The sequence below is a fragment of the Ambystoma mexicanum genome, chromosome 3p (genome assembly GCF_040938575.1).
Source record: "Ambystoma mexicanum isolate Mex_15411 chromosome 3p, UKY_AmexF1_1, whole genome shotgun sequence".
Lineage (NCBI taxonomy): Eukaryota > Metazoa > Chordata > Amphibia > Caudata > Ambystomatidae > Ambystoma > Ambystoma mexicanum.
In genome coordinates, this window is record NC_090925.1 from 556373562 (window position 1) to 556445650 (window position 72089).

The window sequence follows — 72089 nt, forward strand, 5'->3', positions numbered from 1 at the left end:
GGCCACCACCATGTCCACGGCCAGGCCCCGGCGTGTTGCAACGTTGTGCAGGACACATGCTGCCACTATGATCCTGCACACTACTGGGGGAGCGTATAACAGCTGCCCGCCAGAACGGTCAAGGGAGCGAAAGCGTGACTTTAGCACTCCGAATGTGCGCTCCACTATGCCCCGGGTCGTAATGTGGGCTGTGTTATATCTTACCTCGGGTGGCGTGGTGGGGTTCCGAATTGGCGTCATCATGTGGGGGCTGAGAGGGTAGGCACTGTCCCCTGTGGAGGTGGTGATTGGTATCATTGGTGGGGTTGTGACCTTGCTCAGTATCCAACATGCATGCATGTGCAGTGGCATACATACTCACCAAGCAGCCATGTATCGCCATGCCGCCCAGCTTCTAGGTCCCGGCTTAGGGTGGACATTCGGTAAATGAAGCTGTCGTGGGTGGAGCCGGGATAGTTGGCATATACTGAGGTGATGATTCCCTTGGCATTACATGCTACCTGCACGTTGATGGAATGCCAGTGCTTGCGGTTCCTATAGATGTGCTCAGATGCCCTGGGGGGACGTAGAACCACATGGGTGCTGTCGATGGCACCTAGCACTTTGGGGAATCGTGCCACACCGTAAAAATCCAGGGCGGAAGCATGCCTTTCTGCAGGTGTTCTGGGCAGGTATATGTGCCTGCGGACTGATGGGCGTGCAGTGATGATGTTCAAGACCTGGTGTAGGCAGCGTGACTGGGTGGCCTGTGACACCCCACCCACTATGGCACTTGTCCGCTGAAATGATCCAGTGGCTAAGAAGTGCAGTACATTGAGGACCTTCTCCAGGGGGCTGAGTGCTTGGGAGCACAGGGTGGGTGATGTGAGGTCATCCTCCCACTCACTCACCAGGTCCAGTATGATGTGTGGTGGAAACCTGTACCTCCCATACACCTGGTCATCAGGCATCCCGAAAAGGCTGGTTCTGGGTGTGAATATTCTGGCCCTGACTATCCTCCTCCTCCTCCTTTGGTAGCCCACTGCCACTGCTGCTAGGAACGGTATGTTCATCCTGGCGTCTGAGCTTGTTATTGTTAAAGTGCGCAAATTTATGCTTTGCGCATGTTCTAGGCGAGCGTGTGACCCGCGCACCCCTGGAATCCAGTTCCCAGTCCAATAGCGTGTGGAAATTCACACGCACCACGGGATACAGCGTGTGACCCGCGCACCCCTGGAATCCATTTCCCAGTCCAATAGCGTGTGGAAATTCACACGCACCACGGGATACAGGTTCGCTGACGTACTTGCGTGTGTAAGTTACCGCGCACCCATTAAATACACATACATAGGCCAATCGCGTGTACGCGCACTTTTGTCCAATTACACGCGATGACACTCTGACGTGCAGTATTTCCACGTGTGCCCCGTCATCACGTGCTGAGTGGGGAACACCCGTGCGGGTCACGTCACAGACGCGCTTACGCGCTGAGGGACTCTGGTCCAATAGAATCGCGTATGCGTGCTGACGCGCTTACGCGCTAAGGGCCTTTCCTCAGATTTCACGCTGACGTGCAGGATTTTCACGTGCCAAATCACTCTGTATCAAGCTGGCCACGCGAAAACACACGGAAGACCACGCTCCTGCCCAGAAGGCCGAGTTACTGCCCCCCAGTGCCCCGAGCAGCCTCCCACGTGCCATCTGCTGCTGCCTGCCTGCCTGCCTGCTGCCACCGTGCCCTGCCATTTGGTGCCTGCACATCAGCCATCTGCAGGGGTCCAGTTGCTGTGTCCACCCCTGCTGGAACTGAAGACTCCCGACTGGGATTACATCGCTCCACAGCCCAGCCCCAGGACCCAGTTGCCCACCCACACCTGCCTCTGGGGTTGCCATGTCGGGCACTTCCACATCTGGCACCAGTGGCAACCCCAGGCCAGAGGGGCAGAGGGGCACCAGCTTCACTGTCACCGAAGTTGGTGTCCTGGTGGAGCATGTCCTGGGGCAGTATGATGCCCTCTTTGGATCGTCCCGCGCCAGCAAGGAAGGACGGCAGAGGATCTGGGCCGACTGTGTGGTTGCCATCAACGCGGAGGGGGTGGCAACCCGCAACGTCCTGAAGATCAAGAAGCGCTGGGAGGACTTGAGGTCCAGGACCCTTGTGAAGGCCCGGCGCCTCGTGGAGGGGGGCCGGGGCCGCATGAGTTCCATCCAGATGAGGGTCCTGGAACGCGTACGCCCAGCGCTCCACGCCCAGATCCTTGAGAGGGAGGCCCGTCTGGAGTTGAGCGGTAAGTGTCCAAGCATTACTGTGTGAGACAGGGCATTTTGCGATGTGCTGGTTCTATGATACTTGCCTGTATGTGTGCCATAGGCCATGTATGCATGTATGTGTGCAGGGACATCATGGTAATGCATGTGCGACCAGTGATGTGTGACCCACATGGTTGTTGCATGTGTTCAAATGCCGCATGGGGAGCCCTATGCAGATTTTGAACATGAGAGCATGCCAGTCTCTGTACCTGGACATGGGTGGGGGTGAGGGATGGGTGCTGATGCCAGGTACATATATGGTAGCCATGTCTGTGTGCCTGACCTGCGTGTCTGTGACTTGTGCATGCCATGGATGCATGACACATGTGTGTGACAATGCACAGATTCAGTGAAGCAGCCAAATTACCCTTGTATCCGCTGTGTTTGGTGTGTTTGGGGCCAGATGGATGTGACTGAGGTGAAGTGTGTGCATGTGATAGGCATGAGCCATGATGCATGTGAGTTACATATCATTGAATGTTTCAAGAGTCCATTGGACATGCATGGAAATGTCCATGGCATGCACCATGCCTGTTACTGTGTGTGTTTTGCCTGGACTGACCCATGTGTTGTGGAGGGACATGATGGAAGTGTACTTTGACAGTGGTGCTCATCTGCTATTGCTTCCTGTCTAGGGGACCATTGTACAGTGCCCTGATGCTTGTGTTCTTTGTCTCCCTCTACGCAGCGGCTAGTGAAGAAGAGGGCGGAGACGGCGCTGTGGAGCAAGGCGGCGGGGATGCCCCCACGGCTGCAGCGGAAGGGGTGGGTGAGCCCCCACAGGGGCCTGCTACGGTGGGAGACGGTGAGGAGCCATCCAGGTTGGTGGTTTGCACAGAGGAGGAGGAGGCCGCCACTGGGGCACACATGGGGCCTGGTGGGGGCATCCCTGCTGGTGCAAGTTGTGCAGTCCAGGGCCAGGGGCAGGAGGCAGCACAGGTCACCGTGGAGGGGTCTGTGCATGTCGCTGTCCCTGACCCTGTGAGTGCACCACCATGCACCAGCAGGGATGCCCCGTCCACAGGTAGGGCGGATGTCCATGTCACCTGACTCCCCTCCACCTGCGGACGTGGGAACCCCTGGCCGTGCGGAGAAGGTCCTGATTGGGGTCGCGATGCGCACGGCTGTGATTCGTGATGCCGTGCGTGCTTCCCGGGAGGAGCACGCACGTCATCACGAAGTGCACCGTGCCGACGTGGCCCAATTGGGATCGGCCATGTTCGGGGGTTTCCTGCATGTGTTGGCCAATGTGGCGGCCCTCTCCTCCTCTGTGCAGGCTATCCACCAGTCGTTCTCCTTGCCGTCTTCCAGCCCAGATGCCACCAGGGCCCCCTGTGGACCTGCCCCGATCAATGCAGCCAGCTCGGTGGGGATCCCATCCCTGCCACAGTTGGGAGTCGGAGGTCCAGCAGGGGTGGACAACACAGCAACTGGACCCCAGCAGATGGAAGATGTGACAGCATCATCAGGCAGGGCACGTGCACGACGGCGTCGGTGGTTTCCATCAGCCTGGATGCCGTCGTGCTGGCAGAGGCAGTGGCGTCGGAGGCAGCAGCGGGCTCGACGTGGGAGGCATCATGGCTCGGGGCCATCAAGATCAGAGGGGCAGGCATCGGCCGGAGGGCAGGGCAACCCTGGGATGGTGGTGTCTTCCGTGTGGGAGCAGTTGGTCCAGCGGATAGGTGCGGAGCGGCAGCGGGCGGAAGAGGAGCGGCTCGCCATGGTCAGGGCGGAGTTCTCCATGCGTCGGGCGTTGAGGCGGGCTGAGTGCCTCGAGGAAGCTCGCAGGGAGTTTGAGCTGAACATGGGGTTATCCCTGCGAGACCTCGGGGCCAGGACAGAGTCCCGCCTCCAGGACATCGACATGGAGTTCGATGATGCCCTGGCCAGCAACATCAACAAGTGAGCCGCAGGACTTGCCCGATGCCTTTGTATATAGTTATATAGTTAGTTAGTGTTAGGTTTCCTTTATTTGTTTTTATTATTTTGGACCGCTCGGACAATGGCCACTTTTTTGTATATATTTTTTTCATTAGGTAGTAGTAGGTTTCCTTTATGGTGTTGGGCTCATGGACCCTGGTACATTCCTGTATTTAGTTTGTTTATTGAAGGAACATTTTCTTTTGTTCATTATTGTGTTCACCATGTGGAAATGGTTTTTCATTATTTTGCTTCTACTTGATATTGCTTTGGTCAACATTTGTTTTTGTATTCCTTTTTCGTTTTTTGATTTTTACTTTTGTTCTCCAACATGGACCATTTATTTTATTATCCACATAGTTGTATGTTTGATTAGTTTACTTATTTTTAATCTTTAATACATTTTTTATTTTTACTTCCACTTGTCTTATTTTGTCTTTGGTTTCATACATGTCATGATATGGGTTTTGACATTCACTTGCAGCCTTTGTGTATGTGTGTGTGACGGACATGTGTTCATTTACATACTTGCCATTGGGGTTGTGTCATGTAATTGCATTCACTATGTGGGTGGATGCAATCCTTGCCTGGGTGTTTGTGCTGGGTATGCTGCCCATTACTGCCATGATTGTGTATCGTCAGGACCTGGGGGCAGGGGGACATGGGTGGGGGCCTGGTGGAGGCTGCCCCTGGTGAATGGGGGGGTGGGGGTGATAGGGGACATGAGTGGGGGCCTGGTGGAGGGTGCCCCTGGTAGCTGGGGGGTGGGGGTGGTGGGAGACATGAGTGGGGGCCTGGTGGAGGGTGCCCCTGCACTGCTGGGGGGTGGGGGTGATAGGGGACATGGGTGGGGGCCTGGTGGAGGGTGCCCCTGGTGGCTGGGGGGTGGGGGTGGTGGGAGACATGAGTGGGGGCCTGGTGGAGGGTGCCCCTGCACAGCTGGGGGGTGGGGGTGATAGGGGACATGGGTGGGGGCCTGGTGGAGGGTGCCCCTGGTGGCTGGGGGGTGGGGGTGGTGGGAGACATGGGTGGGGGCCTGGTGGAGGCTGCCCCTGCACTGCTGGGGGGTGGGGGTGGTGGGAGACATGAGTGGGGGCCTGGTGGAGGCTGCCCCTGGTGACTGGGGGGGTGGGGGTGGTGGGAGACATGAGTGGGGGCCTGGTGGAGGGTGCCCCTGGATGGTGGGGGGTGGGGGTGGTGGGAGACATGAGCAGGTGTGCAGGGTAGTCCCCTGTTTTGTGGGCTGCCTGCAGGGGCCGTGGAGGGTGTACAGGGAACACCTGTGAGGACCCACCCAGCCTAATCGCGTGTGTAACTTCCCACGCACCCCTGTAATACACGTACCAAGCCAAATCGCGTGTGATAATTCCCGCGCACCCCTGAAATACACGCGCCCAGGCTATTCGCGTGTGGAAATTCCCGCGCACCCCTGAAATACACGCGCCCAGGCTATTCGCGTGTGGAACTTCCCGCGCACCCCTGAAATACACGCGCCCAGGCTATTCGCGTGTGGAACTTCCCGCGCACCCCTGAAATACACGCGCCCAGGCTATTCACGTGTGGAACTTCCCGCGCACCCCTGAAATACACGTACCCTGCTGTAATCGCGTGTGGAACTTCCCGCGCACCCCTGAAATACACCTACCCGGATGAAATCGCATGTGGAACTTCCCGCGCACCCCTGAAATACACGCGCCCAGTATATTCGCGTGTGGAACTTCCCGCGCACCCCTGGAATACACGTACCCTGGATAATCGCGTGAAAAACTTCACGCGAACCCCTGTAATACACGAACCCCTGAAATACACGTAGCCCGCTCCCCCATGCCCGATCGCGTGAAGTTGTACCCTGCTGAAATCGCGTGTGAGACTTCCCGCGCACCCCGGTATACACGAACACGTATTTTTTGTCAGGGGGTGTCCGTGTTTGTGGGTACCCCTTTGCACGTCATTTGTCCTGGAGGGCCACAGTATAGGGCATTCATCATGGCAGTATATAGGTGCTATTTGTTGGCGCACCTTTTGGCGCACATTTCTTACAGCCGCAGAGACGCTACCGCCTGCTTTCTTGTGGCGGTCGTGTTTGTGCCTGTGCGCTGGTTTGAGCGTGCGCTTTTTTGCCCTATTCTATTCCATGAATACGTGTTGTAGGCGAGCGTGTGGGCGTTCCGCGCACTTGTGCCCTGTACTTCCCCGTGACGCCCACGTTTTTGCAAGTTGTTCCCCATTCCGAGTGTTACGCCCGTGTTCCGCCTACTTTTGTTGCGTGCGCAGCGCTATGTGCGAATTTCGCTGTGGCCTGTGCGATTTTCGCTGTGACCTGGCGCACGCTGTTAGATGGCCTGTGCGCCAACGTGCGCGGCGCACTTTTTTATCGCACATCCGCTGGTTTTCTCGCGCACGGCCTTCCATGAATCGACGTGCGCTGCTTTTCGTGCGATTTTCGCACTTGCACTGCGATTTTCGCTTTTCGACTGCGATTCGCACGTTTTTGCCCACTTGCGCCGCGCTAATTATTCCATGAATCGGCCTGTTAGTTGACACATACAACCTCACCATGCTCAAAGCACTCGATGCCATTACACCCTCTAAACTACGTAAACAAAAACCACGCCCATCTCAATTCCTGATTTACTCCCCACCTCAGAGATCTAGGCAAAGAAAAAAAGAAAGGCTGAGGCACACTGGAAAAATATACCTTCTTTTACTAACAGAACCATCCTTTCCAGTGCCTCCTCCTCCTACAAAGAAGCCATACTGGCAGCAAAAAAAGACGTTTACAATAAATGCATTTTACAATCTGAATCCAATACAAAAGAACTTTTTAAGATCCTCTGTAACCCCATTGGATACTTGTACCCCTGACACCACATGGTGCACCAACATCCAAAAGGCACTCTTGGATAAGATCAGCATGCTCCAATCTAAAATCAACGCCAAAAGAAGTAATATCGCAGATCCAGCAGACTACCCTCAGATGTACAACACCCCTATTTCTAAACATGCCTTCAAACCCTTCACCTTCCTCCCTCTCTCTACCTGGGCGGTTGAAAATATAATTAAGAAGCTTAAACCTCCCAACTGCCAAGGCGATTTATGTCCCGCTCACATCATTAAGTAGGCTGCTCATGACCATGCGGCTTTTATTACCACATTCATAAATGCTTCATTTAAATCTGGAACTGCACCTGACAACCTCAAGGATGCTTGGGTCACCGCCTAATCAAAAAGCCATCACTGGACACTAGTAACCCATCCAACGACAGGTCCATTACTACTGTGCCCTACCTACTGAAAATCCTAGACTGACCACGTGAAAGGAGATCCCAGACAAATTCAGGAATACCTCGAAACTAACAATCTCTTAGGTCTCAAACAATCAGACTTCCGCCCCAGGCATGAAACAGCCTTGATTGATTGAAAAACACAAATAGAGGATCTAACAGACAAGGGCAAGCTGGCATTATTACTCCTCCTGGATCTTTCAGCAGCTTTTGACCTGGTTGATCATCAAATCTTATGTCACCACCTCAAAACAGCTGCACATTTCTCAGATGCAGCCAATTCTAGGATCAAATCCTTCTTGGCCAACAGAACCATGAGGGTTTTCTCACCTTCTGTCTCGGCCGATCCTGCTCCTGTTCCGTGTGGAGTCCCTCAAGGCTCCTGTGTCCCTCCAACTTTGTACAATGTGTTTCCAAAGCCACTCTTCAACATTCTTGACTATCTGGGTTTCTCGTATACCAACTATGTGGATGACACCCAGATACTCATCCCCATCACCGGTGACTACATCACTGATTCTAAAGCACTCAATGATGTCTACCTTGTCATCCAGGCCTGGATGGTACATCCTAGGCTTTGCCTTAATGATGAAAAAACTGAGTTAATCATCCTTGGGTTACACACTAAAATCACTAACCTTGACTCTGCCTATAAAACCTTCTCTATTGATGGGAACACCATCAAAGTGTCCAATGATACAAAAACACTTGGCATTTACCTGGACTGTACATTCTCCCTAACTAGACAAACAAATGCTGTTGTTTCTGCTTCTGCATACACATGCAAACTGATCACCGCCTGTAGACCCTTCCTAACCACTGACAACTGCATTATCCTTGCGAGAACCCTCATTATTGCTAAAATTGATTATTGTAATGCACTGCACTTAGGAACTAGCCAAAGAAATATCAATAAGTTACAAGCCTCACAGAACAATACCATTAGGGAATCCCTTAACCTCCCTAGGAGGCTCCACATCTCTGATAAAAGACGCAACCTACATTGGTTGCCTGTCACTCACCGAATCTCTCTCAAAACTCTTGAGCTAATGCACAAGGGTCAGAACAATTCAGCTCCCGCCTATCTATCCAATCGCTTCTCATGACACATGGCTAATAGACCGTTGAGGTCTGCCCACTCCAACACACTTACAGTACCTAGATATAAGCTTCAGACGGCAGGGGGATCGAGCTTCCCTGTCCTTGCGGCCAAACTTGGAACACATTACGCGCAGCACTCCGATCCGAACCCTCCTTCCTATCCTTCAAGAACAAAACCAAACTATGGCTCCACAAAATGGACGCCTCTACCTCCACCGCCTAACTTAGTCAGCTAGGTAGGATATATGTATCGACATAATCACTGCTGTGTCGCCTGTTTTGTAACTTCATTCGGCGTAACTTGCTGATTGTACTGTTTGTAACTATTTACTTACTACCATTGGATCACTTATTATTCGCCAAGAAAAGGTCTTTTGATTTTTCCTATTTGGGAAATGCTTTACCCATGTATGTAACCATTTCCTTAAATTGTGCGCCCAAATGCCCCGGGGCAAGGTGCGCAATATAAATAAAATAAATACAAATACAAAATACAAATACCTCCACCTCATCTTCCTCAACCAACACTGTAACCACACAGCCTACTTCTGTGGGACAAAATTCCCAACAGCTACCTTGCAAGCGATACAAGAGGCTGTTGCTCCATATCTTTCGAAGACAACAGTACTCTGTATATACTGCAACACACCACTCTGCAGGCGGGAGCAATTTCAAAGTACTTTTGAAGCTGTAATCAAGGAGCATGTCCACCTGCCCATCCATGATAGTGGTTGGTGCCTCTTCTCTCATTTCTCTCCCCACATTACTTTCTGACCTCTCATGAAAAAAGTAGGTTTCTTTAGGAACCACCTTTCACAGTTAAAAAATAGAACTAAAATAAATTAAATTATACACTCCATCTACTTTAAATTTCTCGATAAAGTACATAGACTTAATAGGAATCCCCAACATTGCCATTAGCATTTTGTGTAATGCTAAGGGAATAACGTGGTGTTTATCCCCAGTTCCAAAGGCTGGAATGGTGGATCACGGCAGCACAAATTACCGGCCTAAGTGAAGCGAGGATGGAAAATGAGGGCTCCGGCCCGTTATCCCCATTCCTGGCCCTGTAATGGGGATCAAGGTCATTAGCACCCTGGGTTGTAAAAGCTGAAACCCGGGGTGCTAAAAGAAAGGATTTTCCTTCCTACAGCCGGACGTGCATGGCATCCCACTGTAGGAAGGAAAATCATTTTCCAAGATTGCCACCATGGAAAGGAAAGCAGGGCTACATACGGATCCCCTCATCCCTCTCCATGACGGCCTGCAGGAGGCAAAGTGAAAGAGCAAATACGGCTGTGGCACCCACTGCTACTGGAATAACATAGGTGGAAGATTTGGGAGGTGAAAAAAAATATATAAAATGGGATGAAGTGTGGGAGGCAAGATGGCGGCAGGGCGAGCTGGCCGTAGGTGGCTTGGAACGCGGGCTTATACCGGCGGTCAAAGCCTGAATTTCTAAACCCCTCATTGGCTGGCTCCCCCACCCAGTGTGCTAATGAACAATTGTATGCTAGAGAAAAATATAAAAGGACATAAACAATTTTCTTTCCCAAATACTTTTCTTTAGCATACAATAAGGACCATAATCGATGAACCTTTACAACTATCCACGGTCTCCACTGTCTCCTTTCCAGGCCATGGATCATTACAACACCTAGATGGCACGTGCACACCAAACGCACAGGGCAGCCCTCCTACCCTTTTTAATTTTATATTTGCAACACTCACTCAATGCCTGCTTTCAAACAGTCACAAATCCATCTACCAATCATTTAAAAAAACTGTTCATATAACCCTATGACCATATTAGTCTTCCACACACCAAATGCTACTTAACAATCTTCCAACAATCTTTTGCATCTGCATTTCAGATCCCAAGGTGGGACACCACTGGCTAACTTCTGTAGGAGAGGAGTCCCAAGGGTGGGATGCATCTTAACTGTAACATCCCATTTACAAAGTTTTTTTATATCAATTTAATAGGTTTTTATAAGTGAAAAAGTTTCATGGTGTTACATCACTGTAAATAAGTTATTAATAATTCCTCTTTTCATATATATGAAAGAACTTTAAACCTCCTTTAAGACACATATTTTTCGCAACACATACTTATGTCTGTCATTATCAGTAGCTCATGCTGCGGATGGAAATCATTGTTCAATTGGCTACGGCATAAGGCTCCATCCTGAACCCAGTCAAATTAAACCACCCCTTTTATTCACTACACCTACCCTGCATCCTAGCTCAATGTCCACTATACCCTAATAATGTAACCAATGGCCAATGCTCATGACTTGCAACCATGGCCAGTCTCCAAATCCATGGGGCATAGGATTCGGCCATGCTGCATTCCCCAATAAGCAAATCAGAGTACACATTTGCATTTGCCGAAGGCAGGCCCACTACCCAGACACCAAGGGGGTAATTCATAGAATTTAGCGCACAAGTGGAGCACGCGGCTGGCGCACAGTGTGCGCGTGCGAATGTCTGCACCAGCCGCGTGCGCTAAAATCGATTTCCGCGCACAGCGTATTCATGGATTTTCACCTCCAAAACCAGCCGTGGCTGAGAGTGGCGCAGCGACCCTGCAGCAGCACCAGTTACGCCCCCAAAAACGCCCCTAGCGCAGGGAAAAGCCATCAAAATCCCCAATCCAGCGCAAAGGGCTGCGCTAACCCTGGACCAGTTTACAGGTGTTAGGGAGAATTCTCTGTTTAGGCTGAATTTCCTAACCTAGTGAGTCCCCCAGCAGCTTTGCTGGATTTCTGGAGTTTGTTTTTTTCCATCCTTCCAAGAGTGAGACTCTTTGCTCCCACTCTTGGAGGTGAATGTGTGTAATTCCTTTGAATGTCAATGTGTTATATGGGCTATGGGGTCTTTTACTCCATAGGGTCTCATATGTTTTTCTATGTGTGTTACACCGCACCCTCCGTGCCGTAGCACTGGGGCGTCCTAGCGGACCTCCATCATAGACTCCATACCCGGGGACTGACTACTGTCTCCCCGGGTATGTAAAGTCACCATTGGCTTTACTAGACCTAAATTTACTGACAGAACTAGTACACACCATCCTATTGTGGATGTACTAGTAGGGGTAATTCGATTTCTCCTAGGTCTGTTATTCGAGGGGGCACTGTCCCGTCCCCCCTCGTCGCGTTTTGGCTGGTGGCAGTGGAAACTACTTGTTATATTCGACCCCGAATATAACTCTATGGGATTCTTCCCATTGTTGGAGGTTAATACTTTTCCTCGTTAATCTCTAACATACCACCGGTTTATTTATCGGTTGGTCATTTCTGCCAGAACTCGGTTTTTAAAAATGGTGTCTGTGTTCGTCTCTGTGATTCCTAAACCAAAGGTTGAGCCCTTTGTTCCACTTTTGGCAGGCCTCTACACAGAGGCCCTCCAAAGTGGTGCCATTCTGTCTGGGTACCACAGGGGGTGTGGGAGGGTGTTTAGACACCCTGGAATGAGTTGCCTTGCCAACTCCGGTCGCACTCTGGTGTGATTGGCCCAAGTGGTGAGCCACCCCGCTCACCACTTAGCGTGTTTTGATTGACAGCTAGGCTGAATGAATGGGGGTTTTCTGCATAAAAGCCGGGCTTTTGGGACTGGATCTTCAGAAGTCACCACTGGACCTAAGAATCCGACGAGGGTAAAGCTGAGCCGACCTGCAATGACGACACCTCCGGTGGAGCCCTGCTGAACCGACTCACCACTTCCCGACGACAGAGGAGATCTCCCTGCCGGAGAGTCTCTTCCCCTGACTGGTGGGAACAACCAGTTCCCTTTGCTTTTTCTTCGTTCCAGGACGTAGTGGTCGAATTGCCCGTGCAGGGCACCCCGGCAACCGGATAGCCACTACCCCTGTACCGCGACCAAAAGGTGGTGCCTTGTGAAGGAGCACTCCGCAGCTGGTCTCTTCCCTGGTGGTGCAACGATCTTCACCTTTCCTTTGATGACGAGATCATCTCTTCTCTTGGCAAAGACCCGACGTGCATCCACCACCAGGAACAACTGCCCCCGCCGGAGCTGTCTCTCCACAAGCAAGGTACCGTGTCCGCCTGGCTTCCCTTTCTGCCGGATAGAGTGAGGTGTCTTAATCCTCGCCTTTCCATTGGGTCGCCTCCAAACTTTCTTAACTTTCTGTTCTGAACTGGTCCAATCTTTCGATAACAATTTGCGACAAAGACTCGAAGTGCATTTCCACTGTGATACTTTTTTTGGGACACATCGCCTTGCCTCTCTCCGAGTGGGCCTGGCCTCTGAACTTTGTGATCTGCAGTAGACCCGGCCTTACTTGCCTTGCATTTGTTCGTAAAAGTATTGGTACTGAGTTGATTTCATAACCTGCCTTATTTTTTCTCTCCCGTCCTAACGAATACTAGAGTGCCATCTAGGTTAAAGCATACACCTCTGTCTGCAAATAAGTGATGCCGGTGAACCTAGACTTGTCGAACTATTGTTAGGGGGATTGATCTTTTTCTTATAGTAATTGTGATTGAAGTTGTTTGCCGTATTAGTGCCAGAGTGTTTTTCATTAATGTGTTTTTATAAATAAATAACTATATATCTTTACACCAAAGCCTTGTTCCGTGTTTGCTTGTTCTACTGTGTAAATTGCTCTATTTTGTATACTCCACATACTGCATAACTCTTCTTGAGGGAAGTCTGACTGCTCAGCCACAGCTACCTAGTGAATCTGTGTGGTACAGACTGCTACCAAGTGGGTTTACTGCCAAACACCTGTAGTCCTAAATCTTTTGCAGTGGTCCCAGAAGGAACTGCCAGGTTTCCGCCTAACACTGGTGTACAGCGGTGGGATTTGTATCGAGTATACAGTTTAGAGTGCTTTTCAACACTTTAGGATAACTAACCACAAAGCTTAGCACTAAAAAGCAACTTTCAAAAACATGTCTATTATGGAAGTTTACAGTCAAGAATCCTTGTCAGGTGAAAATACTGAGAGTTTACGAACCCTCTGTAGACAAGAGAATCTTTCTGTAAAAGGCAAGAAAGTGGAACTGATAGCGAGATCGCTGGAAAACCAAAGTCTGGGTACTGGTTCAGAGGAACCAACTTCTCCAGCGAATGTAGAAAACAGTAATGGTATTGATCTGAATCAAAGTCTTGATAATGAGTCAGAAGAGGAAAGTGAACCTAATGAAGCTAGCCACTCTGAACCTCTGTCTGAATTACCTAATGTACCTACGGGGCCCATACCAGGTCCCACATGTAACCCTGCTTATTTTGAACTTGAAAAAATGAAGCTCGAATTAGAATACAAACTCTTCTTGGCTCAATCTGAAAGAAACCAAGAGCTCGAGTTCAGATGGATGAATGCCCAGGCTGAGCAGAAGCAAGCTGAGTTAAGACTCAGAGAAATAGAACTTAATCACGAGTTGCAGATGAAAAAGTTGTCTGTGGAAAATGCTTCTCTCTCCTCTGGTTCCTCTAGAAGCTCCAGTCCCAAAAGACCCCGGATGCCGAAGGAATTAGTGGGTATGTATGAACCGAGATTGGATGTTTTGGATTGGTTAAAACTGTTTGAGTACAATCATGGGCTCCAGGACCTTACTGGGAATGATCTACTTCCCTGGTTGTTCTCTAGGCTCCCCCCTGTTGCGACTGATGTGGTAATGGAGTTGGGGGAGGCGGATAAGAAGGATTACGAAAGTGTGAAACTAGCTTTGATAGCTAGATTCGGGAAGACCCCTTCCCAGTATCTTAAGAGGTTTAGAACCCTCAAAAAGCATGATGGTACCGCTTGGGCTACCTGGGTGAGTGAAGGGTTCAAAAACTTAGAAGGATGGATTAAGGGTTGCAAAGTGAACAATTATGAGGGTATGAAGAATCTTTTTATGTTGGAGTCTATTTATGATGCCTGTTCTCCGGAGCTCAGACAGCACTTGGCTGATTCGAAGGAATTGGATTCCAGGAAGCTAGCTAAGGCTGCTGAATTGTGGGTTGCCAACAGGGCTACTCATAAGGATTCTGGGGCAACTCAGAAAAAGGATGAGGGAAAACAGCCTAAGAAAGACTCAAAAGAGAATTCAAATAACTCAAATTCCAAAGAGGGCCCCAAACAAAACAAGAAGGGTAAGCCACAAGGAAAACCGCAGCAGAATAGTGTGTCTTCTGGTGCCAAACCGGAAGGAGGCCAGAACAAGCCACCATTCCAAAAAGCATTCGGTAAATGCTTTGTTTGTGGCTCAACTGACCACGTGAAAGGAGATCCCAGATGTAAGGGTAAACCTTCAGGGGTCCAGCTTGTCTCCTTAGCCTTCGCTCCAGAGGAGGAAGTCCAAATGGCAAGTGGAAACTTTCTACTGCTAGCTGATGAACCCATTGGAGTCTCAGCCAGCGTTTCTTTAGTATCTCTGGGATTGTGGGAACAACAGAATTTAGACGTCTTTAATTCTATCCCCGATAATACTAAAGAGTATTATAAGGACAGTGTCCAGGTGAATGGTCAGGAGACTCCTGCCATTAGGGACACTGGGGCCAGCATAACTGTGGTGGATAAATCGTTTTTTCAGGCTGAGGATGTTGCTAAGCCACCCAAACGCATCACCAAGTTAGCTGGAGGGCCTGTGCAGATGCTTCACCAATTACCAGTTCTCATCCAGTGTAACAACATGACTGTGAAGATCCCTGTCAGCATACAGAGTGAGGTACCAGGACGCGTGCTGTTGGGTAACGATTTGAAAACTCTCAGAGTTGTATCGCATACTCCCAGACCTCCTAGTAAACGGTTACAGGAGCTAACCAGACCTGCAAGAGAGAGGACCATGTGCGGTACGCTCCAGGAAATGAAGAAGAAAGAAATCACTCCTGCTCCACTGGAATTGTCGGCCGCTGTCTCGAAGAGACCAGAAGCGAAAGGGAAACCTAAGACTTCCACCCCGAAACCAGAAGCCAGCATTTCAGTGCAGCCAACAAGGACTTCCCCGCGGTTGTCCAAAGTTACACCCGTAACTCCACCTCCAGCTGAGGCTGAGAGGGAGGTACAACCCTGTGTGGTAGAATTAGACTCTGAAGAGGAGCTAATGGAAGGCCAGGAACTCATCGGAGATCTGGATCCTGTTGACCATCCTGAGCTACAGTCTTTACTGGCAGAAGGTGGACCCAGCAGGGCCGACTTCAGTAAGGGACAGAGAGAATGTCCAACTCTGGAAGGTCTTCGCCACCAGGCAGAAGCTCAGGCTGAAGGGCAAGAGCCTGGGAAATACAGGTTACACTGGGAAGATGGCCTCTTCTACAGTGAACCGACCGAGTCTGCAGTTGGAGACTACAAACGACTTGTAGTACCCCAAGAGAACAGACCACAGTTCTTGCCGTTAGCCCACAAGATTCCTTTGGCTGGTCACTTGAGTTTCAAGAAGACTAAGGAAAGGCTCTCCCTTTACTTTTATTGGCCAAAGATGGGGGCCAAAGTAGAAAAACACTGCAGGAGCTGCCACACCTGCCAGACCTCTGGTAAGGTTGGCTCCAAGAATGTGGCACCTTTAGTGCCTCTCCCAGTTGTGGGAGTCCCATTTGAGAGAGTAGGGATTGACATTGTTGGTCCCCTTGATCCTCCAACCTCCTCAGGCAACAGGTTTATACTTGTTGTAGTAGACCATGCTACTAGGTATCCTGAGGCAATTCCTATGAGGACTGTTACAGCTCCGGCTGTGGCTAAGGCCCTCCTTGGTATTTTTACTAGGGTCGGGTTTCCTAAGGAAGTAATCTCTGACAGGGGGTCAAACTGTATGTCCCACTACATGAAAGGCATGTGGAAAACCTGTGGAGTTACTTACAAGTTCTCAACAGCTTACCACCCACAAACAAATGGGTTGGTAGAACGGTTCAACCGAAACATGAAGAGCATGATAGGTGCTTTAGAAGAACCCCTTAAGCGTAAGTGGGACCTTCTACTGCCATGCCTTCTATTTGCTTACAGAGAATTCCCTCAGGAGGGAGTAGGTTATTCTCCCTTCGAGCTTCTCTATGGCCATCCCGTCAGAGGTCCATTGGCCCTGATTAAGGAGGGGTTGGAGCGTGCTCCTTCCCCCATGCCAGTCAGAGTGACTGACTATGTGATAGGTCTCCGGAGGAGAATGTCGCACATGATGACAGAAGCAAGCGATAACTTGAAAGCTGGACAAGCATTGGTCAAGCACTGGCAAGATCAAAAGGCTAACATGGTTGAGTTCGCTCAAGACCAGCTTGTTCTCGTTATGATCCTGGCAAGGTAGAGGGCCTTGCAAGACAAATGGATGGGACCCTTCAGAGTTGTGGGTAAACTTGGAGAGGTCAACTTTCTGGTGGACTTGGGCAATCCCAGGGAGGCTCCGACAGTCTTCCACACCAACCGTCTCAAAGCATATGTCTCAAGACCTGATGTAGGAGCGTTGCTTCTAGCATCATCTGAGGAAGAAGAAGAGAGTGAAGCTCTTCCGGATCTCCTCAGAGGCTTACCTTTAGATGAAAAAATTGAAGGAGTAAATCTCTCTTCAAATCTGACACGCGAGCAACAAGAAGAGTGCAAATCTATGTTGAATCAGTTTGCCTCCCAGTTCTCGCTTTCGCCAGGCTTGACCCCTTGGGGCCAGCATGACATACTCACTGGTGACTGTCTGCCAGTCAAAAGCAGAGGATACCGAATGTCAGAAAATGTACGAACCCACATCAAAGGTGAGGTCAGCAAGATGCTCGATCTCGGGGTACTAGAGCCCTCTACTAGTCCATGGTCTAGCCCAGTTGTGTTAGTACCAAAGGCCGGATCTAAAGAACTTAGATTCTGCGTGGATTTTAGAGCTCTTAATGCAGTCACCAAGACTGATGCCCACCCTTTATGATATGATATGATATGGTATTTGTAACGCGCCTATACACAGGTGTTTCAAGGCGCGACGTGGCAGGGAGGGGAGGAACAAGGGGAGACAAAAACAAACGATCCTACTAGGCCAGGTGTCATTCAGATCGCGCAAGTGCAGGGGAGGGGGGAAAAGTGCAAGGGGAAGGGGAGGGGGGGAAGTGCAGTAAAGGTAAGTGGCGTAAGTAATAAATAAAAAGGGCCAGCTAGTGGCAAGTGCAAGGTAAGTGCAGAGCAAGTGCTGGGGAAGGGGGGGGCTGTAGGGATACAGAGACAGTCCCGTAGTGCAGAGGGGTTCCAGGGGATCAGTGACTGGGACAAGGACCGAAGGCAGTTTAGAGTGGTCAAGTTGCAGGATCAGTGCAATTTAGTGAAGAATTTAATTAGCTGTTCAGCAGGGGAGAGGGAGAGAGAAAGCAGAAGCAAAGAGGAAGGTTTTGAGGTGCTTCCGGAACCGGAGGTGGTTCTCCTCAAGCCAAGAACAGATGAGTTGGTGGACAAACTTGGCGCAGCCAAGTTCCTCAGCACATTTGACTTGACGTCAGGCTATTGGCAAATAGCCCTGACAGACCATGCCAAGGAGAAAACTGCATTTTCGACCCCCGTTGGCTTATACCAGTTTAAGGTAATGCCTTTCGGATTGAAGAATGCACCTGCTACATTTCAACGGATGGTAAACCAGGTTCTGACTGGGATGGAGCACTTCTGCATGGCATACTTGGATGACATTGCAGTGTTCAGCAATTCCTGGGAAGAACATGTAACCCACCTGAGAGATGTTTTGCAGGCTCTTGGACGAGCCAATCTGACCATAAAGGCGAGTAAATGCCAAATTGGACAGAGTAAGGTAGTCTATCTTGGACATGAGGTAGGAGGTGGAGAAATAAGGCCTTTGCTCAGTAAGATTGAAGCTGTGCAAAATTGGACAACACCTACTACTGAAACCCAAGTGAGAGCCTTCCTAGGCCTCACTGGGTATTACAGGAATTTCATCGAGAACTATGGGACCATAGCTTCTCCACTGAATGTCATCTCCTCGCCCAAATTTCCTAAAAAGGTTAGATGGAACAAGGAGTGCAATCAGGCTTTTAAAAATCTGAAAAAGGCTCTTTGCCAAGCCCCAGTACTCAGAGCTCCTGATTACCGCCAAGCTTTCATTGTGCAGACAGATGCTTCAAATGTAGGAATAGGTGCCGTACTCAGTCAACTGGATGGGAAAGGTAGGGAGCACCCCATTTGCTTCATCAGCCGCAAGCTGAAGGATCCTGAAACAAGGTGGGCAACAATCGAAAGAGAGTGATTTGCTATCGTGTGGGCTCTGAAGAAGTTTAGGCTGTACTTGTATGGTTCTACTTTTGTCATTCAGACTGACCACCAACCCTTGAGATGGTTAATGCAAATGAAAGGGGAAAACCCTAAACTACTGAGATGGTCGATCTGCCTGCAAGGGTTTGATTTCACCATTGAGCACAGGTCAGGGTGTCACCACCAAAATGCTGATGGTCTCTCTAGGATGTATGTCATCGACTAGAGGTATGAGATTCATCCAGGAGTGGATTAAATCCTCCTGTCCCTTAGTCTGGGGGGGCGAGTGTTAGGGAGAATTCTCTGTTTAGGCTGAATTTCCTAACCTAGTGAGTCCCCCAGCAGCTTTGCTGGATTTCTGGAGTTTGTTTTTTTCCATCCTGCCAAGAGTGAGACTCTTTTCTCCCACACTTGGTATGTAATTCCTTTGAATGTCAATGTGTTCTATGGGCTATGTGGTCTTTTACTCCATAGGGTCTCATATGTTTTTCTATGTGTGTTACACCGCACCCTCCGTGCCGTAACACTGGGCGTCCTAGCGAACCTCCATCATAGACTCCATACCCGGGGACTGACTACTGTCTCCCCGGACATGTAAAGTCACCATTGGCTTTACTAGACCTAAATTTACTAACAGGACTAGTACACACCATCCTATTATGGACGTACCAGTAGGGGCAATTTGATTACTCCTAGGTCTGTTATTCGAGGGGGCACTGTCCCGTCCCCCCTCGTCGAGTTTTGGCTGGTGGCAGTGGAAACTACTTGTTATATTCGACCCCGAATATAACTCTATGGGATTCTTCCCATTGTTGGAGGTTAATACTTTTCCTCATTAATCTCTAACATACCACCGGTTTATTTATCTTAAATAAATCTATCGGTTGGTATTTTCTGCCAGAACTCGGTTTTTAAAAATGGCGTCTGCGTTCGTCTCTGAGACTCCTAAACCAAAGGTTGAGCCCTTTGTTCCACTTTTGGCAGGCCTCTACACAGAGGCCTTCCAAAGTGGTGCCATTCTGTCTGGGTACCACACAGAGTGTGGGAGGGGGTTTAGGCACCCTGGACTGAGTTGCCTTGCCAACTCCGGTCGCACTCTGGTGTGATTGGCCCAAGTGGTGAGCCACCCCGCTCACCACTTAGCGTGTTTTGATTGACAGCTAGGCTGAATGAATGGGGGTTTTCTGCATAAAAGCAGGGCTTTTGGGACTGGATCTTCAGAAGTCACCACAGGACCTAAGAATCTGACGAGGGTAAAGCTGAGCCGACCTGCAACAACTACACCTCCGGTGGAGCCCTGCTGAACCGACTCACCACTTCCCGACGACAGAGGAGATCTCCCTGCCGGAGAGTCTCTTCCCCTGACTGGTGGGAACATCCAGTCCCCTTTGCTTTTTCTTCGTTCCAGGATGTAGTGCTCGAATGGCCCGTGCAGAGCACCCCGGCAACCGGAAAGCCACTACCCCTGTACCGCGACCAAAAGGTGGTGCCTTGTGACGGAGCACTCCGCGGCTGGTCTCTTCCCTGGTGGTGCAACAATCTTCAACTTTCCTTCAACGACGAGATCATCTCTTCTCTTGGCAAAGACCCGACGTGCATCCACCACCAGGAACAACTGCCCCCGCCGGAGCAGTCTCTCCACAAGCAAGGTACCGTGTCCGCCTGGCTTCCCTTTCTGCCGGATAGAGTGAGGTGTCTTAATCCCCGCCTTTCCATTGGGTCGCCTCCAAGCTTTCTTAACTTTCTGTTCTGAACTGGTCCAATCTTTCGATAACAATTTGCGGCAAAGACTCGAAGTGCATTTCCACTGTGATACTGTTTTCGGGACACATCGCCTTGCCTCTCTCCGAGTGGGCCTGGCCTCTGAACTTTGTGATCTGCAGTAGACCCGGCCTTACTTGCCTTGCATTTGTTCGTAAAAGTATTGGTACCGAGTTGATTTCATAACCTGCCTTATTTTTTCTCTCCCGTCCTAACGAATACTAGAGTGCCATCTAGGTTAAAGCATACACCTCTGTCTGCAAATAAGTGATGCCGGTGAACCTAGACTTGCCGAACTATTGTTAGGAACTATTGTTAGGGGGATTGATCTTTTTCTTATAGTAATTGTGATTGAAGTTGTTTGCCGTATTAGTGCCAGAGTGTTTTTCATAGATGTGTTTTTATAAATAAATAACTATATATCTTTACACCAAAGCCTTGTTCCGTTTTTGCTTGTTCTACTGTGTAAATTGCCCTATTTGTATACTCCACATACTGCCTAACTGTGAATCTGTGTGGTACAGACTGCTACTAAGTGGGTTTACTGCCAAACACCTGTAGTCCTAAATCTTTTGCAGTGGTCCCAGAGGGAACTGCACAGGTTTCCGCCTAACAACAGGGCTGCCAAACAGCAAACGCCAAGCAGGGAACATGTATTACTGGGGTTCACGTGAAGTTTCACACACGAAAGGGCCTGTGCGAGTGGGGTACGTGTATAACTGGTATTCGCCGGAAGTTTCACACGCGAAAGGGCCTGTGCGAGTGGGGTACATGTATAACTGGGGTTCGCGGGAAGTTTCACACGCGATTTCAGCAGGGTACGTGTATTATGGGGGTTTGTGGGAAGTTTCACACGTGAAAGGGCCTGTGCGAGTGGGGTACGTGTATAACTGGGGTTTGCGGGAAGTTTTACATGCAATTTCAGCAGGGTACGTGTATTACGGGGGTGCGTGTGAAATTTCACACACAAAAGGGCCTGTGCGAGTGGGGTACGTGTATAACTGGGGTTCACCGGAAGTTTCACATGCAATTTCAGCAGGGTACGTGTATTACGGGGGTTCGTGGGAAGTTTCACACGTGAAAGGGCCTGTGCGAGTGGGGTACGTGTATAACTGGGGTTTGCGGGAAGTTTCACACACAATTTCAGCAGGGTACGTGTATTACGGGGGTTTGTGTGAAGTTTCACACACGAAAGGGCCTGTGCGAGTGGGGTACGTGTATAACTGGGGTTCACCGGAAGTTTCACATGCAATTTCAGCAGGGTACGTGTATTACGGGGGTTCGCGGGAAGTTTCACATGCGAAAGGGCCTGTGCGAGTGGGGTACGTGTATAACTGGGGTTTGCGGGAAGTTTCACACGAGATTTCAGCAGGGTACGTGTATTACGGGGGTTCGCGGGAAGTTTCACACGCGGAAGGGCCTGTGCGAGTGGGGTACGTGTATAACTGGGGTTTGCGGGAAGTTTCACACGCGATTTCAGCAGGGTTCGTGTATTACGGGGGTTCGCAGGAAGTTTCACACATGATTTTGCTGTCAGAGGAGGTACGTGAATTTCAGCAGTGCGCGGTGAGTCCTACACGTGAAATGGCAGTGTGGGTCCTCCCAGGTGTTCCCTCTATACCCCCCACGGCACCTGCAGGCAGCCCACACCACAGGGGACTACCCCCCACCCCTGGTCATGTCCCGCAGGCAGCCCATCCACCATGGGCATGCCCCCCAGCCAAGCCACATGTCAGCTTGCACCCCTACCCCCAGCAGTCAGGGGCACCTGCCAGCAGGCCCCCACACATGTCCCCCTGCACCCCCACCCCCCAGCAGTCAGGGGCACCTGCCAGCAGGCCCCCACTCATGTCCCACACATGTCCCCCTGCACCCCCAACCACCAGCAGTCAGGGGCACCTGCCAGCAGGCTCGCACACATGTCCCCCTGCACCCCCACCCCCCAGCAATCAGGGACACCTGCCAGCAGGCCCCCACACATGTCCCCTTGCACCCCCACCCCCCAGCAGTCAGGGGCACCTGCCAGCAGGCCCCCACACATGTCCCCCTGCACCCCCACCCCCCAGCAGTCAGGGGCACCTGCCAGCAGGCCCCCACTCATGTCCCTCACATGTCCCCCTGCACCCACCACCCCCCAGCAGTCAGGGGTACCTGTCAGCAGGCCCCCACACATGTGCTCCTGCACCCCCACCCCCCAGCAGTCAGGTGCACCTGCCAGCAGGCCCCCATACATGCCCCCCTGCACCCCCAGCCCCCAGCAGTGCAGGGCACATGCCAGCAGGCCGCCACTCATGTCCCACTCTTGACCCCCTGCACCCCCAACCCCCAGCAGTTCAGGGCACTTGCAAGCAGGCCCCCACTCATGTCCCACTCATGACCCCCTGCACCCCCACCCCCCCATCATTGACAGGCACCTACCAGCAGACCCTGACACATTTCCCCCAGCCAACACGTCATCACAATCCAGATCCCTGGCTCTTATGGCCACACAAATCCCACCCCACAGCACCCCAGTCCAAACACACAACCAAGCTTTACATCCTCTCCAAATTGAAATCCCCATTACATGATAAATCCCAAATAAGCAGTATGTGCATGAGTACAAGTCTGTCCGACCCACAAATGGCAACACATGACTGAGAAAACCCACATTGTGACATGCATGAAACCAATGTGAGAAGACCACACATTGAAGTAAGAAACAAAAATGTATTCAAGTCAAAATGAAGGGAATGAAATAAAAACACACAATAATGCCAATAATAATGAAAATGAGCATGTCCCAAAAAATGATAAATAAAAAAAATGAGAATCCAAATTAATCCAAATGAAAATGTGTCCAAAGTCACTGTCCAACAAAGCAAATCCAAAGGGAAAGAAAAGCGTAATATCCATTGCTTCATGGTGAAGAAAAATAAAGATGAAGGAGAAAAATCCACTGTAAAACTATGTACAAATGGCAAATCTAGGGTCCATGAGCCAAACGACATAAATGAAACCTACAATGAAACCTACCTAATTACTAACTATATACAAAAATGTGGGGCATAGTCCATGCGCCCCAAATGAAAGAAAAAAGAAATGAAACTTCACACTAATGAACTATATACAATGGCGGCAGGCAAGTCCAATGGCTCACTTGTTGATGTCATGGGCCAGGGCATCATCAAACTCCTGTTCAATGTCTTGGAGGTGGGTCTGTTCTCTGGCCCCGAGGTCTCGCAGGGATAACGCCATGTCCACCTCCAACTCCCTGCGAATTCCCTCGAGGCACTCAGCCCACCTCAGCGCCCTGCGCATGGAGTTCTCCACCCTGACCATCGTGAGCCGTGCCTCCTCCACCCGCCGCCACTCAGCACCTATCTGCTGGCCCAACCTCTGCCACACGGAAGACACTCCCATTCCAGGGTCCTCCTGCCCTCCGGCCGATGCCTGCCCCTCTGATGTAGATTGCCCCGAGCCATGATGCCTCCCACGTTGATCCTGCCGCTGCCTCCGACGCAACTGCCTCTGCCAGCAGGACAGCATCCAGGCTGATGGAATCCACCGACGCCGGCGTGCACATGCCCTGCTCGATGATGCCGGCACATCCTCCATCTGCTGGGGTCCAGTTGCTGTGGTGTCCACCCCTGCTGGACCTCTGACTCCCGACTGTGGCAGGGATGGGATCCCCACCGAGCTGGCTGCATTGGTCAGGGCAGGTCCACAGGGGGCCCTGGTGCCATCTGGGCCGGAAGACGGCATGGAGAATGACTGGCGCATAGTTTCCACAGAGGAGGAGAGGGCCGCCAGAGTGGCCGACACATGTACAAAACCCCCGACCATGGACACTCCCAACTGGGCCACGTTGGCACGCTGCTCTTCGTGATGACGTGCGTGCTCCCCCCGGGAAGCACACACGTCATCACGAATGTCACGCGTGCGCAACGCGACACCAATCAGGACCTTCTCCATAAGGCCAGGGGTCCCCTCGTCCGCAGGTAGAGGAGTGTCAGATGACATGGTCATCTCCCCTACCTGCGGACGGGCCTGGGATGGGGCATCCCTGCTGGTGCATGGTGGTGCAGTCACAGGGTCAGGGACAGTGACATGCACAGGCCCCTCCGCGGCGACCTGTGCTGGCTCCTGCCCCTGGACTGCACCACTTGCACCAGTGGTATCACTCCCACCAGGCCCCATGTGCGACTGAGTAGCGGCCTCCTCCTCCTCTGTGGAAACCACCAACCTGGATGGCTCCACACCATCTTCCGCTGTTGCAAGCCCCTGTGGGGGCTCACCCACCCCTTCCGCTGCAGCCGTAGTGGCAGATGCAGTACCAGTCCCCTCACTCCCGGAAGATGGTAAATTCTGGGAGATTGACTGGGACTTGCGTCGCCGGCCGGTGGGGGCATCCCCGCCGCTTTACTCCACAGTGCTGTCTCCGCCCTCTTCATCACTTGCCGCTGTGTAGAGGGAGACATAGAACACAAACATCAGGGTACTGTACAATGGTCCCCTAGACAGGAAGCAATAGCAGATGAGTGGCACTGTCAAACATCACTTCCATCATGTCCCTCCACAACACATGGGTCAGTGCAGGCAAAACACATGCAGTAACAGGCATGGCACATGCTATGAACATTAGCATACATGTCCAAGGGACTCTTGAAACATACAATGCTGTTTTGAAACTCACATGCATCATGGGTCATGCCTATCACATGCACACACTGCACCGTAGTTTCATCCATCTGGCCTTGTACACCCCAGACACAGTGGATACAAGGATGAGTAGGCTGCATCAGTGAATCTGAACATTGTCACAGACATGTGTCATGCATCCATGGCATTTACAAGTCACAGACACGCAATCAGACACACAGACATGGACAACATACATGTCCATGACCACAGCACCCATCTCTCACACCCCATCCATGTTCAATAACAGAGACAGGCACACTTTAATGTGTGCATTCTGCATGCTGCTCTGCATGTTGCATTGTAACACATGCACCTACCATGTGGTTCACACATTACTGGTCTCACATGCATGACCATGATGTCCCTGCACACACACATACGTGCATGACCTATGTCAGACATACAGGCAAGTATCAGACAACCAGCACCCTGCAACATGCCCTGTCTCACACAGCAATGCTTGGCCACTTACCGCTCAACTCCGGACGGATCTGCCTCTAAAGGATCTGGGCGTGGAGTGCTGGGGCCATGCGTTCCAGGACCCTCATCTGGATGGTACTCATGCTGCCCCGGCACCCCTCCACGAGGCGCCGGGCCTTTAGGAGGGTCCTGGACCTCAAGTCCTCCCAGCGCTTCTTGACTTGCTTGATGTTGCGGGTTGCCACCCCCTCCGCGTTGATGGCAACCACAAAGTCGTCCCAGATCCTATCCCGTCCTTCCTTGTTGGCGCCTGATTTTCCGAAGAGGGCATCATAATGCCCCAGGACATGCTCCACCAGGACACCAACTTCCTTCTGACTGAAGCTGGTGGCCCTCTGCCCCTCAGATGGTGTTTGCCCCGACATGGCTACCCCCGAGGCAGGTGTGGGTGGGCAACTGGGTCCTGGGGCTGGGCTGTGGAGCAATGGTATCTCAGTCGGGAGTCTTCTGTTCCAGCAGGGGTGGACACAGCAACTGGACCCCTGCAGATGGCTGATGTGCAGGCAAAAAATAGCAGGGCACGTGGGCAGCAGGCAGTCAGGCAGCAGCAGATGGCAGGTGGGAGCGTGCTCTGGGCACTGGGGGGCTGGAAAATGGCCTTCAGGGCAGGAGCGTGGTCTTCTGTGTGTTTTCGCGTGGCCAGCTTGATACGGAGTGATTTGGCATGTGAAAAAATTGCACATCAGCGTGTAATTCGAGGAAAGGCCCTTAGCGCGTGACCTCGTCAGCAATTTCATTGGACCAAAGGCCCTTCACGTGTAAGCTCTTCTGTGACGTGACACATGCGGGCGTGCACGGGGGTTTCCCCCGTGACGTGGGCATAGTGGATTAGCACGCGCGCGAAAAAAATGCACGTCCCTGTGTGAATGCGTGTAATCCGAGGAAAGGGCCTACGCGCGTAAGTGACGTGACACGCGTGGGCATTTCCCTCAGCATGGGTTAAAGGTGAGCGGGGCCAGCAGTTCGCTGTACGTGCCTTTCGTGGAGACCGACGTGTGTTGCTGCTTCGTGTTGTTTCACGCGCCATCACAACTTCACAGCTATCAAGGACATATCTCTTCTTTTGGCAGGGGTATTGGCTACGCGTGTTTTTCTGCATCACGCTAGTCAGACGGTGAGTCGCGCACGCTATTTTTCTCACTGCGGGTGGCCCTGTGTATCGCACCGTTTTTGAAGTCATAGTAGCCTGCGTGTCCCACACGTACGCGTTTTTCGTGTTACTGGGTGCCACCTTGTACTGCGGGAGGTTGATTCCACGCACGTAGGCTGCAGGGTTGCGTGCACAGTTTTCCAGCAGTTTTGGGGTGCCTGAGCATTGCGTGACCCGTCACTACATCACCGGGGTCACATACAGCCTTGCAGATGCAGGGGGGCTGTTATCATCTTGCTTCCCACCCCCTTCACCCCAATTGCCCAGGTCAATTGTGGTGTACACCTCCCATTAGCACTACTCCATCTGTGCCGGCACTACTACATCTGTGCCATGGTTGGGAGAACACCGAAGGTGAGGTCCTCCTCGTGGCGGGTGTGGTCAGGGACGTGGCCGGGGTGACCAGGGGGTAGGGGGACTCCAGGGTGTCCAGGGCAGCCGCAGAGGGGGAAGAGGCAGGGGTGTGCCACTTGAGCACGATGTTGTGCCATGTGTCGGTGCAGTCATGCCACCACCCCCTGTGGTTCCGGGAGATGCAGCTTCTGCATCTGGCACTGGCGCCCGTATGACCCGGCAGTCCGTTCCATCGACTGAATGCGGGGTGCCCTGACCAAGACACGTGTCGCTGGGGCAGTTATGTCATCTGCTGCCCCAAACAGCCGGTTGTTGGCAAGTGCAGGGGCAGATGCACCCAACAACACCCCGGTTGTGAGTCTGCCAACCAGGACAGTTGCGGTCAATGACCCTGCCACAGCAGATGTTACTGCGCAGGGTCCATTAGAGGGCACCCAGCTGCCACTGACCGAAGTCAGGCCTTTGGTCGTTCCTCCACCTGCCACTCCCTTGGCTCAATCCATCGAAACCACTGCCATACTGGTCAGGGCGGCATTAGCCTGACAGGGTCTGAGCCACAATCCTAGAGGAGGAAGGTTGCACCTGCAGCACAGGCTGGGACCTCACACACAGCCACATCCTCCTGCACTTCGAGGAAGAAGTCTTTCTGCAACCAGGAAATGGACATCCTCGTGGGCTACGTGCGGGGCCACAGCCGTGACATTCTAGTGGGTGCCAATAGTCAGACTACGGCTGCCCAACGTGATACCCACTGGAAGCATGTTGCGGAACATGTCAGGGCATTCGGCCATGAGGTGCGTGCGGCGCAAGAGTGCAAAAAGCGTTGGAATGACATCAAACGCAGCGCTAAGGCTAAGCGTGCCTCAAATTACAACTTGACTCTGGTGACTGGCGGTGGGCCTGCACCAGAGGAGGAATTTCTCACTCTGCATGAGTCACTCATTGCGGAGTTCATACCATCTGAATCGGTCGAAGGAGTGGAGAGATGCCGGACTTTGATGCCCAGTCCAGTGAGTGTTGATGCGTGTTTTTTGAGGAAGTGTGTGTTTTACTTGTGGGATGTGTTGTGCATGATTGCCACTACATGTGACGTGTACATGTTTCGGATGTGCAAGTGATGCAATGCTTCCGTGATGCATGTCTGCTCTGCTGGATGGTGGACATGTGGAGCAGACGGGGACTGTCGGCATCAACACTATTGCACCCTACTCACATGCTGGTTACCAGTATGCCCCTGCAGTCCATGTCCCAGCTCACTGGCCCTTCTGCATGTAGCGTGGGGTGACCTTCCTCTCAGCCCAGGCACGATGTCATAGCATGACTGACGTGCATGTGTCCTCTGCCTGCATGCGGGTACTCCATGTAGGCATTCTCCCTTGCCCCTCCACCCCCCGCTCTGCACCCCAATTCCACCTTTTCACTGGTCTGCTTCAATATTGCCGTTGGGTACTTCCCTGTTAATGCGTCCTGTGTACATGCTAACTTCTCGCAACCAATCTGCCAGACATATGCTGTGTGGTACAGCCTTAGTACTTGATGCAGGGTATCTCACTTGTACTGTGCAGAGGTCAGATGCCCCGCAGGGACATGAGTGCCCATTCATGCTCCATGTGCATTGCGCGCATGCCCCTATGTGTCCTTGACTGGATGATCACTGTAATACAAGTCCTGGGTGACATACATTGCATGGCATTTCATCAGCCTTCCCATGTCTACTGTGGCTCAGTACTGCGTTGCACACATGTTTAGGGTCTGACAATGTGGGTGGGTCACAGGCCTCAGCCTGTTTAATGGCCAATGACTCTGTCCAACTGGTGTAGTGTCTTCTTCACACGTGGGTGGCCTCCAGACGTTTCATCCACGGCCCGCTCGCTCAGGCTGGGCATGGCAGCCTCAGACAGGGCGCGCCAGGCTGAAATGTCGTCTCTGCGTCAAGCAATTGCTGCTCACGCAGAGGCACACATGGAGGCCCTGAGGGAGGAGTATGCTTCCCTCAAATCCACTCTGGGTGTCCTTCTGATGTTCCAGAGGGAGCGGTCAGTGGAGAGGTTTGCACAGCTTGAGCGTACCATCTCGGCTGAGCTACAGGCTTGCCGGGAGGTGCAGCGGTTGTCCAGCTAGGACTTGCAGGAGGAACTCCGTGTTACACGTGCTACCTTACAAGAGGAAGCAAGTGTATCACGGGAGGTTCTGCATGCAGATCTACAAGTCATTTCCACACAGAACCAGGCTCACCCGTCCGGCAGACTTGCTGCCGACGAGGGGCAAGCTGCGGCTAGGCGTGGCCAGGCTACTGTGCCACGTCCTCCTTTCCAGGATGAGCCAGACTCAAACGACCATCTATCTCCCACATAGGTCGTGCTGTGCAAGCGTTGAGCCCATGGAGGTTTTTTCATTGGCTCAGCATCATCGCATGTGGGTGTTGAGCAGCACCCTGTACCTCCCTCCTCCTGGGTGCCCCGCCCTGGGTCGTATGTGGCCATTTTTGATTTTTCTTTTAGTTTAGTTAGTTAAGTTTCTGTTTGATAGTTAGTTTAATTAGGTAAAGTAGGTTTTTCGTAGTTAGTGTAATTAGTTAATATAGTTTAAAATTGCTTGTCTATTGTGCTTTCATGTAACAGTGTGGTGCTTTGTGGCTTTTGAAAGCATCCACTGCCTGTTCCAGCTGGGCCCTTCAGGCTTGTCTTGTGTATGTGTTTGCTGCTTGGGGTCCTTGACTCACATATGCCACTCCTGCTTCCCTTATCCATGGGCTCGCAAGGATGGTTCGGTGTAACAGCCTATTACACAAGGGCTTTGGACTGTCATATCTGTGGCATGTCTGCTGCTGTGGAACTTGTGTTAACACCCCTAGTGGGGATGATTGGGGTGTTATTGACCACTGTTCTGCTTTTGCTAGATGGGGTGTTTCATGATTCATGTGTACATTCATTGCTATGCATTGTGTAGTATGTTTCTTATCTTTACTGTACATGTGCTTGTTGCAATTCATGTCGTAGATAGTGTGTTTCACACTTTGGCTGTGAAAGACGGACTGTGGTGTGATTCCTGATGTACGTCTCTGACATGGTCCAGTGATGTGATGCCTGAAGAAACACACACAGATGAATCTAATGCATTAATCATGTGTTTCATGCCCTTTCTGCAGGGGGATGAGCCTCCAGACCACCTTTGCCAGCAGACATGGGCCATTGGACGTCTGGAATCTGGACACGTTTGGTGGTGCCCACATGCATATGTGTGTGCAAGAAGAGGCACAGGGATTGCAATCATATGTCCGAAAACTGCTGATGTGTTTCAAGGGACTCCAGGCAAGGTGAGCAGCACAGGGGGGCCACAACACAGCAAACCTTCCATCAGGCCAGTTGCACATGCATGCTTAGTAGCAGCACTGAGGATGAGCTTGGACGAATATTGGTGTTGAAAAGCACAATACAGCTCAGATGTGTTGGTGGACTCATGGCTAGTTGATTGTAAGGTTGTCTGGGGCACCTGCAGGGGCAGTGGTACATTCCCTCCGGTCCACCATGGTCCATTGAGGCACTTGTATCACCCATGTAGTGTTCCGAGACATGGAAAGAAGCAGCTCACAGGGACAGACAGCAAGGGACAGACTCGGATGCAGTGCATTTCATTTCAACGTAGAATTTGAAACATGCACTGCCTACTTTATTTGGATCATGGTGGAACACGACTTGTTCGGAAGTCATACCTTGCTATATGCGTCTGTCTGCTTACCCAGGGAACATTGCATGTTGTGTGATTCGTGACACATTGGTGTTCCATTTGCCACGCACCCAGCGGCCCCTGACTTACTGCATTGACTGTGTATGAACCATCACAGGGGTAATGTTACGTATGGGTACGAAGCATCCACACCAGATTGTCTGTTTGTAGAGTAGTTTGTTACTTTGGGGCATATTTGGTGGTGTGTTTGTGTGTTATGGGCATGCACAGATTTTTAACTGTGGCTCTCTTTGCAGCATTGAAGTGCTCCTGTTACCGGACCTGAGAGTGCACAGGCAGGAGGCCAGCACTCACCCCAGAGATAAGTTTCTCTTTGACTTCCATTTCAGTGAATTGCTGCTATGTGCATGATGAACAAGTTTGGTATGATTGTGCATGTGTTAATGTGAGTACTACATTCTTGGCCATTCCCTACTTTCCCGTGTCAATCCTACTCCCCTCTCCTGCCCCTCATTCCGGTTATCCAGTATGCTAACGCCTGTCCCGACTGCATATACCTGACCCTCCTTCCCCCACAGGGTCTCAGAGGCCTGTGTGAGTTTGTCCTTGCAGCCACCCAGACCACGGTGGGGGTGGTTGGTTCGTGCCACCCCTGCGCCTGTACATGGGAGCAGTGACAGTACACATCCGTTTGTGGTGCATCATTCTATGTTATGTACCACACATGGTACACATCCTGTTGTGACATTGTTTTACTGTGCTACCTTGGTTGTTACATCATTGTGGTAGCACTTGGTATTTGTGAGGTACTGCTACTTCAAGTCATCTACTGGAGGCTGTTCTGCTTAGATTTTCTGCCTGCAGGCTTTTTGCTTGGCTTCTGTGTTGGCCTGCTTTGAGTTCTCTTGGATGTAGTGTTTTTGCAAATCAAGGTGGACTCTGAGAGTGCAGGCAACTTTTTACACACAAGGTGGGAGATGGTGACAAAGGGGAAGGGTGATCCTGTGGCCAGGTGAAATTCAAGGATGAAGGCTCCATAACCCCCGGTGCAGTTGTTCAGTGGGTCATGGTGATTTGTGAGGGAGGGGTGGTGCTTGGTTGGTGATAGTTGCCTTGCCCTGCAGTGTATGGGCACCCTGACATTGTAATTGTGGTATCCTATGTACATGATGTGTTCTGCTGATCAATGCCTGTTCATGTGTTGTGTTTACCTTTCAGGTGTACACATGTTGAATGTTCACATGTGATGTGTAGAGGACACTGATGGTCACTTCATAGCACATGCATATGTTGAGTGCATGTCCCTACTGACCCACACACTTGCACTATAATGCACTACATGTACAACCACCCTTCCATGTCCACGTGTGCACTCTGTTTTCTTTCTGGTGCCCACTGTGTCCCTGCAGCACATGTCCTATGACCAATTGTGGATCCTGTAAATGCCTAATTTGCTTTTTGATATGGTTTGTCGCTTAGATGTGATGTTCAGGGTGTGCATCAGACGCAATGGCTGTTAACTGTGCTGTGCACTGAGTAGTGTGTTGCAGGAGGTGGACACGGCACACAGAAGCTGCAGTGTTGATTCTGCAATGCACAATGTGCATGTAGACAGGCATTCATTGTTATGTTACAACTTTGACTTTTGGAATGCATTTGGGTATGATTTATTTTGGGTGGGAGGTTGTTGGTCAGTCATTTCATCTGATTCCATGTCAGGCATCATTGTCTGATGCCAATTTACATTTTTTCACATGGCAATGTGTACTTTATTGGTACTGTGTTGGTGTATGGCTATTGCTTGCCATGTCATGTTATGCTTTGGGAGGGTTTGAGTGACATACCAGTGATAGTCATGGCCTGTTTTGCAGGTGTGTGTGATTCACACCTTGCATGTGTGCCTTTTGGTCACACATGATTGCTTGTGTTTAAGTAGCTAGGGATGCACACAATGTGGCACTTCCTCCATGGCAACAATCTCAGGGTGGTAAGGTTGTGACAGTTGACTGTCTCTTTGTCATCATCGATTGTCACCTGTTATGTGCCAGGCCTGTGTGCACTCCGCAGGGGTGGGAATTTAGGTGAAAAATGTGTCCACGAGCTGGGTACGGGCATCCTTGCCACGTGCCTATCCCCACCCATGGGCAGCGCCTGTGGTTGGGGATGTGGGGGCACTACCATGTCCACCGGTACACCCTGCCGTGTTGCAACATTGTGCAGGACACATGCTGCCACAATGATCCTGCACACTACTGGGGGTGCATAGAGTAGCTGCCCACCAGAGCGGTCAAGGAAGCGTGACTTGAGCACTCCGAATGTGCGCTCCACTATGGCCCTGGTTGGGTTGTGGTGGGGTTCCGGATTGGCGTCATCATGTGGTTGCTCAGAGGGTAGGCACTGTCCCCTGGAGAGGTGATAATGGTTGTGATTATTGGGGTTTGTGAATTTGTGTGTGTGTGTGTTGTAGAACTGGATATTAAATTATGCCTCCTATTATAATAATTTATATGTATATTGGCCTACGCCAAGTTGCTTAAGATTGTACGCGAATAACTCTCTACGGCAAGGTCTTGACCTTAGAAATTGATGTAAGCCGCCATCTTGAATCAAGCCTCCATTGTAGGTTAGAACCGCCATTTTGGGGTTTTTGTACAAAGTCACCCTGTAATCTAAAATGGCTGTCTCGTGTGCCCTTGTTCTTGGCTTAACCTCTCCAACCTCTGTAGGAGAGTTAATGTCCAACCTGCCTTCAGGCTACATGTTAGGGTCATGTAGACCTTGTCCTTTGTTGACCTCGGGAGCAGGGGATTACTTGACGTAGCAATGTTAAACTACAAGTATACAAGAACAGTAATGCTACCCGAACATAATATGTGAAACATTTGTTTGGTCTGTATTAAAACAGTATGTAAAGAGTGTAAATGTTACATTAAAGAATAATGGAGTGTGTTAGTAAATATATTCAAAGGTAAACCGCATGCACGAGATATGTAAATTAGGAAAGTGAACCTGGCGCGACCCTAGCCCAGTGTATAATTAACCTGTAAGAGGGCTGGACATCATTTTACAAATTGCATAAATGCATCGATGTCCAGCTAGGAAATTCTGTTCACTGCTCACATTGAACCCTGCTGGTGGTCTCTGTGATGTATTGATGGCCAAATAGCTATTTGTGTATTTTGTTGAATACTGTTCAGTTTTTTAATAAAGATTCTGGGTATCTTTACAAAGCCTGTGTCGGTGTATTTGCCTTTACTTGGTGTAACAGCCGTAATATTGTATTTTTTCTGATTCCACAGTGTGACATGCATGCATGTGCAAGGGCATTTGTACTCACCTAGGAGCCATGTGTCGCCATGATGGCCAGCTTCCAGGCCCTGGCTCAGGGCAGACATTCTGTATATGAAACTGTCATGGGTGGAGCCAGGGTATTTTGCATAAACAGAGGTGATGATTCCCTTTGCATCGCATACCACCTGTACATTGATGGAATGCCAGTGCTTGCGGTTTCGGTAGATGTGCTCAGTGGCCCTAGGTGGACATAGGGCCACATGGGTGCAATCTATGGCACCGAGCACTTTGGGGAAGTGTGCCACCCTGTAAAAGTCCAGGAAAACGGCCTGCCTTTCTGCGGGTGTTCTGGGCATGTATATGTGCTTGCGGACTGAGGGGAGTGCTGTCATGATTGCCAAGACATGGTGTAGGCAGCGTGACTGCGTGGCCTGTGAGACCCCCCCCCACTATGGCAGTAGTCCGCTGAAATGACCCAGTGGCCAAAAAATGCAGGACATTGAGCGCCTTCTCCAAGGGGCTCAATGCTTGGGAGAAAAGGGTGGGGCATCTAAGGTCATCTTCCCTCACCCTGACCAGGTCTAGGATGATACGGGGTGGAAACCTATACCTGCCGTAGACCTGGTCATCAAGCATCCCAAAAAGGCTTGTCCGTGGTGAAAAAATGGGTGCCCTGGCTATTCTCCTCCTCCTGCGGTGTCCAAAGATCAGTGCTGCGACAAATGGGGCATTCATCGTAGCTGTATATATGTGTTTGTTGTTTGCGCGCACTTTTATACTGTGCGCGGGGACGCTTCCTCCTGCCTTCGTGTGGCGGACGCATTCACGCCTGTGTGCGTCTTTTGCCGTGCGCAGGTTTCGCATATTCGTATCCATGAATACAGGTTGTTCGCGTGCATGTGGGCGTTCCGTGTAGTTCCCTGCAGTACTTGCCCAGTTACGCCTAATTTTTCACACGGTATTCCCCATTCCGCGTGTTACACCCACTGTTCCACCTACTTTTGTTGTGTGCGCTGTGCTATGTGTGCTTTGGCTGTGCGCGTAGCGCACGCCGTTTGATGACGTGTGTGCCCGCGTGCGACATACACCGATTTGGCGCACAACCAGTGGGAAACAAGCGCAGCGCCTTCCTTGAATCGCACGCGTGCACTTGCGCTTACTTTCTCACGCTTGCGCCACCTTGCGCCTGCTTGCGTTGGAATTTTCGGTGCACATTTGTTCCATGAATCGGCCCCCAAATGTGTACCACTAGTTTTTCTACTTACATTCTTACTCTTTCAAAAAATAAAACACAAGACATATCTCCAAAAACATGTTTTCAGGTAGTCGCACAATTTTGTTGTAATCTAGTCCACCACTTCAGGCTGTAACCGCAAGCAGAATATATTTTCCCTTTCAAACCTGCCACATGCCCCAATAAGCAAATTACAGTCCACATTTCTCCTTGCTGATGGCCAGGTCCATTGCCCAGACACCAATGTTACATCACTGTGTTTTACACTTTTGAAAAAAATAAAGCACAGGACATATTAGCAGAACCTTGTTTTGAAGTTCTTGCTGGCCCTCCTTGTGCATATTTGCTGCAATCCCATCTAGCACTTCAACCTGTACCCACAAACAGATTTATTTCCTATTCTAACCTATGCCAATTTCCAAAACCGTTACCACATACCCAGTCCCTGGGGGCCATTCTCACCTTAACCCCATTGCTGGTCCCTCATGGTCACGGCCTTTAACCAGATTGTACGGGTCATGTCCTTAGTCCTTAGGCCATGACCCGGAGAATATGGCCACTGCACATGGCCACAGGCTATACCTTATTCACCAAAGGTATATCACAATTTTTTGTACTTACATTATGACACTTTTTTTTCAAAAAGTTAAACACTGACACATTTGCAAAACCATGCTTTAAGGTCCATCACAATGCTCCTTACTTGAGTTTTCTACAAATCCACCCATGTTTTATTATTTCAAAAGTGTCAAAATATACATAAATACAATAGTCATATAAATTAGCCGCCACAAAATGCATTCAAGGTTGGGTCTATAATCTTTCTGAAAACCTTTGTCCACATTCGTGAAATGGCAACAAAGCTATAAACTGTCTAAAAATGTTGAGATCCCGCCTCTAATTTTGCCCCCTCTTGACAAAACCTCACCAAACTTTGCATAAACTCTCATATTTATGTCTACAATCGTTTTGAAAACATGTGTGAAAATACATCAAATGGCACCACATTTATAACACTTTAAAATAGCCTTAAAAATATTTCGCAACTCCACGCCACTCTAATTGTGTTCCCTTTTGACAAAACAGCACCACACTTTGCAGAACCATTCAGAGTGAGCTCTAGAATGAAATTCCCAGAGTTCATGTATATTCATTTAGTGGTGCCAAAATTATAAGCCATCCAAAAAGTGCTTTTCACTAACCCTGTAATGCAGAAATAGGCATAGATGCCCCGAACATCTCAAATGTTTGCGAATATCACAGGACTGCCCCAGATATGCAGACTGCGGACATTGGAGTTGAAAAAACACCAATTTTTGGGCTTCTTAAAACCATATCCCATCCCATCCTTTTCACCCCCCAGCTCCCCATAGATTGTTTCATTAGTTTAGCAAGTGCAATGTTGTGTTTTTTACCATGTTTCTATAGCGTTGTTCACGGGCACTGGCGGCTGTCAGCGAATCCAACATGGCAGCCGTTTCCAAAGATCTGACGCACCTCATGTTTTTTTATCAACCAATCAGTGGGCATGTCCGATGTCCGTAGACCTCACGCTGCCCTTTGCACCAATCAGAGGCCCGACTGCGGCATGATCATGGAAGTGAGTCCACAGACCAAACCCAGATATCACAAATTGTTTTTTACCTACTTTTTGGTCATTTTAAAAAACTACTTGCTGAATTTACACCAAATTTACAAAGGCATGCTTTTGGGACCAAGCCGCTGCTCCTGCCAAAAATTTGGTGAAAAGCCGTCCAGCAGTTTTGGCTGTAGTAATGAGCTAAATCTAATTTTCATTGCATATATGGGAACAACCATACATTATGAGACCCCCCTATAACTTTGCCTCCCCCTGCACGAACCCTCACCAAACATTACAGAATCAATCTGATGGGCCAATACACCTATTTTGAAAAGTTTAATGAGGATTCATTCAAGGGGAGAAAAGCTATAAGCCATCCAAAAATGTTCTTCCTATGAGTGGAGCAACTTACCCATAACTACAGGGCTGCTACCGCAGGCCCTGTAATTCAAGGAAAAAGCTTTAGGTGAGCACTCAATGCAACAAAACCCTTGAAATTCAGATGAAGCCAGCTTAACTTTGTGCCCGCTGTTACGCAGCCTATGACTACAATGATCAAATCACATAGCACAGCCCTGATGACATCACTAATTACATTACAACAGTAATTGGCATTAAGCATGGCCTTCAGCCATGGTCAGTGTGCGTGGCCAAATATATTTTAACACTTGAATGGGTACTAGTCATGGCCTTCAGCTATGGACAGTGGTCACAACCTTCACCCATGTTCACGGAATATTTTAAAACACTAACAGGCTACCAGCCATAGATGTTGGCCTGTACCAGTGGATACAGCTTTCAACTGTGTCCACTGTATATTATGTACACTGATCAGGCACTAGCCATGGACTTTAGCACAATACTGGCCAGTGGCCACAATCCTTGGTTGTGCCCACCATTATTCTAGCATATGAATGGGCCACTAGCCATGGCCTTTGACCTTGAGCAGGTTGTACATCTTTTGACTATGTCCACTGTATATTTTAAAATAATAAAATGCCATAAGCAATGTCCTTTGGCCGTGCCCAGTTTATATTATACAACACTAACCAGCCACTGGCTATGGCCTTCGGCCGTGCCCACTGTATATCATATACACTACCGAGCCACTAGCCATGGTCTTCAACGCAATACTAGCCAATGGCCCCGGATTTTGGCTGAGCCGACTGCATATTCTAGCATATTAATGGGCACTAAGCCATGGTCACTGATTACAGCTTTCAACGTTGTCCACTGTATATTTTAAAACAGTGACGGCATACTAAGCAGGTCTTTTAACCATGCACATTCGTATTTTTTAACACTAACTGACCACTAGCTATAGCTGTTGGTGCTGGCCAGTGGCCACAACCTTTGTCATGGCCAAGTCCATGGCCCAAATTGTCATTAAGGTAAACAAAGTTTTCATGAGCTAATTTATAAATGATGTTATGTCTAATTCCATTATTGATGTAAACAGTTAATGTAATTAGTGTTGTCACCAGTGATTGCATCAATGATTTGATTTGTAATTTCATCAGTGTACTCATACAACATGCAATTTGTTATGTCATCAGTGATGTGTTCTGTGATGTCATAATTGTGGTTGCACAACAGGGGGTGCAAAGTTATTGCAGTTTTAGCTAAATTTCAGGGGGTTTGTTGCATTAGGTTCTCAACTTAACGTCCCTGCAACTGTCCATTTTAAAACCCTACCAGAGCACTAGCCCCTCTATATTTTAAAACACTTGCAACCCATCGCTCAAAGACGTTCATCAATCACAAACTGATCTTGTCCTGTTTTGACAGTGGTATTGTTATGTATAAAATATTGCAGGCTTTGAGAACTCACAATGTTTTTAGGCAATGCAGAGTGAGATTAAATTATTTGCCATGGACCACACACTTTGGTTAAACAGCATGCTCCAAGCCCCTTGTTTTATGGTCGGTCTCTTGGTGACTGTTGTGATACATCGCACAATCCCAACTAACCACATTTAAACAACATGGAAATGGGGAAAAAATGGCCAGCCCAAAGAATAACATATGCCCAGGTACTGCCCAGGTAGTTTCTGCACCCACATTGAAAATCAAAAGCTGGCACATGTGAATATACACACAGTAAGTGAAGATATATCTTGAAATATACAAATGTAGTTCATTTGACCTACTCCTCAGACAAAACTGCGCAAGACAAAATAACATTAGACTTTAAAAAAAATAATAAACACCAGAAAAATAACCAAAGAAAGGAAATGTTCCAATAAATATGCTGGCAAAGTATAAAAGGTGCTCATCTTTTAAACACAGTAATCTATAGTGAAATATTATATATACATCAAAACAAATGAACAACCACTGAAAGTGGAGGGACTGCAGTCGTTGGACAGAGTTGCTGAAAACAATTGCACAGATGTCAAGCTTAGATTTTCATAAAGACATCAAACAGAGACACAGGAAAGGCAATCCAAGGTGACGTGTTTCTCACTTCAAAGTGCTTGTTCATACAATCGAATTGTGGGCTGAGGACTGTCTTAATATAGTGTGGTCCATCCTCTATTTCCCTGACAGTAACAGACTGATACTGGTATACATGGTAGGCAGGCAGACGTCTTCGAATGGTTAATTCTAAATGGTTCATTTCCACATAGCATGTATACATGAAACAAATTCAGCAGAAATACATAAAGATAATGAACGCAATGCTGTGACAAGCCATATTAACCGAATAGTGACATATTGCCTCCAACCAGTGTCTCCCATGAAGAACAACCAAAACAGGTGAGCAATGTGACCCAGTGAAATCTCACCCCAAAGGCACAATTCATATAACATAAAATGCAAGTGCATGTAGCATCAATATGAATTAGAAAACTCTGATTAGATAGCACCAAAAAATGGTTGTTATACAAAAAGTGCAAATGTTTAATCACAGCAAAAACCTTGCTTGGTGATCAGCACATTCAGTCCATCAATGTGAAACCTTGCTTGATCATGATGTCAATGCCAATAAAGAAGCACCGGAACCTAACTACTGCAAACCAAAACAAGAAACTACCAACAAGCAAAACCACACCAAAAAGATCCACTGCAACCTAATCAATGCATGGTCAATGTCCAAACATGCCACCAAAATATACCATCTGCTCTGCGACAGAGGGATCGACATCCTATTTGTAACAGAAACATTGCTAGATGACAATTACAAGATCACCCTCAACAACTGCCTGTCTGAATACTTCAAATGCGTCCAAGCAAACAGAAAAACCAAAAGAGGGGGGGGGACTGGCAATCATCCACAAGGAACACCTGGATATCAAATTGCAAGACCCATTAAACATCAATAAATGGGAATCCTTAATCATACGCATATCAGTAAGTACCAAAACAAACCTGAATTTAATACTGATATACAGACCACCAACCTACGATGCAACCTTCGTAGACGCGTGCACAGAAGAAATCACCATCCTAGCCACCAAACACAACCACCTGATCGTCCTCAGAGACTTCAAAATCTGGTTCGAAGAAGAAAACACGACCATACAAAAATATTCAACCAGCCAATTAGCAGCAAATAATCTACAACAACTAGTCAAAGGAGCAACCCACTCGGCAGGGCATACACTTGATGCAATTTTCGAAAACAAACATCTCCTCACCACGGCACCCCCAATTCAAATACTCTGGAGCGACCACCTCATCATCCCCTTCGTAATCAAAATGACCACTCCAGTAAGCAGTCAACCAGACAAAACACCAAACACCATGAAAAATAACTAGGGAACCAACAAAAACTCCAACCTTATTGAACTCCTGGAGCTCAGCAAACCACACCCAACATTTATGGAAGAAGATGACCTGGACAAAAAAGTTGCCCTGCAGCACTCCTGCATTATAATAACTATAGACAACATCTCCAAAGAAAAAAACTTTCATTCCTTCTCATAGATGGGCAGTGGCAAAATGGTTCACCCCACTACTCAGCACCATGAAAAGGAAAAACTGAAGACTAAAACTTGACTGGCGAAAACAAATCAATGCTGCGAATAAGCTGAAATTCCTACAACACAAAAGTGCATACAAAAAGTAAATACAAAAAGCGAAGAGGAAACACTACAACAACCAAATCTCTGAAGCACCAAACACCCAAAAAGAGCTCTTCAAAATCATAAATGAAATAAAAAATCCCCCGGGATGCAACAACACACCAACTCCATCTACAAAACTATGCAATGACCTTGCAGACTACTTGAAAAACAAAATCACCAGCATCCAACAAACCATACAAAGCAGACCACCCAATCTGACTACGATCCCCACCTACACTTAGGAGGAACACCCAAACGAATTACGAAGCTTTCCAGAAATATCAGTTGAGACATTTGTCAAACTGGTGAATGAAAGCAATAAATCAGGGTCTTACGAAGACCCCTGCCCGCCAGACATATACAAATCGATTCTTAAACAAGGAACGCCCATGGAATATCACAGGAATGTCCTCAACTTTTCAATCACAACTGAGAAAGTGCCACAAGCCTTCAAATCCGCATACATCAGGCCACTACTCAAAGATACAGCAGGAAACATAGAGGACCTCTACGGTTGCCAGACATTTGGTCGAAAAAAATTAGTCGACAGGACATTTGGTGGAAACCATTTGGTCGAAAACCAAATGGTCGAATTTTTATTTTTTATTTTCACTTTCTTTTTTCATTCTTCAAATTCGCATACATCAGGCCACTACTCAAAGATACAGCAGGAAACATAGAGGACCTCTACAACTACAGACCCATCTCCAACATCCTGTACACAGACAAGCTGCTTGAAACGTACATATACAAAACGACCCAAGAATTCATAGAAGAGCAGTCTGATTCAGACCAATGAGAGGAACTGAATCAGCTTTCCTCTCAATATGGGATGACTTTAAAATGAACGCAGACTCGGACAACAGCACTGCTTTGATACTCCTAGACCTATCAGCAGCATTTGACACAGTTAAACACGACACTCTCATAATGAGATTAGAAGGACTCAAAATAACTGACATTGCCCTACTATGTACCAAATCCAAACAGAACGGAAACCATAAGGATGAAACCCTTCAAATCCAGCCCGAGAGATTCCACCTGTGGAGTACCACAAGGATCATCCTTCTCCCCGCTACTATTCAACATCTACCTATATCTACTTATCAACTACACCGACAATACACAAATAATCTTCAAAATACAAGACAACCTGGAAATAAACTCAATGCTAGACGCTGCCTCCATGATGTATTCATCTGGATGAACTCCAACTGCCTCAAAATCAATCCAGGCAAAACAGAAATAATGATTGTCACAACAAATGGAGGAGAAAACCACTTAATCTCTTGGCCAAGGGAACTCGGGACACCCCAGCACCCTCGCTGATTGTAAAAAACCTGGGGGTCCTGATGGACAAAAATCTAACGCTAGAGCCACAAGTAAACGCTCTTCTCAAGAAATCCTTCTTCCTCCTGCGAGCAGCAAAGAGGATTCTACCGTTCCCATGATTCGCCAACAAAACAACCACCATCATCGCCATTGTCATGTCCAGAGTAGACTACGCCCACAGCCTATACTTAGGTATGCCTGAACAACTTTTAAAAAACTACAACGCATAAATAATGCGGCAGCCAGACTGCTTCTTAAACGACCCCAAAGAGAACACACCTCACCAGCGCTGAAAACACTAAATTGGCTACCAATAAAACAACAAATAAAATTCAAAACAATGTGCATCACGCACAGAGCAGTACGCAACCAAGGCGCTGAGTTCCTCAGAGACAAACTGTGTCTACATCAATCGTGAAGAACGCTCAGATCAAGCATTGACATCCACCTGGAACCGAAACCCTACATCAAAAGAAAACCTGGAGGATCTTCCTTCTCTCACCAAGCACCAAAAACCTGGAACAACCTTCCAAAGTACATACGTAACACAAGAAACCACCTACTATTTAAAAAAAACTACTAAAAACTTGGCTCTTCATGTCATAATTAGAAAGACCCACCACAGGGGCACACTCACAACTAAAACATCAAGGAATGAAGAGACAGACCCTGATCCACATCAAGCAATCGACAGAAAATCCATAAGGAAATACTCCATGACATACCAAATGACTAACCAAGAGACAGCCGCAATAGGACCAAAGACCCAATACATAGCAAGACGAAGACAGAAACACCCGGACGACTGATCAATAGGACACTGACCCTAAACTATAGCCATTTCCAACAGACCCATTCTCAGCAGACAGCAAGGGAATAAGAAACCCTTACCATTAGCTCACATCCAGAGGGTGAGAAACGGAATAGTCACCCACATTACAAAATACTCATAAAGAGCCAGTGAGAAGCACAATGCGCCATCACACGCAAACTACAACTAAACAACAGCCCTAAGGAAATCACCCCAAGGAAACCAAAGAACTAACTGAAAGATAGTCATGATAGAGGGAAACTAACAACTGAATACACAGGCCGACCAAGACGGATGCACTAGGATGCCTCATCAACAGCACTCTGACCCTGAACCATTCGAAGCTTCAACTGACCAGTGTCACATTAGACAACAAGAGGATAGATAGTACCAACCCAGCTCCACACCCGAAGAAAAGGTTCAGACACACTGATCACTCCATAGAACATTCACTACGATACAGCTGGATCCGCACAGCACCACCACAATGAGACGGCCCGCAAGGAGCCAGCACATCCCCACCCACAGGTATACAGTTCAAACAGAACCAGGAGTACCAGAATCAGGATATAGACCCCTCTAATCCCAACCTTCAATTTTCTGCATACCGAATCCACACAAAACTCACAAAACCATTTCTCTCCCAGCAATCCGCACGCACTTCACCACACCGCATCAACAACACATAAACAGCACCTACAGCACACAAGGTCTCGTTCGATCCGATACATGCACCAAAGCCCAGCACCCAGTGTATACTGAGCTGAAGCTGCCAACAGCACACCACCTCTCCCACTCTCTGACTCCCCTGCTCCCGACTAACACTACCCGCCCCTCTTCCTATTTACAGATCCACCAGAGCGCCTAGGGACCAGTTCCATTGGTGACGGTGCGCTATATAAGTATCTTTAACATAACATAACATAACATAACATAACATAACATAACATAACATAACATAACATAACACGTGTCATAAAGTGCAGTTTGAAAGCGCAACAATGCTTAGCAAACAATACAATGGTATGACACGAAAGCCAAATAATATAAAACATATAAACTGCAAGTGAATTATAGCAGCATAACCTCCCGCCAGCGAAACACAGAGCCAATCTAGCAATGAATAACACACACCATTGACAATGTGTGACAACGTGCAATGGCATGTGACAAAAAATATGCAACACAACACAAATGCACATCATCCAGGCCCAATCACAAGGTGGCACATAAAGTGCAAGTGCATTGTGCCAACTCGACCCACAACGATTGCCCACTCATACATCATGGAAAATGTTTTCGAACTACTAGTGCAAAATGCAAACAAATATGATCAATTGTAAAATGACTCATGATGCCCCATCTACTAAGCTTGAAAAGTGCATAATTAGCTGACAAACATTCTAAAAGCAGTGCAATTCAGCTGTAAAATGTGATGCCACAATGCCCCCTACAAATTAGTAAAAACAGGAGGAAGGACTGCAACTGCTTACACCACTAAAATAGTGATTTGAACACCTCATTCGAAGCCAACAATGAAAATAATAAAATGACATTGTATACGATTTACAGATGAGCAGCAAAATCATACATGTGTAATGCAACCAGAGTCAATTTGATATCTAATTGACAGAGTTTCTAAGTTGAACATTAGTGGCATGATGCATGAAAATGTTTGGATAGGATGCATCAGCCGTTCTAATGGCCCTGACTTGTTGTAAAATCATAATCTTCAGCTTGCTGGTGGTATTACCCAAATACCATTTATTGCATAAATAGTATAAACAACAAACATTGTATCAAATGTAGAACAATGCTGTATGGTGTGGGGTATGGCCAGTACTGGATGCACAAATGTTTTCTGTGAGATAGCACGTAGACAGACATAGCATTTTAGACACTTGAAAAAAGCAACTATACATTGTGACAACCAGCCACTGTCCATCAATGCCTTGTTCATGGAAGGAAGAAAACTCAAAACCAATGTATCTCTCAAAGATGGCGACCGCCTGAATGTAAAATACGGTTGTGAAGAAAGCAAAGGGGATAAGTACTTGTCCATTATAAGGGCATGCCAGTGTCTCTGAACTATCTTTCTGATTATTGGAGAAGCAGCCCAATATGTCACAATCAGGTGGGATGCCCATTTTCTTGTTCAGGCATTTTTCTGTTCATATTTAACAGATAGTTCCTCTTTAATGTTCTATTCTTGATGTACGTGTTCTCTATGCCTCCACACAAATAACCATTTGTCAAGAAATGTTGGGAAGCCAATGAACAACATTCATCAAATTGAATCAGATTGGAGAACTTACGGTGGTAGAGCACAAATTCCCCACAGGGAATGCTATTCTTGCAACTCACAGGATGACTGCTGATGGTGGATAAGGGGAGACTGGAACTGGTAGTCTAACGCTCACATGGACTCCTCGGGAGCGTAATGTCTCTCTCAGCCAGTGGATCTGATACTTGGGCACTTTTACGATTCTTCTCCTGTGTAAACGTTAATAAATACAATAGAACTACTGTAATACCTCTTTTCTGGGGAAAGTACTGAGTAGTAGTGTGCCTTTGGTAATCCCTCCCTTCTCACCTGTGTTTATGTTTTGTGGAGCTCTCCATCCTGTAGTCTACAGGGGCACATTTGTATGAGAGCTTTTAACTTTGAAGGCTTCGGTGTTCAAAGGACTCTTTAATAATGTCTTTGCGTTTCCAAATTGTCTTGCGTAAGTATTGAGACAAATATTAGAGTTTGTTAATTTCAGAGTTCTCCCTGCATTGGAGAGATCTCTATTTCTAAAATTTTTCATTATTTTAACAGCTTCTCGGATGTTGGGAAAAGTTTGTGGCTGCAGAATGACTGCGACTAAACTCTGTATGAAGAAATTTTTAACACACTCCGCAAGACTGTAGCCTTCAGGGAAGAGTGTGGAAATAACTAAGCGGTGAACACTTGAAGACACTTCAGGTGCGTAACGTATTTAAACTGTTCTTTCTTATTTCTACCTTTTGTTTTGCAGGTTTTCGGAAAGCTGTAGAAGAAATACCTTCGGAAGGTGCAGAGTCTGCTGAGGAAAACTTCTGTATGAAGATACTGCGACCGCAAGCGAAGACTGCTGCGAAGAAGATGCTGCGGCTGTGAGGGAACTTCTGACAGAAGATGCTGAGGCTAAGAAACAACAGCTGACTGAAGAAACGCTTCGGAAATACTTCAGTTTGTTAAGTCTTTTAAATCACAATGGAATTCTGTTGATTTTCTGAGGAAACTAATATCTTCATCTTTTTCCTTTGACAGGTTCTGTGAGGAGAGACACCCGTAGTGTTACCCGCTATAAGCAGAGCAGACGTGAAGCGAGCACTCCAGCAGAGGCAGGGCTTAAATAGCTCCCCCCGCAAAAGGCATAGAATGTGTTGTAAGTTATCCATGGACCTAGTGGCGGCCATGTTTAATGTATGAAAACCAATGTAAGCACCATGATAGCCTAAGGGTGCAATATCATGAATGATACAAATGATATTTGTGTCATGCTTGTAGCCACTGTAAACCTGCTGACTGATGTGTTGTCCATTGCTTCTCTGGTATACGTGAATGGGAACTGTGCTCATTTACTAGGATCATGACAGGTAGTTTTTCTATATGGCCAAGCGTGAATCCCATTGGCATCTAATTTGACAATGACATTGAGATACACTATCTTGTAAGTACTGTGATTCTCCATAAAGGGCAAATTACAGTGTTACAGCTGATTTTCTTTACAAACTCAACCCCACCTGCCTCAGTACCCTTCCATTTAATGAACACGTCCTCTATAAAACACCACAATGCAACGATCTGATCAGTGTAAGTTTGATGTAAAACATGTCTCAACATATTGTCTTCCCACCACCCCATGGTCACACGTGCATACAAAGGAACACAAATACTGCCCATTGCATTCCTCAAACTTTATGAAAGAATGAGTTTTCAAACAAAAACACAATCATTGCATTATGTGACAGAAAATTAAGAGAGTGTGTGTCCCAAAAATATTTGCAAGCTGTAATTACAACAGAATGGTCCATTGGCGTGCATGAAGAAACAGCATCAATTGTGCCCAAAATCAAACCATCTTCCCAGGGAATGTCATTAATATTTTGTAAAAAGTCCTGAGTGTTGCACACAAAAGAGGGTAAAGTAGAAACAAAATAAATCAAAGTTTCATCAATAAAACAAGACATATTTTCTAAAAAAGACACAGATAACGTGACAAATGATTTCTCAGATGGCTGAACCAATGATTTGTGAATTTTAGGTAATAAATAAATGGTTGGCACCGTAAAGAAAGAAGAGGGACCCAAAAACATGCATGTGTCATCATCAATAAGGCCCATTTCAGACCATTTGTTAACCAACTGGCACTGAATATCAGTAAAAGGATTTTTGTACAGTTTGAGATAACATATCCCGTCTTTCAGATTTTTTAGGACAATATTGAAACCTTTGTCTGAAGATTTAATTATCACCTCAGACAAACTTTACAATTCATGTAAAGATTCCAATTGGAGATGTGTCAAATTGCATTGTGAAGGTACTTCTAATGACAACCGTAACTTACGTAGATCTGCAATTACTAGATCACAGAACCTTCCACACAGCCCCACTGGGCAAGGGTGGGGATTACATTTAGATTCACATTTGAGATGGGTAGTGCCTGAACATTTAGAATCTATATAAAAAAAATGGAAGTACGGATTAGCATGAACAAAAGAAATGTTAGCTAGATCAGCAAGAACGACAAGAGAATCTGTATCAGAGATGAGAAGATCTGTTCTGCCCTGACATGATGTTGATTTGTAAACATTCACTGGATCCATTGCAAAATCTTTCTTTTAACTTTATTTTGCAAAAGAATTGTTCAAAGTCTAGTCTTGTATGGACGTAATCATAAATGAGAATGGTACAGAAATTAAGACCCAATTTCAAAAGGTCACTCTGTTGATCTTTCAGATGATGCAATGACACATTGATGACTTACATATTAATAGAATGAATCACTTACCATGTTCTCCAGAGCATCCTGATCTGCTTTAGGGGTCTGTGCTTGTATCTCTGCCCCAGTCTTCCGCTGCAGATTTTCTTCCAAATGCCTGATTTCATCCTCTGCCCTTTGCATGGCCCCTTCCCTTTATTGCGTCTTTCCATCCTGGCAGAGGAACCTCATTTCCGCAAAACAATTCAATCTGGCCGTAGGCTCTTCATTTTCAGAATTGGAGACGTCTGATTCAGAGAATATGGAGGCCATATTTATACGATCAGCATTCACTGTGGGAACTTTCCTCAGGCTATCAAAGTGCATGAAAACGGTATTCATCCTGCCAGTTTCATAATCAATTTTTGTCACGGATGAACCTGCGATGTTTGCACTATTTTATTCCATCTTCATATGTGTATTGCTCTCCTCTAAAAAGTGCACGGAACTACCATAAATCACCAGTGCAATTATAGAGCAAATACTTCAACCCAAAAACAGACACAATAATTCACAGCCACGCACACTTTAGAAGATAATCAGCTCTTTACGGCTATTTATTCAAAGCTTACAGGTACATAGAAATAACACGTACAACTCACTTGGGCATAGATCACAGAAAACATAAAGAAGTCAAAGAAAGAAATACATCACCGTGGGCGTAGCTTAATGGAACTTCATCTGGCCAGAAGCGGCTGAAAGACCCCGATAACAGCCAGGCCAAGAGCACAACAACCCACAGGAGTGTCGGACCGAAGCGTCCCCCCTCCGACTGAAGTCTTTGTGCTTATCCCGTCTGACCGTTGAGGGCTTCCGCATATATGCCCTCCTCAACAAGGGGTGGCACCTTCTCGAACCTTCTGGCAAATGCGCTTGCGCATTGATGGGTGACCGTTGATTGCCAGCTGGGTCAACCGACAGTAACCTCAAGGAGCAGAGCGCTTCTCTCTCCTAAACGCCCCGGGAAACAATTCCATAACTCATCTCAAAACCTTGGCACAGGCCGAGCAAACCCAAAACAAACTTCGCTATCAGGTACCAGCCGGCACCTGCGGATCTTAGCTTTCCCAGCGCCGTGTCCTTGGCTGGGAATGCCTGCATTCCAAGCCCATCAGCAATAACGTTGAAAACATGTTGTTTCGCAAAGCAAGTGTAGCTTTCCACTGAGGCATGGATAAATATCCATCATGGCTCTGAGTTCCCCCAGAATGCACTGCGCACCAGCGCCATGTTTTAGCTCAACCCCCCCAGAATGCACTGCGCACCAGCGCCATGTTTTAGCTCAACCACCACAATCCACCCTTGGATATTTACTTTCCATAGCCCAGTGGCAAAAGAGGCGGTCTTTAAAACCGACGAAATATCAGAACCAAGTTGGGACAACAACAAGCTATTGTGATAGCTAATATAATACAAATACAAGCAAAAGCATAACGCAGTGTACCTCCAATATCAGAAAATAACCAATCCCATCAATTCCCAGTATGCTCTTGGGACACTAGAGAAAATGAGAACCCTCAAACCTCTAATATGACTTTCAATGGATCTACAGTGGTCACTTAGATTAAAACAACACATCCCTTCAACTGCGTTACAACCTAAATTATGTTTCAGCAATAGATAATCAACAGCAGCTCTGTTCTGCAAAGTAGCTCTTCTAATAACTTCACTATCAAGGGGTAACTCTCGTAAAGCTTGCGAAATATGATCGAAACTCTTAACTACTAAACATGCTAATTTCATCAAAGATTTGTAACCCCATAGCAGCTAAACCCCAAACACCTACTAATGAAAGGGTTAATGCTTAAACCTCAGCTTCTGATAGCAAATGTACATGTTAATCACAGTCAGGAGAATCCCTACAGATGCAAAGGTTGACCTTTTATCTCGAGTTATCACTGAGTGTAAAGGCAAAGCACATGTTACCACATGGAAAGAGCCATCCTGTTTCAAAGTCAACCATCTCTAATTAGAGCTCACACACTTGGCAGCATTACTACAAATCAAAGGCCTTAATCGCACAGTTAACTCTGGTGTGCGCATTCCTTTTATCTCAAAATCTCGCCCAACCCTGCTGCCCAAACAATTCATGAACCATTTTTCTGGCTGCATGCAATGTAGTAATTTTGGAAAAGGCAAAACATATTAATCTCTGGTTAAGGCAATTCCTTTGGAAGGGCAAAACCTTTCATTTTTTCTTTTTCATATATTAATCTCAAAATGCATTTAAGAATCAGGTTTCAACATGTTGGCATTCAAGTGCTGTTTCACACAGCTGTTTGTGGTGCATGATGTCATAGTCCACAACTCATTGTCCACAGTCCTTTAGACAAGAAAGGTAAAACATATCAATAAGGTCATTACAACCGTCGACTGAATCATTTGAATATGCAGCATCAAATGTTTGACAATATGCCAAGTCCGGACCGTGACAGTTCAGCAAAAGTTATTACTTTGTTGGACACTTCTCACAGGTTGCCGAACAAATGTTTTCACTTTTCACGCACGTTAGCAGCCTTGAGTGCGGTGCAGGACAGGTTCAAAGTTGAAATAGCATGTCGCAGTGGCTCGCTTTCTCTGAGAATGCGTCTGCTTGACTGATCAGTGTTACCCGGCAATTGCACACGTCTACCCCTTAATTTACTTTCTTGGTTATTTGCCTAGGCAAAATACAAACAGAAAGGTTAAGATTTCATCAAAAGGTACACTATCAGTGTTATCCACATTAGGATGTCATCAAGACTTCAATATCAACGTTGTCCACCCCTTCCCTTAACACCACCCTTCTGCATGTGACTGGGGGCTTATTTGCACTCAACCATACGGGGTGTAACCGCCTACTCACAAACTCATTTGTGCAATGCGATCATAGTTGGTCAATGGTACCTCAGACTGATCTGTGATTTTACAAAAGCCATATAATAAGTACCCAAGTCGCACTTCTCAACGGTCGTTTTCACCAAAGCAATCACGAATGCCAGGCACCAACTTGCTTCCAGTATTTCATGATCTTGATTTAGATTGCCCTGTTGGCATCACTCCATTTCTTATAGGTAAAGTCCTTTAGTCCAATACCGCTGGCAGTTGTACAAGCAGCCTTGTTTATTTTCAAGCCTCTGGTTTTCCACTTGTCATTTTCCCAAAGGGTGTTTGTGGGCCACCCTTTGAGAGCGGTAGTTTGAGTCAGTTCCTTTATTTGCTTCAACAAATCATTCATTCTTGCACTAAGCCGTGAGGCTTCTGGATCATGGCTAATGTGCAGTGTTCATGTTATACTCCAAAGCCTTGCTCTGCATGTTGTCTCTTGCAAAACGGCTATCTTTGTCAGTTTGCTTCCATCTGGAACACCATAATGTCTTTGTCAGTTACTCCAGCCCTGGCAATGTAACTTGCATTTTGCCGGCTGTGTGACAGCTGTGTATTTTCACTCACAAAGCGCCTAGAGGTTTCTTCTCCAGTGCACAGCGCTTTACTTCAGTTGACATCACATGGGGCACCGGAATGCAGCTTGCATGGCAATGTCTCTTGAAATGGGCAGCTGTGTCTTTTCTTAGCCCATTCACAAATGCACAGTTTTCCCCAAAGGTTCATATGCGCGATACGCCCAGTCTGCCATTTGATACTGGGCAAATTCTTTACTTGTATACATCATCCTTCAGTTCAGTTTCAGCATTCGGTAATTGCACCCCCCTCCTCAGTTTTTGACAGTGTCTCTCTCTGGGGATGGAATGCAGGAATGTCATTGTTTATCTTTCGCGCAGCAAGCTTATCTCTTTGCTCTATAAATCTTAAACTGTGGCGGCTTTAATGGAAGGCACTCGTTTCAGACAGTTCACTCAGATTAACTCTTTCCTGCACTGTTCCAGCAACTTAGATCTGCCAGCTTCTGTAAACACCATTTCACCGAACAGGAGTGCTTTTTCTGCTTTCCTTCAACAGTTTTTTTTTTCTTTCGCGCACCTCGCCCAAGACAGTGCAAGTTATCTCCGAGCCACAAGCTCCGCACAGCAAGACTCCCATGTTCAAAAGAGGCACATTTTCTTGTCATCATATTCAACTTCATGTAATTTTGCAAAATGTCTTTTTAGCCTGTTTAAACTGATGTCCCATTTAAAGGCATACATTTTTTTCTTTTTCCTCGTAACCTTGAAGTTTGGCTTCACAATCTCACTCCATTGCACTGTGCGATCTTTCAACAGAATCCGTAACCCACTAAATCTTTGTGCCGTCTTATCACACACAGATTTTCCATTCTGTTGTACCATTGCCAGAATATAACCACTTATGTCAGTGCATTCAAAACATGTCATGTGTAGTGCAGCTCCCTGCACGTTATCTACAAAAGCAACCCACACTCTGTATTGCTGCTTGTGGGCCGTTAATTTGTCAACAACATTATCACTATATATCACAATCAACTTGTCCTTGTCTCGTATCAAACATACATCCCTTAATAACAACAGTACTTTTGCTTTTAGCAGCAATTCCATGGTATAGCGTGCAAACAGTCAAAATACTCTAGGGGCAATTTAGAAAATACAAATTGTCTTTTCCCCCCAAACCAGTGCAAACTGGTTCTGCAATTTCAAATCAATACACAAAAATCGAAAATTCAAATGCCATTCACCAAAAATCGAAAATTCAAATGCCATTCACTCATTTTTTTTTTTTTTTTTAAGTGAGCCTCTCACCCATTGTAAACATGGCACAACAGGCAATTTTAGTGTGTTCCTTAAACATAATGCACCGCCAGCACATGGAATTTATAGTTGCCAAAGACAAACCCTTTAAGCTTTCAACACCGATGTTACTCTTTTCTCCTAAACACGGCTCATTCCCACGTTATCTTCAGGAATGTGAACACTTCAAAAGCATACATCATAAGAAAGGCGCATCCTCGCCTCCTTGATATTACAGCCCCCCACTCGCTAGCACACTGGGGCTGAATCGCAATGTTTAATGTTTAAACACTAGTTCACAATTTGCTCATCAAATACTTGCAATTGTTTCTTTCTCTGCTCTCATGCCAAAATAGAGCAAGCTTTCACTTTACAACTTTGTCAAGGGAAACCGCATGAAAAAATTCTTTCCTAATTGAACATATATCTTTAATTCATCATTCATCGGAGCACTGTGAACATAGACATTTTTTCCTTTCTGCTCACGGCTTTTCGGCTCCTTGGTTTCATTTCCCAGCAGTAAGTCAGCCACGACTACTTTACTGAAGGGGAAAGATCTCAAACACACATGCTATCGGCCGCGGCAGGCCAACACAAAAGGTACTGTCTATTGGCTGTCTCAGAGCTGCAGTGAGACGACCAAGGAAAGGCGACAGCCTGCTCTGCACTCTCTCACACAATCGTTATTTTACAGCAAAGGAAAAGGAAAAAAAAAACAAAACAGCTTAACACAGTTCAACACTCACTGCCCAGTTAAAACAACCTTTCGCTCGTTCAAACAGATTATTTGGAACACCTCATCAAAAATAACTCAGCTTCAAACAGACGGATTCTTTAATATTTGGAGCAATTCATCACAAATATCCCATCCTCTCGTCGCCAAAAATGTATTGCTCTCCTCTAAAAAGTGCACGGAACTACCATAAATCACCAGTGCAATTATAGAGCAAATACTTCAACCCAAAAACAGACACAATAATTCACAGCCACGCACACTTTAGAAGATAATCAGCTCTTTACGGCTATTTATTCAAAGCTTACAGGTACATAGAAATAACACGTACAACTCACTTGGGCATAGATCACAGAAAACATAAAGAAGTCAAAGAAAGAAATACATCACCGTGGGCGTAGCTTAATGGAACTTCATCTGGCCAGAAGCGGCTGAAAGACCCCGATAACAGCCAGGCCAAGAGCACAACAACCCACAGGAGTGTCGGACCGAAGCGTCCCCCCTCCGACTGAAGTCTTTGTGCTTATCCCGTCTGACCGTTGAGGGCTTCCGCATATATGCCCTCCTCAACAAGGGGTGGCACCTTCTCGAACCTTCTGGCAAATGCGCTTGCGCATTGATGGGTGACCGTTGATTGCCAGCTGGGTCAACCGACAGTAACCTCAAGGAGCAGAGCGCTTCTCTCTCCTAAACGCCCCGGGAAACAATTCCATAACTCATCTCAAAACCTTGGCACAGGCCGAGCAAACCCAAAACAAACTTCGCTATCAGGTACCAGCCGGCACCTGCGGATCTTAGCTTTCCCAGCGCCGTGTCCTTGGCTGGGAATGCCTGCATTCCAAGCCCATCAGCAATAACGTTGAAAACATGTTGTTTCGCAAAGCAAGTGTAGCTTTCCACTGAGGCATGGATAAATATCCATCATGGCTCTGAGTTCCCCCAGAATGCACTGCGCACCAGCGCCATGTTTTAGCTCAACCACCACAATATGTCACCAAATTAGCATCAAGCTTGGCTATGAATGTTTTCCCATGCTCAGTTGTTGTTATGTCTTTCAGCTGAGTCTCCAACTTTCAATGTGTTTCAATATGGAACTGTGAACCGATGTAGCATATTTGACAAAAAGAGTGAAAAAACGTGTTCAACATTCATTAGTTGCCAGGCCCCATTCTTCCAACATAGCCGGATCCTGATCCTCAAAAGAGGCAGTTGTCATAATATGGAGACCTCTTGTAATACAGCCAACATCGAGATAGTTCTGAAGAGAATGCTCTTCCCACCACTTGGAAATCTCTTTTTTTTGGCATATCTCTAATTCCCTGAGGAAAGTTATCTCTCTGTATTTGGAGAGGTTTAAGCAAGGTTTCTTTGATAACCATAACGTTCACCGGATATTGTTTGCTGCTCATCAAACAATGACTGTTCTTGAATCAGGCATGCTGCCTTCTTTGTAACCTGCATGGGGTCAAAATAATATAAAGAAAAATACAAGCACTCGTAATGTCCACGCTGACAATGTATATAAGGTGTCACAACACTGTAGAAAATGATTCCGGTGTGGAGTTTGCCAGACCAGCAATACCACATCAGTGCACACTAGAAGAATGCCAAGCCTGAACCACATACATGCTCTGGCACGATGCACATCCTCTGACATGAACCACAGCAAGAACAACAACAGGCAGAACCGGTTGCCCACAGACACTCAAGGCTGCACTCCTATATGCACATAAATGTGCCACCAGTTGCTGCTGTGAAGCACACCTTGGAGTATATGTAACTTCAAGTGCTGAAAACATCCTGCAAATTATTCATGGTGTGCCTCATGTAAAAATACCAAAACAAAAGAACAACTGCTGAAATTGTAAAGACCGCACTACGTCGACAGAGTTGCTGAACACAATTGCACAGATGTCAAGCATAGATAACTTACACAATTCATTTTCAAAAAGACATCAAACGGAGACATGGGAAAGGCAATGCATATTACAGGGTTTGTGGTAGCAATCCTGTAGTTATAGTTAAGTTGCTCAACCTTTAGGAAGAGCAGTTTTTGGGTGGCTTATATCTTTGGGTACATTCAATAAATCTTTGCAAAACATTGAAAAAAAAGTATACAGCCAACTGTGAATGATGGAGTTATGTGCGATTTCATAAAGGAGTGAGAAAATGTATTGGGCTGGTGCCAAAACCTCTGAAATCTGGATAGACATGAATGGATTTCAAATGTGATCACGGCTACACCCCAAACTGCAGGATGGATTTGCAGCAAACATGCATGAGGAGTGGCGGTATGGTCCCAAAAGTGTGCTTTTGCAAATTTCTTGTTAATCCATCCAGTAGATATTTTAAAAATTATGTAAATGTAGGTCCCACAAAATTAGTGATATCTCCATCTGGACCATGGAATCATCTCCTGATTCGGTGTCCATGCATGCCGTGGACCAATAAGAGAGTCATTCTCAACTTTCACGGACATACTACGTGGCCACTGATTGGGTAAATGAGGTGCGTCAACACATTTGAGGCGGGTGCCATGTCGGATCACCGAACTGTTCTTGTAGCGCGCAGACAACATGGTACAAAAAAATGTTCTGAAAAATACATTTCTGGTTATTTTGAGAATGAAAGAGTGTCTGAGAGAAGACACTAAAATAATGCTTGATTGGGTGTAGAAATGCCTGTGGGGTGGTCGCAGAGTTCGCAATCATTTTTACTGTTTGCTGACAATAAGGTAATCACCATGAGTCTGTGGACATCTATTGAGAGTGGTGGAGTTATATTATATGCTAGAAACATTCTTACTTTAGGTTTTCTACTTATGTAATGAAACTACTGAGTGTGACTAATATGTATGGGTCGTAGTAATAGCAATACACATTGTTGTGGCAATGGCAGCGACCAGATTGTTAATTCCCCCAACAATCTGGAGAGTGGCCATGGCCACAACAATATGTTTACTTCGAACACTATGGCTGTGGCCATTGTCAACACAATGGGCCTCATTACGGGCCCGACGGTAACAATGCTGGTGATACCGGCGGGTTGCTGCTGGACCCATAAATATTTACCTGCACCTGACTTCCCGGTAACATTGCGGGATTACAACCCCGGCGGACTGGAAAGTCAGGCACCAGCAAATTGTAAGTTTCCATTCCCATAGAGTTCTATTAGACTCTGTGAATGGGGACCACGGAAGCACCGGCACCATTGGTAACAGTCCTGGTGCTTCCCTGAAAACTGAGCGGGTGGGGGCCGTTCCGCCCAGCAGGTCTGACCTGCCTGGCAGGAGGACACCCGCCCGGTAGAGTTGTAGTGTGCCGGTCTGGAAACAAGAGTGCCTGAGAGCTTACCGCCACCGTTGTTTCTGGACTGGCACACTTGTAGTGAGGCCCAATATGTTTAATTTGGGTTGAATTTGTGGCAGAATGTGGCTTCTTACATTGACCATAATTTTAATGCATGCTGCAATGGGTAGAATGCTTGGAAGAATGTGTATTCTGGCTATGGGCACATCAAGATGTTTAGTTTGTGTTAAATGTGTGGACCAATGTGGCTACTGACAATGTTTACTATAGTATGTGTACTTAGTTTGAATACTTGCAATAATGGGTTGAATTCATAAAGGATTGTGGCTACTGCTTATGGTTATAATGGTATATATACTTTGGATAGTCTAACCATATATATAGTTGTGGCCAGAGGGTAGAGTTTCTGGGACATGGCTGAAGCATACTGTTTTGGCCATGGCTACAGCAATATGCTTACTTTGAACAATATGGCTGTGGCCATTGTCACAACAATATGTTTAATTTGGGATGAATGAGTGGTAACATGTGGCTACTGCCCATGGTCATAACAGTATGCTAACTTACTTTGAATGCTTGCCACAATGGGTTGAATACTTGGAAGAATGTGGGCACTGGATATAGGCACAATGAGATGTTTAGTTTGTGTTCAATGAGGGCAACAATGCGGCTACTGACCATGGCTAAAATAGTGACATTAGCTGACATGTTAACAAGGCAATAGCCGTGGTTCTTTGTCTGTAAAGAAAATAACATATAGTTAGCTGTATAACCTAATATGGAAGAAACACAAACTTATGGTTGTACACATACATTTACTTTTTGACCCTCATAAGTAGTAGATTGTAAGTTCTATGTGTTCTACAACAGTTGTGTGTGATACACTGCTATTTTATTGACATGTTGTGTTTATTAGTTTGTGGGTAAAATATCCAACGTGGATTGAAAAAACCTATTTTCCACATTTATTATTAATTAAATTGACATTTTCTTCACTTTCTTCTCCATTAAGTTTCAGAGTGTTACATGTATGAAAAGGAGACACATTGTGTATGTCTAGGAATTAGTACAGTGGTAGTATGGGTGTATGAACTAACTACATAGATGATGATGTGTTCTAATGGTAATGTAATGAAGGAATCGTTGTTTTGTGTATTTGATTATGTTTGAAGTAGTTAGATACCCATTGGTGTATTATAACTGTATAGGACTGTAAAAGTAGTGTAGTGGTAGTATGGATCTATTAAATAATTACAAAGGTGATGATGTGTTTTAAGTATATTTTAATTAAGGAATATTTGTTATGTATGTTTGTTTATGTTTAAAGTAGTTAGATACCCATTTGTGTATTCTAATTGTACAGTATTGTAAATGTGGATTTAATGCGTAATTAATTTAATGACTTAATTTGGATTTAAGGAATATTAAGTAGGCATTTATTAGATTTGCTGGTAGCCTATGTTTTTGAGTAACGGACGTGTTGTTACATTCAAACCTACAACTTATTTTTTCAAATATGCAGTATGGTGGTCTGAAGCGGTTGTGGCACCAGTGTGATATGTTATGTCTAATTTGTCTACTGCTGTTTATGTGTTCTTGCCAAGAACTACTTGACTGTTTGCAAAGTTAGCGAATTTACAGTTATGTTTATTGCCATCTGCATTGCATCTTAAAAGCATTAAAATTATATGTGAATCTATTTGTATGTTGGATAGATTGTCTGAATTGCAAAACAAGCATAATATGCCATGATTGTATTTGGTGAAATTAAATTACAATGTTGTATAGATAGATACACAAATCATTCATTAGGGATATTCTCTTGTGAATCATGGATGCAGAGACTGCATTTATGTTTCCACATGTCTGAAAAGTGTACATTTTCATTTATAGGGATTGCTGTGTCTCTAGTACTTGCAGTAAGTACATCAGGAATTCTTGTGGATCCACTTGTGTGTTTATGGTGAATTTAACAATTCAGGCACAGTAGTCCACTTACTTTCTTATTCCTGATACACTGTAGACAGTGTCACGGTTGTCAGTGACATTTCTGTGCAGTATGAGCATTTGAAAATCTAGCTGTTCTGAGCCATTTAAGTAAATATTGTCAACATTTGGTGGAAATTGGAATAGAAGATTGATAGCTACATTTGCATAGCAATTATCTTCAGTTGTGTTGCTGCATTTAAAAGGAGCAGATAATTTTGTTTGTTTGGTTAAAGGTTCTGCATTTGTTTTTTTGTTTTTTTAGTGGGGTCATGGGGAGATCTAGTATGGTTTCTGTGTGTACTAATTGTCTTTTTAGAGGTTTCCTTTTTTTAAGTACATAGTACATATCCAGATGTGGAGTGTACAGTGCACACAGCCTGTTTTATTCTAGGATGCAAGGAATGTCAGCATTGACTTTGTTTGCACCAAAGTTTACTAAGAATAGACCAGTGAGAGTACCAAGATGTGAAAGTGCACCGTAACTTAACTTCTTGAAGACTGTGCTGCCAATGTCTGCAAGCACGTGGTGGAGTGTTAGACCTTGTAACTTTTGAATGGTAACAGCATATACAAGCGACAGAAAGAATTATGTTTTGCGTATGTACGTATGTACGTACATGTGTTCGTGCGTAGGTATGTACATACATATCTTTAAAAAGAAGGGAACATGTTGTGGTACGAGGGATTGTTTTAGTTTGTACACATTTGTCAAAACTGATGATGACAAACTGGATATTGTTTTTGTTTGGATATGTTTGAAAACCAACAACTATTCCAATGACTCAATTGACTAAACCTTGTTCTACGTCAAGGTTGCATTTTAGTATCACTCTTCAATTTAAGAACAGGGTTAATAGTTTATCCAAACCAGCAGTGTGTGGGATACATTTTTCTAGGTGATTTAGTCATGCTGTTGCTTGTTGACACACAGGGAGTGTCATGCTATGCACTTATAGGTTGTCTGTGCAGCTGATATGGACTATGGGTTGCATCTTGTTTATCAGCATCGGTTCATTGAATTGTTTACAGTTTGCGAAGGTTGGCATTAAGCACATGCAGTTTTGATTATGTTGAGTTAATTGTTTCATTTCATCAGAGGCAGATGTGTTTTGTCCATACTGCTCATTTATTTGTCTACCTTTCAAGGATGAGTCTGCATCTTCAGTAAGCACATCACTTCTGCTTTTTAGAATGTGAGCATATGTGAGATCGGCAGACTGATGCATGTTTTGTTCAAGTTCTCTGTAGCAAAAATGATGCCACAAATTGATATTGCCTATGCTGCTGAGTGTATTACAAAACATAAATGATGATGGCTGGAAGGTTTATAATTAATCTTAACCTGTGGCATTGCTCTGAGCCACCGTTGAGACTATTCTTCTTTGCCTGTCAATCTCACTCATCCTCTGTCATCACTTTCAACTCTCCTCCAGGCTCTTTCGCAGCCTCCAAAAGTGGTCCCAAAGCAGTAATGTATATAGCAGCTTTGTGCGGCGGTCTTGGACATTTGTTGCATATCTCATTCAGGTTTGTAATCATTTCGGGCAGGGAACTTGATTGGTTTAGTGATAATGGATTGGGTCTTTCTTGTAGATTTCTTGGCCCCATCCCTGTGCAGTGAGGGACAGAATAAGCTTTGATGAAGGTTGGCCAACATCTTTGCATGCCATTTGGTGACCATTATTTGCAGGGCTACAGCATCTGATCTTTGGTTCTTAGTTTGGGGTTGCTTATGCACATTGTTTGACTGTGGGCCTGGTATTTCTACAGAAGCCATGTGCTTTTCAGATTCCCCTACTATCTCTATTCTACTTATCTGGGTGGGACTTGGCAAGTACCGCTCCTCCAATGGCCCAACTGTTATCTCATCAGATGTTGAGATGAACTTGCAAGAGCTCCCCAGGAATTCCTGTATGGGTCATCTGTTGTGTAAACTTACCAGACCAATGTGCTTGAGTCTTAACTGCTCAAAGGCCCCTTCCACCACACTGGGACATGGTGCAGTATGCCAGAGGATAACTCCCCTACTGCCCCGGGCCCATCATCCCTTTGTGGGTAATACCACCAAAAACACATGGCCACCCCTCCCTCTACCACAACGGCTAAACAGGGGTCTTTGATACAAAATACTGATCAATGAAGTGCAGATGTGAACGCTGGGTGACATTTTACTCTTTTGAGGTGTGACCAACTAGTCAGCAGCGAGGTGCTTACCTGTTGAAAAGAAAATGACTCCATTAATTTCATTATTTATTAGGAACAGAAAAACGATGCATTTCTGCTAAAGAAATTACAGCTTTCAACTTACAAATCTGTCTAAAACATTCACGTGTTTTACAATTGTGACAAGGGAATTACTTGTACATACACATCAAAATGAAAAACAGCTCGAATAATTCAATAGCTTCACAGAATTGATATCATGCTGTGTCCAAGTCTCATTGCAATATTATGAAATGAGTAAAAGCGATTCACCTTCTAAAAATGAATTCTTCTGAGTATATTTTGGTTTATATTACGAGTAGTTTTATTTAGAGATGAGCGAACCTATCTAAACAATTGGGATTCGACATGGCTCTAAAGATTTCAACCATTTGAAGCTGTGGATCAAAATGGCAGCACCTCGTAAACACACACGTATTTGACGGTTTGATTTCTCTCAAATACAGCTCTTTTGTAATGCTGAATTCTAAAATACCAGTATCCGAGAACTCAGCATTACTAGTGGCTTATGAAATGATACATCAAAATAAAACTAATTGAAAAAAGCACAGATTATGTACTTTTTCATTATCTTTCATTTTAGAAATGTGCACATCGCCTTACCCATAAAGGTGACCTCTGCATTTCTGGGGGTCTGTTAGGGTGCACAAAACATGCACTCACCCGCACCTTGCATACATTAGTGCTGGAAAAGCACTTCTTACACTAAAGTATTGCCAAAGGGGGATGCTGGGACAGTATTTAACATTGCCATTACGAAATTACAACACAAAAGTATATCCCTGATGGAAATGCAAGTGGTACAGCAGGGGTTTATTCTGCTGCTGTTCCATTTTAAACAAAATGCATGACAGCACTGGCAGTGATCCTGTCATGCACAACACATTCCTTATTCCTCTTCCAAATAGGTGTAAGGCAGACCTGCACAACACATTCCTTATTCCTCTTCCAAATAGGTGTAAGGCAGACCTCCAGACAGCAAAAACAATCCTATAAGGAAAAAAGGTTTGGTGCACCTTTTCACAAAGAAAACAAAGTTTATTTTGTATACAAAAAGGAAAAAGATGACAGAAGGTCCTGTAGAACTAAACTGCCAGTAACACGTTTTTAAGGAAATAATGCATCACTCGTGATGTAGTCGATATACAGTGTTAATCCCTCAAACACATTAACTACCACCTATATACATTCTACCAGTCCCATATACCCCCTCAGCCAATTGGCCACATCCTATCCACAACCTCAAACACGTTCCCTCTACTCCATTCTCTTGGCTCTCTGCTCCCTGATTGTTGAGGTACCTAGTATGTTACCCTCCCCATTGGTTTGGTCATGTGGTGTGCTCCTGGTTGTTAACATGAGCTCAGTGGATACCTTCAAGGTAAAAGTGGTCCTCACTATGCCTCCCCGTCATGAGACTAAATGTGTTGGCATCACCCCCTGCTCCTCATATCACAAATCACAAGATTCCTTCCTCCTCGCTCACCCATTATGAGCTGCCCCTACCTGGGGCTTTTCCTGGGCCTCTCGTGGACCACACTAATCAGGCAAATTCTGATGGATTTCCGTATTCTGTTTTATGGATGCCTGGCAGCTCAAATAGGATGGCAATTTTTCTGGGAGGCGCAAGTGCCCTAAATCTAGACTGGGCCTTTCGGCAGCTTGAGACCTCTACCCCAGCTCCCATGAGTTGGTCCTTCGAGACAGGCGCAGCCCTGCCGGTCCTAAGCCATTAACATTCCTTTTTAGTTTTGCAAGTCTATAGCTCGATACAGTTGCATTTTTGTCTGTTGAGCCTGATGGCATCTATGTTTAGTTGCACTGCTGGGACTGGGGATAGGAAGGGGATTCTAACTCTTTGTCACCTGGTGTGGCCATGTTTCCAACAGGGCTTGCAAATTGCTAGGCCTCACTTCCAATATGGCAGTGCTTCAGTATTTCTCACACATCGGATCAGTGTCTACATTGTCATTACTATATACGACATTATGATCACTATGCTACAAATTCACTCATTCCCCATACCTGGGCCTATCTACATGTCCACAGCTATTACAAGACATCTATATCTATTATTCTCACTTTCACGTTTCACCCCCTGCAGCCATGCACGTTCAATTCTCACGTGCAAAAATATATTTTCTGCAGACAGAATCGTTTGGGAGTGGGCCTGCACCCCAGCATAGGCCCAACAGAATCTGACTATTTTCTGGACATTTCGAAGAGCATTCTGTATATGGATTCAGGATGTGCTTTAAAATACGCAGACACATCCACTTATTGGCACTAATGGGGTTAAATTCATCGTCTGAATGTGCACGTTAGAGATGCGCTCATTCAGGAGGGCTTTCAATATAGGAAGCAAATACATTTAGCTAAAGTTGATGAGATGTGCTTGAATCTCATCACTTGCACCAAACAAGATTTTGGGAATCTACCCCACAGTTTCTTGAAGTAAACACAGATTTTAAAAATATTTTACCCACATACACCCATAGTGACCTATGGTTTGCATTGGCTCGAACAGATTCAAACTGCCTCGGACATCGATTGGTGGCAAGCTAAGGACTTTTTAAGGTCTTTGACAGAATGAGCCATGCTAATCTTGCAAAACACCCTTACTGATAGTGCAAATCATTATGGCGGTAAATGCACCATATTACGAGTGGCAGGTATGGTGTTATTGCCCATTACGGAATCACAATGGACTCCAATGGGCCATTGTGGTTTTGGAAGAATTAGTGCCATCAGTATACAGGTTGACAATAACTCCTGCATTTATTTGGAGAAAAACATCCAGCCAAGTGCTAGAGATTCTATTCCTTTTCCACCAACTTTGTGATTGGTCAGTATGGCACAAATATCAGTAAATCTGTTACCGCCACATGTTACCATATCTGCAATACTCGTAATGAGGCCATAAGTCAACTCCCTGGTGCCCAAGGAAAAGCATTATTCAATTAATTCATCATATTTCAATTACATTTGCATGGTATGTGTTTAGATTTAAGATATTGTTATTGAGACACAATAAATACTCCTGTGCTAAAAGAAAACCTGTCACAGTGTATTAGATGGTCACACTCAACTCAGGGAGTTGCTTCCCTCCACCAAGCAAGGTGGCGCACACCCAAAGTGCTATTTCAGATTCCCTTTGGTGAGGGCTCTAACCCACCTCGCACCCACCCCAACAAGTACCCTGTGTCACCAATGGACTAGGAACCAGGCCAGTGTATAGTAAGAAAATGTATTTATTTAAGGTTTGACAATGGAGACTAGCAGCCAATATAAGCCACCAATGATGTGGCAACGCCCAATATCATGACTCCAAATGTATTTCTGTTATTAAAACAACACAGGTACAATTTCGAAACATGCAGTCACAACTTACAACAAATTTAATTTCAATTTAACCAATAGAAAACATTCACAATACATTGGAAAATAGTTTGCAACACACCTTAAATGAGCAGGCAGTGCTTTGGGATTCTGGTTTCGGAGGAAAGGAAATCAATGGGAACATTTGTTTTTTAGGCTTTCATTTGAAAGGCACAGATGGGAAAAGGAACTCAAACGAAGAAATAGTTTTTGAACTTTGGTTTACAAGGCAAGGTTGGCAAAAGAAACTCAAAGGGAAATCGTTTTTCAACACACATTCAAACGAGAAGCAGTGCTTGGTAATTCTGGTATGAGGTACAAGGGAATACAAAGGAAATTTACTTTTTCAACACATATAAATGGGATGTAAGGCTTGGTAAATCTGACTTTGGAATCACTTGGAATAAATGGGAAGTTTTGTTTTGTACCCTCTACATTCACTTTAAAGGTAGCATTTAGGATAACTTATTTTAGGATTATGGACACCCCCCTATGGGACCAGAGTCAGGGGTTTCAGAAGGACAGTCACCCAACTCTTTATGGTATATACCGGCTCTAACACATTGGGCATGAACTTTGTTAGTTTCGAATTCTAACAACACTCATCCCATGATTTCCTTTATGGGAATTCATTGATTTAACTTCAGTTCAATGCCTAAGGATCTACACAGACTCCCCTCTCCTCCCAATTTAATGGAAAGGATTAAGGTGGGCTGTTCCAAACACAACACAATTTAAATGACTAGGGTGATGTTCTATAGTGGAATTCATTTGAATTTGATGTAATACAATGTGCCAAGGGCCTTCACAGTTTAACCCCCCCTACCCACTAATGGAAAGGCATATGTCAGTTACCTCCCCACACAATTGATGGCTTTTTTATTGGCCTACTTACATGGGAGGCTTTGGTCAGGGGAACCAACAGGGCTCCTCTGAGGACAGCACAGACCTGGTCAAGGGCTTCAGTCAAAAATGTCCTCCTGCACCCTTACTCCTTCTGCTCCTCTGATGGGGTACTATCTAGCTTCTAGATGTCCCTGTCACTGTCCCCAATGCAAGGATTGAGTTATCTCTGCTAGTTGTTCTCCGCAAGAGTCTGTCAGCAGGCTATCCCACGGAATAAAGTGAAAAAAGCCCTGTTCTGATGCAAGCATGGCCTCTTATAGGGTTGATGACACTTCGACATTGTCATAATTCCCATGGTAAGGTTTGGCTAGCTCTCTCCCTTCCACTCCCACCAATGATCCCTCTGCCTGCTGATAGAACCAGGAGTTGGGAGCGTGGTCTAGAGAGGCTAAGGGAGGAGAAAGATGTGTCATCTCAAAATGACATGTGAGTTTTACATTTTGTATTCTGAAAAATCCCATGATGTGGCAACTACCTTAATTTTTCAGATAACCACATACATCTATATATTTTGGGATTCTACACTTTATGGCATGTTGGAAAATGCTAATTCTATTTCAGCATTCCCTTCCTGGGCAGAGCCGCCATTGTTTGCAGTTTGGTACTGAGCCAAAATAGTTACAACTCTGACACTACATACTTCCAACATAAATTTCTCTGTCTATTAATCTATGAATTTTTCCAATTTCTCAGGTTTATGATAATGCCAGAATCATAATTTTGATCATAACTTAAGTTATGTACATCACAGACATTACTTTTTTATATGGTCCCAAATGGCTCTTTATCCCCGTTAAAATTAACCCGGTGTGGACTTGATTGGACACATAATGCTCTTTTTATTTAGGACAAATATGTTCAATGTTTAATCAATGGCACTGCATGCTTTGAGAGCTAGTTGGTTTTCTCCTCCAAGTTTCCCCTCTCCCCTGCTGATCTGTTCTCTCTTGGCACTGTGCACCTGGCCACCCTCTGTCCTCCGGGCCCAGGTACCTGCTCACCCTGCCACCCTCCTGCACTGCCTCCAGGCCACCCATTGCACTGAGGTCTATATCTGTACCCATACACCCCCCTTTTCTTCCTGCACTTATCAGACCTACCCTGTCTGCTGCCCTAATGAACCCATTTATCTTCCATACGTTCTCCTTTGGGGATGCAAATCTTATAGGCGCCAGTTGAGATTTTATTGAAAATTTCAAAGGAACAGCGTCAAGAAGGGAAGAACATCTGCTCCTTGGTCGGGTTCCTTTGGAAATTGTACAGGTAGACCCTGACTCCGACTTTGTACTACTTCTTGGTAGTTTTTAAGTTGTAGTAGGCTTTCATTTGATCTTCTGACTTTTCTAAATTGTGCTGAGCATAAGCAAAAGCATGCTTAAGGTGTTTCCGTACATTTTCAATGTACTCATGGGTCATGCACATTTTCATCATGGTCTGCCCTTAGTACTGTAGAGCAGGACCATAGGTAGCACCATTTTTTGTCCTGTCACAAGCTGAAATGGAGACAATTTGGTTGCAGAAGATGGTACAGATGACGGTGTGGACGCGATGGCCATTAGGACAAGCAGTAATCGGATGTCCTAGTTTGGTCCAGAGTCTGCCACAAACTTCTTTAAGATGCCCACAGTCGTTTTATTGTACCTCTCAACTCCCCCACATGATTCTGGATGGTAGGCAATGTTGAGTTTTCTCTTTACCCTTAGTATCTCCCACTTCTTGGTCATTACCTTGCTGGTAAAGTGACTTCCTCGGTCCGACTCAATCCTTTGGGGAAGGCCAAAACAAGAGAAGATGTGATTGATCATTAGTGAAGCTGTCTTCACAACTTAGAATTCGGGGCTAGAAAACATTCTACCCACTTGGTAAAGAAGCATGTCACGGTCAACATGTACTTGTTTCCTCTAGAGGAACTAATCACTGGCACGATGAAATTGACTTGCAAATCTGACCAAGGCAGTGTAATATCTCTTTTCTGTAGGGAAGCTCTTTATGTTAGAGAATTTGGCTGAAACTTAGCACACACAAGACAACCCTTTAAGTAAATGTCGAGGTCCTTGCCCATGTGTGGCCAATATGCAACCTTGTGCAAGATTTCTAATGTTGTATAAACTCCCCTATGACCGGTAGTGGCTGTGCCATTGGTGTGATTTAACATCAGGCTTTGGAATGAGGTAGGTACCACCCACTGGCCACATCCAGATATCTCTTGGATTCGGAACATTTTGGAAAATGTAATGAACACCCGGAGATCCTCCTTCCCGATATAATCGGATTCTGTCAGAGGAAATTCACAGAGCCTTCAATATGTTGATAACATTTTCCAATAATGGGTCTTCTTTTTGTGCAGTCATCAAATCTGCATCTGGGGTTTCTTTACTCCACTGGGCAGTTGAGAGTTCATTTTTAATATGGGTTTGGAACCAGGTGACAGCAGCAAACTGGATTTCCTCCAGCAGGGATTGGGTTTCTAGGAGATCCTGGTGAATGGCTCTAGATTTGACAAAATGGTCAGCTAAGTCATTTATAGTTTTGTCTGGCCTCTCTACTTTGGAGTGACCTCTAATCTATTTCCAGTAGATGGTCACCTAATTAGAGGTTACCAGATCATCAATTGAATGGATTAATTTCCCGTGCTGAGCAGTTTGTTATTCACACCCAGCATGCCTCGATTTTTCCAATTAATCAGGTGTTCCACAAACCCATTCCTGACATAATCTGAATCAGTGATTATGACCAGTTTTTTTAGTTGGTGTTGCACAGCAGTTAGGATAGCTTGATGTACCGCCATAAACTCTGCCACCTGACTACTTCGGGGACCTATTTTTTACCCAGCAGAGGGTTCTGGGGTATAATTCACCAAGGCATTCCCAATGCCAGCCACTAGTTTTTTTTCCCATGATTGTCAACATGGTAGGAGCCGGCATCCACATAAACTGTAGCGATCCCCTGACACATGTCATCCTCATAGACTTTGTGAGGGGAAGTAAGGTACACTGCCATATCGTCATTGGTCCTTAGACGTTCGTCCTCAAGATAGTTTTCTTGAGCACAGTCATGTAAGTCAGCCAATCCTTGCACTAGAGGACTCTTCTTGTTTTGGCCATATCTGACCTCCACAGGAAAGCCTTGCATGGACAGAATCCAGGAATTAACTGTGGAATTACTCACATTCCCTGTTCAAATTCAGTCACTTTTGAGATATTGCAATGGTTGGTAAGGAGTCTCCACAATGATGCGCTCCCCATGGATGAATGGGTAGCAATTCTTCAATGCCCACACGGTTGCCAGGAATGCCTTTTCTCAATCATTGAATTTTACCTCTACAGAGGACAAAGTCTTGTCCCCGTACGATATCACTTTGTGGACCTTCTTGTGCTTTTGGTATAAAACTACCATTGAGAAAGTATCTGAGAAGTCCATCTCCAATAAAACTCCTTGTTCTTTATGGAGTAAGCAAAAAAGGGGCTTGGGAAAGGCCTCTCTTTAGTTGTTTTACTGCCTCTGATTGATCTGGACCCCACTCCAACTTGACCCCAGCCTTCAATAAATGGACTAAGGGTTGTGTGACCTCTGCGTAGTCTTCAAGGAACTCTCTGCTATAATTAGTGAGTCCAAGAAGTCTTCTTAGATCTTGCAGAGTAGTAGGGTCTTTCAATTTCAATAATGCTTCCACCTTTTTCGCCTGGGGACTGAGACCCTCAGAGGCGATTTCATGCCCTAGGATGTTCATACAGGTCTTACACCACTGTGCCTTCTGAAAGGACACTTTTATTCCAGCTTTCTGCAACTGGGTAGAATATAGCGTATTTCAGCTGTGTGATCCTCCACAGTTGAGCTCTTATTTAAGACATCATTTACATAGGCCAGGTGTTCCCTTTCACCCAAGTTGGACATGGCCTTATGTAGGAAGATATTAAATTCATTGCCAGAGTTTATGTATCCAAAGGGGGTTCTGTTCCACGTGTATTGCTGCCCCCAACAGTAAATGCACACTTCCTTACTCATGGGTACTGTCCAGGATCTTGGCCAGTCCCTCAACAATGTAGGGAAGGGGCCATCTTGACATGTGGAGCCATTTATTTAACTCCCTAAGTCTCCATTTGCCATTGGGTTTTAGTATCTCCAGCACCTGGTTGTTAAAGGTACTGTGGATTGGACGAATTATCCCACAGGATTCTACGTTTTTAATAATCTCTGTGAGTGACTCCATAGACGCAAGAGGTGAATGGTATTGCTTCACAAATACCCGAGTCATCTCGGGGTCCATCGGTATGGTGGTTGAATGTATCTCTGTGTGCCCAAAATCAAAAGAATCCACTGCAAAGATCTCCTGAAAATCCAAAAACACCTGTGTCAGCTTCAATATTTGCACCTCGGTCTCACAGACATCAACCAGATTGATTTGTTCTTCGACCATCTGCTTAAAGCCTGGGAAGACCACAGGCTTGGCAATTACGGCAGTATCCTCCAGTTGGGTGGAGAAATCTCTTGTTATGGTGTTGGCCTGGGCGTGAGGTTTCAAGGATGAGAGGTAGTGACTGTTGACTCAGAATACCACCTCTTCCTCCCTGATGTCACAGGTCATCTCTTCCCCACCATAAGGGCAGGAAGAGTACACCAAGAAATCCCCCCTTGCCTGTTGATAATCTTTTCCAGAGGGATATCGTCATTAAAATTGTAGCAGTCATTTGGAATTGGTCCAATGATATCATTACCTAAATCAATAGAAAAATGTTGGGCATCAACCACCATTCCAATAAAGGTGTCTGTGCCCAAAGTGATACTTCGAGGGTCGCTGTTATCCACCAATATTCAAATGGTGTCATGTTTAGGCCAACTAGGGGTGTCGGATGTAAGTATAAACCTTACTGTTGGAGATGATAATTCAGATTCATATAGGTGTCCTTGTTTTGATGTTCTGTCCTTGCTTCATTTCTAGGGGATTTGTACATTGTCGCACCTGTCCTGGCATGGTAACCGCTTCCCTCACTTGAACTTCAACTGAATATGGCAGCAATTGAGCTGACTAAATGCTTTCTCACTGTTGTCAAAGCCCATGGGGTTACCCCCAAGTCGCGTCCAGGTTTTTTTCATTAATTAGGTCCAAATTAATTGTAAATCCATTGCGAATGAAACTGCCTAAGTAAAATGTGGCAGTGACATCTCTCACAAGCCAACAATTATGTTCTATACTTTTGTCACCAACGGAAATTTTTAGCATGCACCTGCTATGCAGAATCCCATGACAAAAGATGATGAAAAACCAGCCACTAATTTACCCGAATGCAGAAAAACAGCTCTTCACCCTTTATCTGGATGTCGGTCAAACTTTGAACTGGTTTGTCATCATCTTTGTCATGGGATTTGGGGTTTCTTCTAACTGTGGATTGGTATAACATTTCAGAGTATTTCCTTCGGTGTGGAATGCCACTTAAAACTACTGGGAGGGAGGCTGATTTTCAAAAATGGAGAAGGGTTCCCATCACCAGTTTGCTCTCCTACAGAGATGACAGTGATGTCTGGGACTTGATTGTTTCTAAACCTGAGTTCTCTTTTTTCAGACTGTTGTTCAATCATGTGGCATGTGCCATTCAAACTCACATAGTTTGTGCTTTGTTTTAATTTGATTGGCTGGTTAGTCAGAGGACCTTGTTCATGCAATCAATCAGGGGTGGTAACCTCCAAAGGAGGTCATTTACCAGTGCACAAGTTGTGCCCAATTTTGATCTCCAGATCCCTTAGATGGAAATATCATTCCCATCAAAGATTTGGAGTTGACCAGGAAGAGGTGTGAGGGGAATTTGGTGACTCTCCCCCATTCCTGAATTTAGTTGGTCGAAGGCCTTTTTGGACAGGACGGTGGTTTGGGATCCAGCGTCCACCAGTGCTGATCATGCACATTGACCCTGTCCTTTGATAGAAGCATACAATCTTCCTTGTCTCTCTCTCCTAAAGGGGGCATAGAAAATGTGTGTTCTGTGCCAGGTTGTCAGTTTTTTTTTCTTTTATAATGAACTACAACACTTTGTGATCTTGGACAGTTTTCTGTGTTGGAGTCCGTGAATCTGTAAAAAAGATTTTGCACCGAGAAACAAGTGGGATTGAGAAGTCCTCTTTTTTGCCTGATTCATTTATGACGCCCTGGTCTTGGAGACAGGTACCCGAACCTGTTTGGGCTAGGATACCACAGTGATTTCAGGGTTATCTGCGTGACCTTGTTGGGGTTTAAAAATGTGTTGCTCTGGGTCAGGCTCCAATCTTATCCAGTCAAAATCAGGGTCTGTTGGGACCCATTCTTTCTTGGAAGGGATCCCTGCATCTCCGAAAGAGCAGATTGTCTTCCATGAATCCTTCAGGGATTCTTTTCCTTCAAAGGGATGATGCAGACTTCCTCAACAAAGTGGATTGTCTTTGGTTTCGATTTCTCCTACTTACCCTCGGCTAACTAGGTTCCAGCTTTTCAGGTGTAAAAGATTTATCTCTACGTTCAGAGGATTCTGGGGTTTTGTTCCTGTGGGAAAGGAAGCTTCCTTTAGGGCTTTGCCTCTCCATTCCACCCGGGCCCCCTCCTCTGGAACCTGTTAGTTGTTGGAGGTTTCTTCACGTCATTACATCGGCACCAAACCCAGATGTCAAGTTATTTACGGCAGCAGTTTCCAGTTGAGGG